A 72,089-nucleotide genomic window follows, 5' to 3' on the forward strand; every position below is an offset into this window, starting at 1 on the left:
CTAAAATTATTTATAGTCCCTTCCAACCCTTCAATAGGAAAATAAAGTGTTTCATTGTATTCAAACTCACGTCTTCCTATGCTAACAACAAAATTGATGCCAATCGAGTTAAAATTCAATCGACAAAATGAATGTTGTTTTACTTATTAATTAATGTTTTAAATACATTTTATAGGTGATAATAATTAAAGAAACAAGTAACATGATTGAGGAGGAAGATTGGATTTATTTATTTATTTATTTTTGGAGCTGTTGATCTTGTATGAAACTGAAAGGAAAATATAAGAACTAAGAAAAAAACAATAATTAAATTGGATTGAGATTGATCGACTAATTGAGTATCCTTTGCCAACATGATTTCATTCACATGTTGAGCTTAATAATTGATCAAGGCTGGCACGGTGGGTGGGTCACTTGAATTGAATAGCACTTACTTACAAAAACAAAATAATAGAACACATGGTCTGTTGGGACTGGGATGCGAGGAAGGAACCCAATCGAATCGGTATTTGCTGCTGCTAGTGCTCGTACTAGCAGGATTCATACATGTAATCATATTTATATCTTCACTTGACTTTAGGTTTGGCTGATAATTATGAACCTACTCGATCTCCTACCATCCCTCCTAACCTTATTGCTTTAAACACACGGATAGCTTGCCATTAATTACACTGGTAATGGACACAAATTTTAGAATTTGAAGCTAGACTCCATGGATTCGCATAGCTATAATTTTTTGTCCAATTCTAATCATTTTCAGCTTTTCTTTATGGCTAAGCATGAAAAAATCGAAAATTAATTTACACCATTAATTATAGAACTAACATCATGATCTTTGATATAACACCATACATGAATTATGGTGTAGACACCCAAATCTGCCCGTACAGTCAATGTCAAGTTCATTGGGCCTCGATTCATAATTCAATCTTAAACAAGCATTCCAAATTCCGAGATACCTTCGTTCTGAATCATTAAAGCATTACAAATTTGAAGACAATCCACCTCTAAAAGTACCTCGTCTATATTCAATGACTGTAGCCAAATTAACGCCTCCCTGACTGCATATACTTCAACAATGTTTGGAGCCATCATTGGATTAACATGATTTGATATGCACTTAGCCAATGCGTCCTCTGCATCACGGACTACAACAGACTAGCCTGTAGCATTCTCCTCACTAAATAACGTGGCATCGATATTGCATTTCATCCATCCCACAGGCAACTTAGACCAGCATGAACCAGCAATACTAGAAACTGATCTAGGCTCCTGAATTTTATCAAAATTTAGTCGAGCATCATTCGAATCCTGCATAAAAGAGTCAGCAAACCAAGCCCACCAAATTCATAAGCTAGAGTAAACACTGTCTTATTTAAAGCAAAATTATGGCGTATTGGAGATCCGGGTCGACAAATGCATTTTGTCACTTTATTCGTGGAAAATTTGCCAGAGAAGATACGTTGGAAGGGTTTAAGGACAATGACCGCTATCAAACTTGCTAACATTTGATTGAAAAATACTACACCAAAAATATCTAAAATAAAACAACAGTATCCGCAAGTATACGGGTTAAATTGTAATACAATATTGTGTTACAACAGAACACAGAGAAGTATTCTGAGGATCGTTCTCAATGGAGGATGAATTAAATCTATTGAAAACCTCTTTATAATAATAAGTCTAAATAGTAATGCTTAAATTCTATATAATGATAAATCATAAAAGAGATTAATATAAAAAACTAAATAATTACAATAAATAAACAATAAAATGAACAAACGGCTAAACCAATTAAACCAATCAAGAAGATTAACTCGTTTCAGGGGTTATAATTAACTTCAGATTCAAGTTTTAGGGTGGATTAGCTATTAACTAACCAATTATTTACCTCCCGGCCTCTAACTGATTAATTAATTGATTGATACTCGCTTATCTCCTGATCTCACTTTCTCAACCAAGATAAATTACGATTTCCTCCGCAAACTTATCTGCCGACCTTGTTTAACCTTTGATTACTTCCTAGGGTTGTCAAGTCTAGGATTTAAGAACACGTAATTTATACCAACTAATTCGATTGGCAAAACCTTAATCCTCCGTTAATCACTTTCCCGTCCACTCGTTAATCTCCCCTAAGGGAAATAGCTACTCATGGTATTTATAATCTCTAACTCAATTGATATAAACATGTAAATAACACAAATAAATCGAAAGAGAAAAAAAGATTTAGAATAATCCTGATTTGTATCGATTAAGAGTAGAATAACGAATCTCTCGATTGGGAGAAAGAATCTTGTCGTTTGCAAAGGATTGTAAATTGAATAACTTCAATATTATAAAAGAGATCTTGGATCGAGATCGATTCCAGGAGAAAACAACAAAGTGTTTTTAAGAAAATGAGAGAAAAGTTAATCTAAATCCTACTCCTAAATTACGAGGGCTTTTGGATGAGTTTAAGACGACTTAGTTACATTAAACCCCTAAGGTCTTATTTATAGAAGTGTTAGCAACCCTAATTAGGTCTTTAACATGTCCCAGGTCTTCGTATAAGTTAGATTGTGTGGACGGAAATAGCCTTGAAATGCTTGGGCTCCACGTTGATCCTATGTCACGCCATACACAAGCTATGGCGCGACATAACAACAAAAATGTGGGTTCTTGAGTCCGTGTCATACTTTACCTGCTCGGGAAACTTGTGCATTACTTATCCCAAGTTCCTGCGTCTATTGGGCCTTAAATTTAGCATCCTGCACACTCCAATTAACATATTAGAACTACCCAAGGCCCGTGTCAGCCTAATAGGTCACTAAGACTCACAAATGTGTAAAAAACACTTATTTATTAAATTTTACTACCTATTCAATGGTTGATTAGCTACTGATTTTTTAGCATTTTATCATGTTAGGTGCTGACTAAAACGTCCTGGACCAACAATGAAGCTATTAGTTGTTCATGCATATGTTTTGCATCAAATCAATATAAGTAGCCTAGTTGATTTGGATTTGAAAATTATTATGGTAACGCTGATTTGATTGAACCCTTACGAGGGTGTTTTAGGGCTGATTTGGTAGCTTTTTAACTTAATAAATATTATATTTTAATTTAGGTTCAGTCTACATCTAAAGGAGGAATCGCAGGTTTCGCAAGTAGTGTTACAATTGTGTGAAAATAAAGTGTGGGTTCTAACCTATAAAATTTAAATGTTAGATAATATTTTTAATACTTAAAATGATGATTAAGCTTGGTGGTCAAACTTAGTTAAATGGCTAAGAAAGTGATTTTAAAGTGGCCGGATCAGGTACGTTTCGAGCCCTAGTTAAATGGCATGTTTGCAAGGTTGCATGAGTGATTGAATTTTTGAATGTCTAGAATTGGTATGAATTAATATGAATTGTTTGGTGATATAATGTATGCTGGTTGTATGAGTAGCATGTATTGGACTGAAAATGAAATGTATGTTTGGGTAAAATGCTGTGAGGTATACTAAGTGAAAGACTGCTACACATGCACTAAAAAATTGCTTATGAATGATAATGAAACTATGTCATGTGGGAATGTCATTGTATTGATGGTGAAATTGAATGATTGATAAATGTTATTATCGAACAGAAGTGAATGCTATTATGAGAGCATGTAAAACATGCTATTGAAATGGGAATGTAATGGAAACATGATTTTGATTGAAATTAGTGTGACATATCGCATGTGCATGGGGTGGGATTATGTGGATGACGGAGGAGTTTCGTAGAGTAATGGCGGCATATTAAGTCAGCATATATGTTGTAAGTGCACTGCACCGAGAGTAATGAGGAGAACGATGTTTATATCACATTTATTTTTAATGGAACTATAATCGCATTACGTATAATAGTGGTTTAACCATATTAAGCATAGCTAGCAATGTTTGGAGTTTGGTAGATGGGTTTTGGGGAACTCGTGGTGTGTAACGGATGGTTGGGTAGGATTTTTTATGTATTGCATCATGTTCATGACTTACTCGAAAGGTAATGTTTTATGCTATGTGATATGTTGCATTAATTTATTGATTGATGTTTGTATGGATAATTGAATGTTCTTATTGTTTAGACTCACACTGAGCTAGTTAGCTCACCCATAGTTTCAACCATCTCAGTAATGCTCGAGACTAGGATTGGACATGGCATATGGATGTAAGATGGACTTCAAACTTATAATTTATTTTGCTTAAATTTTACCTAAGTTTATTTGGGTTTTGGATTGTAAAGTTATTCAGACTTTGGTTTGGGTTTTATTTTGCTTTGGGGTTTTTATGCATGCATACTTGACATATTAAATTGGTTTTATAAGCATGTTTTGAAATTGGACAATGCATGATATTTGACTTAATGTTAAAATTTGTTATAAAATCGAGTTTTCCGTTGCAATAAAAGATAACAAGGTTTTATTAGGTTAAACGACAAGCAATGTGTTTTCTAAATCACGCAAATGCTAATAACATGAACTAAGGATGGTTGGTTAATTAATGAAATGTTTTCCAAAATAACAAAGGTAAACTGTGGTTTTTCTTAAAAGAGAGAGTAACTAAGGTTTTCAAAGAACAGTAGGGAAGTTAGTCACATAGGTGGCTAATGTGATCTTCACAATTTGGCCATAACTACAAGGCCCCAAAAATAGGTGTAGTAGTTTTGGGTAAGTTTACCGTGTTCTGAGTGAAAATTAGGAATTAATTGGGATAATTAGCGATTTATATTCTTAATTAGTTAGCTTAATTTCATCTAACAATTGGTAAATAAGATTCTGAAAAATAAAAATATTTTTAGAAAAATTAATTTTATGGTTTTAAATAATTTTTGGGTAAAAATAAATATTTTGGGTTAAATTGAAATTTAAAAATAATTTAAAAAAGGGGTTTATTTGGGTGATTTAAAATAATAATTAAATGGGAATAATTTGAAAAACTAGGGAAATGTGTAAGAGGTTTTATAGCAAATAAACCATATTTTCGAAATTTTGGAGGGAAATGAGCAAATTGTAAAACAAGGGAAAAGGTGGAGTGGCCTGATGGCAAATTCCCCAAATTTTGAAAATCAGGTGGGGGTTTTCAGTTTTAAAAACTCTCTAACTACCTCACTTTTCACTCATTTTTCACCCAAATTGAGAGTTTTTCTCTCTCTTTTTTTTTTTTTGCTTGTTTTCATAAACCAAATATCAGAGAATAAATCTAAAATTTTCCTCTCCCAAAATTCTCTCTAAAATCTCTGGAAATAATTTTCAAAGTTGAGCAAAAAGTCATCTGAATTTCTTCAAGCAATTTGATTCAAACTTCCAAATCAATGATTTCAGTTCAATTGAAGGTAATCCTCATATCTAAACTTGTTTTTAAGTTGATTTCAATCATTATTTGTTAATGAAAGTGATTATAATGAATTTTCAACTTTAATTTCTTCTTTCTTGAACTTGAGGATCAACAATGGTGGATCTTTAATTTTGAGTTGAAATCCAAATATTAATGGATTTCTAAGCTCAAAATAGGTCTAATAAGAGTTTTTTAATCTTAAACCAGAAGATCAAACACATTTTCTGGATCAATTTTGAGAAATTCGAATTTGATCAAGAACATGGATGATTTTTTCAGAAAATTATGAAACGGATTAAATGATGAAATTAACACTTAGAATACATGCTATTGGACTAGGAATGAAGATTAGCAGTGGTTTGAGGTGCCAAAAAAGGAGTTTAGTTGAGGAATTCCTGTTTCGGCTTAGTTGTGCAATATCGGTAAGATAGTTTAGAGCAATGATTTAGATTCATATACTTTATCAAATTTCATGTTTCTTGTTGCTATTGTTAGTTTGTAATGCATAATTTGTCTCTATTAAAGCTCCACACCAAGAGGAGGAACGTGCAAATCAGAATTGAAGCTCAAACTTGCTTGTTTGAACACATTTTTGCTTAAAGAGCCAAGTGTGGGGGTGATTGATATTAAGGGCAATTTGGTAATTTAGTCTGATTATATGTTAAATTAAAGGTTTAATCGGTGTTATTAATGACTTAATTGCATGTTGGATGGTTGGATTTGCAAAAATAGGTTTTATTTTATAAAAGAGCAAAATGTCAATTGGTTTGGTAAGTTGTATATTATGCTTTTAGCATGATTAAATTGTATGGAATAAACTGATTTTTGGAGCATGAATTGCTGATTTATTGAACAGTTGATAAAGGTGTTCTAATTGGTATATGAATATTGGGAAAATGATATTTCCTATGCTTAATTTTATTGATGTTAAAATTGCTTAGCAACATGCTTTTCCTTGCACTTTAACAACCTAAATTAAGTGATTAAATAACAGGTTTTATGCCTTGTATGTATGATTATATGGGTAACATTGCATGGTGGATCCATTGGATATAGTTAGCATGCTATAGGATTTGTGAGTACTCACCATTATTTGTGATATTGTGAGCATATGACTTTTGGTGGACTGATTTGTTTGGAGTAGATAAGGGAGTGTTGAGCTTGAGTCTCCACTCATTGGGTTCTTTGAGGTCCTATAAGGGAGCGTGTGGCTTCAGCCTGCTCAATTCGGAGGACTATATTTGATTTGTGGGAGTTCGAAGATTCATTTATCCAATGTATGATCACACGTTTACTTATTGCCATGGATGTATTATGCCAATATAATTGATTGATTGTGCCAATATAATTGAATGTTTATGTGTTAAAAGATGATTTTACATGCCATGAAAAAAATGATTCTTAATTCTTAAAATAACATGTGATGTTATGGTGAAATGTTAACATGTTGTGACTAAAAATTTAATGCTTAATTGCTTTGATTTATGCATGATTGGGTGCAAATTACTTGATGTTTTTACTATCATTCATCGAGCTTTTTAAGCTCACACTCTCACATTTTGTGTAGAGAATTTCCGGGCATAAGGAGTCGAGAAGCGAGTGCAAGGGCGATCCAAGAATAAGGCTCGGTAGTGGCTTAAAAATTTTACTTTAGAGACTATATAGGGGCATTGTGACGCTTTTGGGACTAGCGTTATTTTACTTGTAATGGACATTGGACATTAAATTTTGGACTTTAATTTTGGTGATTTGATAATTGCTTTAATACATGATTTTATGTCTAATTGATGTTTCATTTATGGTATGTTGATGAGTGTTCGTACGGTGGTTGATAACACAGTGTATGAATCATGTATTTTATATTAACAATGTTTGATTGAAGCTTACCATGGAGTGGATTGCTTGCGACTAAGGTATGTAGTTTGTGTGAATTAATTGGATTTTGTTAAGCGTGTAAATGGGTGTTAAATTTTGATTAGTTGTTGCATATTTGTTGTAAATAAATTAAACTAGAGATATGTGAATGTTTATGGTAATTAATTGTAGATATTTCAAGTTTAATGTGTAAGTAAAATATGTAAAATCGGGCAATCAAAACGAATTTTTGACAAATTAGGTGCAGTGGTTTGCACACTTCCATGTGTCTTTTCACACAGGTGTGTGGGTTTTTGGGGGGTTTGATTTTTATTTTTGTAATATAGTATTCTAATTTGCTTAATTTATAATTTAATCCTAAAATTTGATTAGATTAATTGAAGCCTTTAGTGATAGGAAAACTTGGTAATATTTTACGATTAGACTTGTAACTATTAAGATTTGGTAGAAACACTCTTAATTTTTAATTTGTAAAATGTACTAAAAGTTTGTAAAGTTAGATTTAGTCCCTAAAAATAAAACTTGAATTAGACATAGTAAATGAACTCGAATTAAGTTGAAATTTTTAGGGCTTGCATAATTTTACTAAAAGAAGGTCGGTAACTATTTAGAAATTAATAGGATAGTTTAACCTTAGGTGGTAAAATGACCAAAATACCCTTATATTTAAATACTTAGAAAAAGTTAAAAAATGGTTCACAAATTGCTCCCACATTAATAATTGGTAGTTAATTAGTCATAAATGAGGAGTTATAAGGTTGTGGTGTGTGTCGGGTGGTTGTTAGCGAGAGTGTCGCTTTGGTGGCTAATGTAACGCTTCAAATTCGGGTCGGTCCGTCCTAGTTGGGTTTGGGGTGTCACATTAATGTCTAGGTTGATTTGGGTAGGTTACAATGAGATTAGAATATAATCTTGTCATGCATCTGTTCATTAGTAGCGAATTAACCGGTGTGATGGGAAGATAAATCAAACCTAATTCGTCTAAGTCGGTAAAATTGAGATTAAAAGATAAAAAGGAGCCACTAGTAATTTACACAATGTAGGTCCCTTGTCCGAGGTTCGGTGAACCACATTGAAGTTAACCAACTCCCTTTAGTTATTTTCTGGATAGTCCCTTAGTTTTACATTTCTTTCAATTTAGTCCTTAGAATAGAATATTTAATTTTCTTGCAAATTCTTCTTCTTATATATTGTCATACTATTAAACGTGTTACTAGTCGTTTAGACTCTAGTGTGTATGCTAACTATTTCTCAATCACCTCTTTCTTTGGGTTTGACCTTTTGGAATACTTCGTGTTCCATCGAAACTATAAATATTACAATTGACACTGTACGTTTCTAGTAAAATCATCATTTAAAAATAGTTTTATAAATTAAGTGTTTTAGTACGCACGCGCGCAGCTGGTCATTGGTCTACTGACTTTCTCAAACAAAAGAAATGCTATCTGGACGATAGTGGATCGATTAACAAAGTTTGCTTATTTTTTAGCAATAAGAACTAATTAGTTACTTTCGAAACTTGCTGAAGTATATATTCATGAGATAATTAGACTTCACGATGTACCTGTGTTTATTATCTTCGATCAAGACTCTCGTTTCACCTCGCGATTTTGGAAGCAATTGTACGACTCTAGAAGTAATTGTACGAGTCATTAAATTTGAATTTGGATAGGAATGTTTTTTTACCTTTAGCTGAATTTATGTATAATAAAAGTTTCCAATCAAGTATTCAAATGGCTCCGTATGTAGCATTATATGGTCGACGGTGTAGAACACCTTTATGTTGGTCACACTTGAGTGAGAAAAAGATGATTGGGCTAGAATTGATTTGGGAAGTAGAAGATATGGTGAAACTAATCAGAAGCATATTGAAAGTAACTTCAGATAGGCAAAAATATTATGCTGATCTAAAATTGAAGGAAATTGAATATGCTTTGGATGATAAGTGATTCTTGAAATTCTTTTCGTGGAAAAAGATCTTGTTGTTTGATCGCAAAGGAAAGCTAAGTCCCGAGTATATTGGGCCATATAAGAATGTTGAGAAAGTTGGATTGGTTACCTACCATCTAGCTCTACCGTTAGAGTTGCAAAAGATTCACAATATAGTCATAGCACGAAAGAATCTACCTAGGAACTTGAAGAGATAATGTGATCTTAGTATCCCTACCTCTTTTTAGGTAAATTTCGAGGATTAAATTTCTTAAGGGGGAGAAAAATGACCCAAATTCCAATGGTGTCAAAAAATGCAGTTTCGGAACTCCCATTTCATAAATCAAGTCCATAAATATAAAATAGAAACATTTACAGAGTTAGTTAATATAAAAATATATTGAAGTTTGGTTAACTAATTTAGCCAGAAAAAAGTAGTTAATTAAAGCTTAGGGACTAAATTGTAAAAGTCAATCACTATTGAGTTTTAACTAAGAAAAGGCTTGGGAACTTAGATAGCAATTACCCAAAGGATCAAAATGATAAATAAACCAAATGTTAGCATAATTTAGTGGATGATAATGATGATGGGCACTTAGTTTAAATTAATAATAAATTAATAAAATAAAACATAATTAATCTAATTAACTAAGATTAACTAAAGGCTAATTGAAGTACAAATTGTTGGATCTAGTGCCTTAAGTGTAGTATATTTCATTTGTAAACTTGTAGTTTCTTGAATAGATTGGTTAATAAAACAAGTAAAGGGTTACATTAATATAATTTTTATAATTGTCCTAATGTAGTTTTTGCATGCAAAAAAAATATAAGCTAATATTGGCTCACTGGTTATCTAATATTTAAACTAATACTAAGCGATATTTAGTGGTCGGATCATAATACGGAAAGATAACTTATATTAGTAGATGAACCTAAACATATCCTTAGTTTAATAGACAATGAGCAAACTGATTGAAAGATTAATATGCAGTTTATCAAGTCCAATTGAGGAGATGTTTTGTCTTGGGAATCGGACTGGATAACTTCCAAAAGATAGAGACATAGATGTGACTGACTAGACTGACAGTACATCGGACTGGACCAAGAAGAATAGATCCTAAATCCATTTATTGATTCATTCACTTGTGACGTTCAAAGTGTGACATACCTTAATCCTGAGTGGATGATGGACTATGTATGCATGACTCGTATACTTTGATGTAAGTAAAAGCCTAAGTTTAAATAGATAAGGAACCAGAAGCTGGTGCATTGGATATACAACTTTTGCAATATGTAGCATAATTCACAATAGTGGTATTATGGCCCAAGACATGGGTAAATGGTATCATATCATTGGCATTACATGGTTGATGAAAAATAAATATGACCACGGGTCATTCGTCTTTATGATGAATAACTTTATTACTATTTGATAGTTATTGACTTTTAATGAAGGAAGATGTAATGGTTTCCTTGAGATAAAATGTGATCATTTTTGGAGAACGTATTTATCCCAAAGAGATTAAGAATATCCTATGAGGGTAACACACTTATGACAAGGTCATTCGATGAGCACTGATGAGTAACTTTTGTAATGGTATGTCATTTGGGAGAGATCAATCACAATACTATAGTGGAATGACTTTGTAACTAAATGAGTTTATAATTGATAGGAAAAAAGCTAAAACTTAATTATAAATCATTTGAGCCCTAATCGCATATGTCCAATTGGTCCCTCTGCTAACTCGTTGAAACTAGAAATGAATTGCATGTTGAATCAAATAAGCAAAAATGGATAGAAATAATATAAATTGAGAAATGGAAAACAAATGAATGTGGTTTTCTCCAAAATGAAAATGGAGAGCGGAAAGCGACGCCGAACGGTCGAGAGAAAAAGGAAAACGAGGGTCGTCGACGAATGACGCGTTGATTCAAGTTGTACTTTTATGATTTGAGATAAATATATTTGTTTGTAAATTCATGTTAATTTACATGATTGAGTATCGAGGTGAGTATATATTTATCATGTGAATTGATTTGTTGTGATTGATAATGAATATTGATATATTGGATTGAATTGAATAAATAGAAAGTTATGATTTAATTGATACATGATATGTGATATGAAAATGGATGAAACATGTTATCTGATATGAGAAAATTGTGAATTGATGATGAATTGAAATGAGATTACGAAATTGAATGGTAAATTATATATTTATTGAATTGTATAATGAAAATTGGATTATTGGTACCCTATTAACTATTCGGGTAGAGTTGGATATAGTTGGCATGCCATAAGATAGATTGAGTATAGGTTGCTTCGACTATATGTTGATGAGCCCTGGACAGACCTTTTACTTCGATTATACCAATAAGCGTTGGGTGAAATTTCTATACTTTGGATGTTCCAATAAGGCACTGGGTGCCAGATTGATATGTTGGTTAGAATTCGTGTATCCATTCAAGTTTGAGTCAGGTTAATAGGGAATATAAAATGTGAATCAGTAAAATGAAACTCAAATTAATTTGATGATAAGCATTGATATTATAAATTCATATATGCGATATACGAATACCGATAGCATGTGAAAGACCATGTGAACTGGTTATATGAGCCTAGAGGGCATATATGGAAATATGATGAATCAATAGATTTAATTCGAAATTGAATAATGAAATGAAATAATGCTTCGTATTGAATTAAAATTGCATGTATTGTTGATAAATAGATAGAAAGGTATGGTATGTTTCATTGAAATGCTATAAGTGATTGATCATGGAATTATATTTAAATGTGAATGAGCATAATTCGATTTTGATACATGATTAGTAATTATTTGGGTTGAAACTAGTTTTTGTAATGAGATGTGTCATATATGATTTTTTATTGTATAATTGACTTAAATCATGAAAGTATCATTGAGCTTTATCATGTTGAAAAAAATCTGATTTGAAAATGGTTTTCTTGCACAGTGAAAAATATATTTTTTTAAAAACCGGCCCAGTTTCTGATATTTATAGCAATAAACCCTAGACTGAAATCATACTTATGTTTTCAGTTAAACAAATCCTTGCCGTTCCTAGGTTTCAAGAAAACGATCTTCTCCGTTATTCTCGACTAGAATAATGATATATGAAAGTTGTATAAATATCCCTACTGGTGTCATCTATTTGTAGGGAGAGAAGGTTGAAGCCTTGTTAAATTTTAGAACTTTATTTCAACTAGAAAAATGAAATCCTAGTTATACTATGATATAAGGGGTGACAACCCTAGTTAATTATACTAGGGTTTGTCGTCCCCTTTTTATTACATAAGGGGCTTTTGGGCCTCTTCCATATCGAGTCCAATTACAAGTACTTACCGTGCTTTTAACCCAATACTTTATAATATGATCCAACCAAATATTTGTTTTTTTTATTTTCCAAAAGTAAACTTCAATATATTTCCAATTAAATAATTTTTACAACCCAATTCTAACTCCATTAAAATCATGAGAACTTTACGGTAAAAGAATTTATGAGAAAATATATTTAGTATTTCCACATTCACGGTTCACAATGAACAAATGGTTTATTTCCATTTTTGAACTTCATTTATTCGAAAAACATAAATTCATTTTTCAAGTCATTTTCATTTTTCATTTTCATTTTGGAGAAAACAACATTCATTTCAAATGATTCCATTTTTTCATTTTCATTTTGGAGAAAACCATAATCATTTCCAAATGTTTCCCATTTCTCTATTTCTATTCATTTCTGTTCATTTGATTCAACATGCAATTTATTTATAGTTTCAACGAGCTAGTGGAGGGACTAATTTGACATATGCAACTGAGGCTCAAATAATTTATAATTAAGTTATAGCTTTTCGCCTATTAATTATAAAATCATTTAGTCATGAAGTCATTCCACTATAATATCATGGTTGAGCTCTCCCCAAGGACATATCATTACGATAGCAAATCAATCTTTGATTTTTCAATCACCTTGTCATAAGTGTGTTACCCTCATAGGATATCCTTAATCTTTTTGAGATAATATTCATTCTCGTAATATGATCATATTTTATCTCATGGTAACTATTGCATCTTCCTTCATGAAAAGTCAATCGCTATCAAATAGTGATCAAGTCATCCATCACAAAGACGAACGACCCATGGCCACGTTTACTTTTCATCAACCAAGTAATACCAATGAGATGATATCATTGACTCATGTCTCGGGTTATGAATTCACTATTGTGAATGATGCTAAATATTGCAGAAGTCATACGAGTTCTATAACACCCTTAACCCGTATCTATTTCCAGATTAAGGTTACGAGGTATTACTGGTCAGATCAAAGTTCATACAAGTCATATTCATATATATAAAGCATATATCTAATTAAATGTTAAACATACATTATTACTCATATTACAAATACAAATCATACCTCAGAAAATTTACCCGAATCCATACCATGTATATAATCATATTTTGAAAAAAATATACATGCCTCAAAGCTATACAATATATACATGCTTTACAAAACACATAACTCGAATCATATGCACATCACCTTAATAGTATTCAAATACCTAACTTAAATTAAACACTTTACTTCATAGTTCTGTACATGCTTATACACCGCTTAATGTCCATAAGTAAATACGGCATTTAGCACTCCATAATATGATCACGCATATTTCATTAAATATTAAAATCTTATGCACATTTAACCACATCGAAATAAATCATTCAAGCATGATCATGGGCACACATTGCCATTCATTCTACCCTCTATTCGGCTACCAAGTTACCATATAAAACTATACTCCATTCATGCACTACTCATTTGACTAATATTAGCCATTTCCTAAATACATTTTTTTGAATCAAACATACCAAATTCTCAAGAGCTATGGATCATGCCAAAATTACACATGCTTTCTAAATTCATTCCTTGTCTAATCGGCCAACAAGGTTAACCACATAAATGGTACAAGTTTTTCCATTCATTCTTAAACTGAATTCAGCCATTTCCTATCATTAATAGAATGATCAATTCACAACCAATGATACCATAGGCATATATTTATTGGTCTTACCTATTACTAGCCGAATATAAACATGCTCGTAACATAATCATGTGATCAAACCAAATTATCCTATTTTAAAACCAAATGCATACATAGACATAGCAAATTATCACTAATAAATAATTGAATTAATAAGGTCATACTACTATTAATTTGACTATCGCATTGTACACCTAAATAAAATCTAACCTTAAACTAACCAAATTGACCATCAAATACCAAGACATATACAACATGTCATATACCTGTTTATATATATATATAATCAAATTATTCATTTCTAACCAAACATGAACGTGCGCTCTTTTCTATTTCTAAGCCAATTCACAAGATAAAACATTTACATCTTTAACAATTCAACAATAAACTACACCTCAAACACATACATCAACCAATTCATTACATCAAACCGATTCATATATTAAGCACACCACACATAAGTACTATGAAACATAAATCCCAACATGAACTTATATCATTATCAAAACTACATAAACATAATCATCATTTCTAGCCATTTTCGCATGGCTTATGTATATACAAATTTCAAGACCAACCAAAAAAATGCTAGCCTATACATGTCATATGTTCAAAGTTTCAAGCTTTCAAAATACCAAAATAGAGATCGATAGTATGACAGGCTTCCTTGATGATCCCCGAGCTCGTAACTAGCTTCCAAAATCTATAAAACAATGAACGTACAAACACACAATAAGATTAAATAACTTAGTAATTCATAAGCAAATAGTTTTTCAAAGAACACATATAATTTATACAAGTAGGCCGTATTCTCCCCAATCTTAAATACCTAAATATATAATCATATTTAAGTGATTAGTTCATGTTTTCATGTTATACACAATACTTACCTTTATTTCCAAACTTCATATAACTTAAACATACCTGAATCGTTTAATTCGAACTCACATTCGATTTTGCCATATCATTTCCCGTTGTACCATTCGAAATCAAAAAGGATACTTGGATGGCTCAAAAAGCTCGTACATTGCTAACGTCCTAGACGTGGTCTTACATGTATTCAAATAATGATGCCACTGTCCCAAACAGGGTCATACATGAAATCATATATGATACCGATGTCCTAGACATGATCTTACACATAAATCTCAAATTTATGTCAACGTCCCAGACGTGGTCTTACACGATATCACATATCATAATTCTTGAGGTTCGTACGCCTTTCGGATGTCATAAATCAATCGAATTAAGCTCGTAATTAATCATCTTATGCTAAATTCAATTCGGCATTATAGTATACATACATACAATTCAATTCGGCTATGTATAAAATAAATACATTTAATTTAACACCATTTATTCACTTACGAACTTACCTCGGATGAAGACGAACGAAATGGGACGACTATTCGACAACTTTTGATTTCCCCTGTTCCAAATCTTATTTCTTCTTTTCTTGATCTAACTCAATACAAATTTGACTTGTTTAATCATATATTTATTGAAATTCATCCAAAAATACATAAATGGGAAAATTAAATTTTAGCCCCTAACTTTTCACATTTTTTACAATTTAGTCCCTATTTCACAAAACCCAAAATATTCAAAATCTTACCACACCTAAGCTTGGACGAATATTCCATTGGTTCATATAAGCCCATATATTTCATTTATTTTACATTTTGACCCTTCAATTTACAAAATTCACAATTTAATCCTTAATACACATTTTTATTAGAAATCACTTAATTAAACATAATAATCTAGCAACAAAGATTTATTTTTCATCATCAAACCAAAAAAATCTCAAACTATCAACAATGGCAAATCACAAAATCCACAACCAATTCAAAAATTCAAGCATGGGCTAGCTAGTATTCGAAGCAATGATCTCAAAAACATAAAAATTATCAAAAACCAAGCAAAAACGAGCCTTGAATCAAGCTTGGACTATGGCCGAATGTTGCTAGATCTTTTTATTTCTTTTTATTTGATAATTTTGGCCAAAAATATGAACAACATGCATGGTTTTTTTGTTTATGTTTTATTATATTAACATAATTAGCTAATTTACTAAACTAACCTTAATAATTTTAATGATAAAACTTATAATACAAGCCCATTACCGTCCATGCACACTTACAATGGTCAAATATCAACATAAGGACCCCATATTATAAAAGCCATAGCAAAATAGCACTTTAACAAATAGCTAGCCACTTTTGCATTTTACGCGATTAAGTCATTTTTTTAAAATTAAGCACACAAACGGATAAATTAAATCACGGAAATTTCACACATGTTAATTCACATACTATAAGCAAGGGAAATAATATTAAAATATTTTTTTGACTCGAATTTGTGGTCCCGAAACCACTGTCCGACTAGGGTCTAAACCGGGCTGTTACAAGTTCTTTATCTTAGAACTCAGGATTTTACTTACGTCAAAGTGTATGAGTTACACATAAATATTCTATCATCCACTCAGTATTTAGGTATGTCACAATATAAATGTCACAAGTGAATAAATCCACAAACAGATTGTAACATCCCGATTTTGGGCCTAGTCAGAACAATGGTTTCGGGACCACAAATTCGATGAGGAAAAATTTATTTTTACTATATTTTTATGGCCTGCAATTTCACAGAATGATTTCGTGAAAATTTCATTCAAAAATTTTGACGTTTGGGCACTCAATTTAGTCAAAAGGACTAAATTGTAAAAAGTGAAAAAGTTGAGTTCTACATGTTAGAGGTGTCCAATTGTTATGAAATTTTAAATTGGAGGTCTTTATATGGTAATTAGACCATTGGTAAAGTTATGGACAAAAAAGGACATGAGATAAGTGAAATAGAAAATTTTTAAGTTAGGGGCATTTTGGTAACTTGGTAATTAAAATGAATTAAAAGGGAAGAAGATGGAAAATTGTGCTCATCTTCTTCATTTGGCCGAAATTAGCAAGGGGGGAAGCCATAGTTAGGGTTCTCAAGCTTCCAAGCTCCATAGTAAGTGATCGCAAGCCCTGTTTTTAATGTTCTTTACGTTTTTAGAGTCCCGGTAACTTGATTTAGCTTATTCTAGCAATAATTTAACCTAGGGTTCATATTTGGAAAAATACCTATAGGTGAAATGTGTTTATTTTGATGTTTTATGGTAGAATATGAAGCTTGGAATTATGTTAAATAACTTTTTCCAAGCGATTTTAAGAGAAAACGAGTGAAACGACATGATCGGTAAAAATACCTAATGTTCATAAGTAAGTGTTAGAGTGGGAATTTGATGTTGCCATAGAAGGGAAAAATGTTCAGCATGTCATAAAACATAAGAACAAGGGATGATGGCTTAACCATTCATGAAAAGATTCTGTGAACAACTTATTGATATCTCGATGTTGTGTTTTTCGGGAGCGCGAACGAGATCTCAATATTTGTTTGTACTCACTATGTTAAAAAAATGTTCACTTTGTTAGAAGATAAACAATTTTTAATATGATAAATATTTATCAAATTTGGATAACTTACTTCCGTAAAGGTTCCATTGATTCGTGGTGAAACAGAACATATCGATGTGCTTGTACCCACGATAAATGATATAATTCTGCAATTTCAACTTTGCCGATTGGTTCTCCAAAACTTTGGAACAAATAAGTATCGGCGAAGTTATGGTCCGTGAGTCCAGCAATCCTATTTGGTCTGTTCAACCTTGTTTCAACATCTTCCAAATATCTTGAACAGAAGGTCATACATTCCTCTGCCAAGTAGCCTTCAGCAATCGATCCTTCTGGATAACGTTTGTTGCGGCAGTAAGACTTTAATTTGGATAGGAACCTAAACACGATCTACAACATTATCAAAAGTTGTAACTAAAGGCATAGAGGTGAATGAAGGAAAATTTTAAAAATTTTAATTAACACCTTTCTATGGGATACATCCATTGATAGAAAACGGGTCCGCCAATAATTGCTTCATGCGGGAGATGGATTATCAAGTGCACCATAATGGTGAAGAAGAAAGGTGGGAAGATTTTCTCCATGTTGTATAAAGTCAAAGCGGCTCGATCCTGTACCTTCTGAAGTTCTTGAACATCCAAAACTTTGCCACAAATGGCTTTCATTATATTGGATAGTTCAATTATACAAGACGTCATCTTCTTGGACATACAACATCGTAGAGCAACTGGCAGTAAATCTTGCATCAAGATGTGATAGTCATGTGATTTTAGCGAATATAATCTTCGATCTTTAACACTAACACATCGAGATATATTTGATGCATACGCATCTGAAACCTTTATATCCTTCAACACCGTACAGAACACTTCTTTTTTCGTCTTCGACATTGAAAAAATAGAAGGCGACAACCGATATTTCCCATTTGGAAGTGGATTGGGATGAAGATCAGGCTGAATTCCCATTTGGACTAAATCAAGTCAACTCTAAAGATTGTCTTTTGATTTTCCATCGACATTCAAAATTGTACCCATAATGTTCTCGAAGATATTTTTCTCAATGTGCATAACATCAAGATTGTGTCGTAAAAAGTGATGCTCCCAATAAGGCAACTTAAAAAAAATACTTCTTTTTTTCCACAAGTCCGCCTCATTAGGATCGTCCTCTTCATTAGAGTCATCATCAGCTTCATCATTTGATCTTCTATTTCTTTGCGTGTTTGGCGGTTGGTTCATCTTACCATAATTGAAATTCATATCTTCCAACATGAACAAGATTTCAGAGCCACTGGTCTGCAAATGAGCTTCTCTGAACTCTTTAGTACCGTCAAATACAGAACTCTAAAATCTAAATATATGATTTTTCGGTAACCACCGACGATGCCCCATGTAAGAGAACTTCTTCCCACTGTACAACCATTGCGAACATGTTTGTGCAACACAACATGGACATGTATAACGACCCTTGGTACTCCAACCGGATAAATTGCCACAAGCGGGGAAGTCATTAATGGTCCACATCAAAGCTGTATATAAATTAAAGTTCTCCTTTCTCAGCACATCATATGTCTCGACACCAGCTCATAATTGTTTTAACTCTTCAATAAGTGGCTGTAAATAAATGTCGATATCATTCCCGGGCCCTTTCTCTCCAGGGATAATCATAGATAAGATAAGAGAAGATTGCTTCATGCAAATCCATGGAGGCAGATTGTAAGGAACAAGCACTACTGGCCAAGTACTGTACGCAGTGCTCATGATCTTGAAAGGATTAAATTCATCAGATGCTAGCCCAAGCCTCACACTCCTAGGATCGCTTGCAAAGCTTGGAAATTTATTGTCAAATGATTTCCAAGCTAAAGAATCTACCGGATGCGTTAATAATCCATCATCGGTTCGTCCATCATGGTGCCACATCATAGACTCCGCTGTCTTCGACGACATGAAAAGCCTTTGAAGCCTTGGTATCAGGGGAAAATACCGCAAAATCTTGACTGGATTCTTCCTCAACTGTGCATCATTTTCATCGTCGTTCCCATCTTCTGTGTTTCTATTTATCCAACGGGATTGGCCGTATACATGACAGCACTGTTGGTTTTTCCAATCGCCCCAATACAACATGCAGTCATTTGGGCAACTATGGATTTTGTTGTACCCAAGGCCTAAATCTTTTATCATTTTCTTCATATCTTTGCATGACTGAGGGATTTTTGCAAACGAAAACATTTCTCTCAAAAATTCTAACAGCATTGTCAACGAGTTTCCGGTTCACCCTCCCAAACATTTTAACTGAAAAAGACGAACACAGAAGGACATTTTTGAAAATTTTAATCCCTCATACAGTTCTTCGTTCATCTCATTAAGTAGCGCGTAAAACTTTGCTGCTTCTCCATTCGGCTCTTAATGAGGTACACTACTTCCCGGTTCGGTAAAAGCAGTTCCACCAATATTACAATCATCAGATGCCACAAAATCCACTGGGAACGACTGCACACCATGATTATGCATATTAAATGCATCCCGCAACATACCTTCCTTGTCATCCCCTCTATCAGATTGATGGTAAGCAGTACCAGGATAAGATACATCCATCGTTGAAGAGGAAGTACTAGGCGGGCATTCTCCATGAAATAACCATTGTTTATAACCCAAACAAACCCATCAACAATTAGATGATCGTATACAACCTCACGATAATGCCAGTTTATGTTGACACACTTCTTACACGAGCAAATAATCATGTTCTCTTGACTTGCATATTGAAATGAAAAATTTAGAAAAGTCTGTACTCCATTTCGATAACCGTTGCTAACCCTTGACAAATTCATCCAAGACCGGTCCATTTCTTAATTCTTGAAGTCTGTCGTTGACAATAATTTGCACGGGTAAGTTAAAACGCCATTATAACTATAAATGAGTTATGTAAGTTATGATATGATATATTTTATGTATTATGTAAGTTATGTACTAAGTTATGTATTATGTAAGTTATGTAAGTTGTGTATTATGTGAGTTATGTAGGTTGTGTATTATGTAAGTTAGGAAGGTTATGCATTATGTAAGTTATTTAAGTTATGTAAGTTATGTAAGTTATTTAATTTATGTAAGTTATGTAAGTTATGTAAGTTGTTTAATTTATGTAAGTTATGTAAGTTATTTAATTTATGTAAGTTATTTAAGTTATGTAGGCTATGTATTATGTAAATAATGTAAGTTAGGAAGGTTATGTATTATGTAAGTTATTTAAGTTATGTAAGTTATTTAATTTATATAAGTTATGTAAGTTATGTAAGTTATTTAATTTATGTAAGTTATTTAGAAAAAATTATGTAAGTTATGTACTAAGTTATGTATTATTTAAATAATGTAAGTTAGGAAGGTTATGTATTATGTAAGTTATTTAAGTTATGTAAGTTATTTAATTTATGTAAGTTATGTAAGTTATGTAAGTTATGCAAGTTTCTATATATGTAAGTTATATATTGTATGTTATGTATTATGTAAGTTTATATATAAGTTATGATATATATTATTGATAAATTTCAGTTATGTAAGTTATGATATGATTGATAAATTTTGAAAAAATATAGATTTTAAAATATATATATTAAAATGTATATAAATATTTATAAGTTATGTAAGTCATATATTAAAAATTTGGTTATGCAATTTATGTATTATGTAAGTATATCACTTTTATACTTCTTATTTATAATTATTTTAAAATTTAAAATTGTTTACTAATAAATTTGAAATATAGGTTATATATCCAATTTACATTTATTCGATAAATTATAAAATTTATTATTAATAAAATTGGAATATAGGTTATATGTCCATATTAATATATGTTATATATTAAAAAGATTTTGTCTTATAATATATGAGTAATATTTGTGTCCCAAATTGATTGCGTTTTTTGCACGAAAGGTTGCGTACATGGTTAAAATTGAAGTAAAGGAAAATATTTTCAGCAAAGAAAACATAACACATGAAGTACAATTTGAGATTTAAGCAAAGTCTAAATTCGGTATCCATACATGGTTGATTTAGCAGCAAAAAACAATAAAATGTACCATCTTAGCAGCAAAAGCTGATAGAAGGTACAATCTAATTAGCTGCAAAAACCAATTAAAATCCTTTATATCCTAAATCCAAAACCAATTAAATTACAAAACCTAAATTATGTTTTGTAAACTTATGCATTATTTAATCATTTGAAATATATAATTACAACGAACCCAAATCAAATCGAACACGAAACAAATTTACATGAACTAAAACTTTAAATCAATTACATTCACAATTGCAATTATATTTGATTTCAATTTGGATCTTTACAAACCAGAAATACTGTATAATATTTGCAATTATATTCCATAACCGAAATTAATTCAAACACTTGTTAGAAGGATGGAGCAAAAAACATCTTGAAGACCCGAACAATAACCAGAAATAAATACAATAAGCAGCAACATTAACCACAACGTGCAGCAAAAAAAGAACTTGCAACAACATTAACCCCTGACATTAACCAGCAACATTAAGCAGAACTTCCAACAAAAAAGAACTTGCAGCAGCATTAACCAAATACCAAATTAAAACAGTCCCAACTACAAATATACCAAATATAAAAATAGTCCAAAATCACATGTAAATTTATAAAACGAAAAAACAAATAAAATAAAGGATAAACTAACCTTTTGGTTATCTACCCTTTCTATGTATTGCTTCAAACCATTGAGAGGTAGCAAATTTGCAGACTAGATTGTTAAAACTAAATTGCTGCAACCAGAGGAAAGAAAAAATTAACTAAGATAAAACTAAACTTGCTCAACTTGATCACTAAAACAAATTTGCATGAACTTAAGTGAATAATCAATTGTCAAATTATATAAATCAAAATATTATAATAGCGTATTTTATATATAAAATTTTCTTAAATTTTATACTTATTAAACCCTAAATAGAAAGACAAAACAAACGTCCTGACTCCTTTAAACAAAAACAATTAGAAATACAAAACAAGGTTTAGAATATACTGCAAAATCGTTTTTAATTTTCGAAATTAACTTTAACCACAAACAAATTAAAAAAATATATCAATACAAAAATTACTTAGGCATTCGAAAGCATACAATATATTGTCAAAATGTAAGACAGTTACTGCTTAAAACCCTAAACAAAATAAATTGGTAAAGCTACAATTAAGAGAAAAGAATTTCATACCTTTACGAAGACGGAGAGAAAGTAAATCGGGCCGGATCAGATTCCACGATACTCAAAAAAGAGATTGTTTTATGTGTTCGGAAACCCTAAAACCATGGACGAACATCAATGTTAACGATATTGAACCCTAAACACGAAAAAAAAGGGGGAAATGAAACCGATTCATGCTTACCCAAAAAACATAATCCCCACTGTTCGTCTTCCTCTAAATGCTGTGAAGAATTGAATAACTACACCGACGAAATGAAGAATCGAATAAACTAAAAGACTCATTGAATGTCTGGAATTAGGGAAGTGGAGGAGATTTCGAAAGGGAATTAGGGATTTGGAAGGGGAAGGAAGCTGAGTTTAGGCGCTCGGTGCGGGAAAGGGAAAAAATATGTGACGCCAAGCAGAATGACGACGTTCTGAATAAGTGAACTATTCCTCAAACGAAAAGGCGATGTTCTGAACATTTTGTAATACACAGTTGCGGCGTTTTCAGATAAAACGCCGCTAAAGCTTAAACTTTGCGGCGTTTTAAATAAAAACGCCACTAAAGAGTTAAAATCATTTAAGAAAACGACTCCATTTTCGTACACATAATAATTTATGGATTTGCGGCGTTTCTATAAAAAATGCCACTATTGCATACCTTCTGTGGCATTTTTAAACGTAACTAAAAATCAAATTTCTGTAGCCAAACGACACCGTTTTACATAATTTTAAACACATTTTTGCGGCGTTTCTGGCCCAAACGCCACTACTGTAAAAATTTTCCAAATATTTAATAATTTTAAAAAATTAAAATATCATACAACAATATGAAAATATTATTTTTAATTCTATTAAATGGGAAATTTGATTTTTAGTGATGGTATTTTTCTTAAAATTTAAGGTAGGAACTTAATCTGTATATAGTGTTTGTATTTTTCTAAAACTTCAAATTTAAAAATTTAATTCGGTGAAGTCAGGTTGTATTTTTCAAAAATACTAAATAACCTAAACCTTAAACCATAACCCCTATCCTAAAAACCATCAACCGTAAACTCTATTCCTTAGACCTTAAACCCACAAACCCCAAACAATAACGTATAAACTTTAAACCCTAAATTGACCTGGACCCTCTTATCCCTTCAACCCTAAATCTTAAACCTGTAAATCATAAACCATGACCCTTAACCCCTAACACCTACACCCTAAGCCCCAACCTCAAATGATAAACCACAAACCATAATACATAAACCCTTAACCATATCCCCTAAACCTTCAATCATAAAACATTAACTATAAACCCCTAAACCCCTAACTCGGCCATATTCATTAAACCCTGAATCATAGAACATATATAAACCCTAAATCCTAAACCTTAAATCATAAAACATATATAAAATATAAACCTTAAACCTCAACCCTTAAACAATAAACAATAAACCGTAAGGCCTAAATCCATAATCCCTAAACCGCCAATGCGTTTAAAGCTCAACAAAAAAAATTGTTTTGCTTAACAATTTGCGGCGCTTTTAAAAAAGCGCCACTAATGCTTGAATTTTGCGGCGTTTCTACAAAGCACCACTAATTTCTCTAAACCTCCACAAATAAACAACGCCGTTTGCTTAAATATTTTTGCGGTGCTTAACAGGAAGCGCCGCTAATGCTTGAATTCTGCGGCGTTTTTAAAGTTGCGCCGCTAATGTACCTAAACCTTAACAAAAAAAACATTGCCGTTTGCTTAAAAATTTTTGCGGCGCTACCATAGAAGCGCCACTAATTATTGAATTTTATGGCGTTTTTAGCAGAGCGCCACTAATATCTCTAAATCTGAAAAAGAAAACGTTGTCATTTGCCTAAAACTATTACAGACATTTGCGACGTTTTTAGAAAAGTGCCACTAATGTCCCTAAGCACAACAGAAAACGACGACGTATGCTTAAAACTTTTTACGGCGCTTCAGATTGACTTTAGTGGCGATTTCGTTAAAGCGCCCCTATTGTGTCTAAAACTCAACAAGAAAACGACGTCGTTCGGTAAAATCTTTTGTGGCTCTTCAGGAAAGTGCCGCCACTATTGTCCCTAAGACGACGTATGCTTAAAACATTTTCCGGTGCTTCTTCTGAAGCGCCGCTAATGATTAACTTCAGCGGCGCTTTCTTTAAAGCGCCACTATTGTGTCTAAAACTCAACAAGAAAACAACGTCGTTTGGTAAAAACTTTTGTGGCGCTTTGGGAAAGCGCCGCTAATACATGATCTTTTGCGGCGTTTTCTTATAAACAGCACTAATGTCATCAAACCTAAATCAAAACGGTGTCGTCTGTTAATCAATTTTGCGGCGCTTCTGTACAGGCACCGCTAATGCTTCACTTTTGTGGCGTTTTGTTTAAAGCGCCACTAATGTCTTTGAAGCTGACCGAGAAAACGGTACCGTTTACCTAACTATTTTGTGGTGCTTTTGGGAAATCACCGCTATTTCTTATAATTTGCGGTGTTTTTTAACACTTGCCGCTATTGCTCGATTTTTTGTGGCGTTTTGTGTTAAAACGCCGCTATAGATGCCACTAAAGGCCTCTTTTGGTGTAGTGATTGGTGTTCAGTAACTTGCTATGGAGGACATGGATGGGTGGCATTGTTAATGTGATTGATTGTTCAATTGAGGTATTTTTGGAAGCTAAGCAAGATGTGTTCTTTTGTCTCGATATACATTGAAGGGGTGATTTGCTGTGGATGGATATGAGGAGCTTGTTCACATTCTCGATGATGGTATTGACATTTGCTTTGTAAATGTTGAAAAATAAAGGTGGTCTAGTTATTAGGGAAGGTTCTTTATCAAAGCAACGAGGTTCTATTTAGAGGGATCGCGTCATCAGTTTGCTGTTGCTTTGTTCATTTTGGTTGGATTGTGCTGAGTCCTCAAGTTACACTATAGCTGTATGGGGTCTGGTTTTTTTCTTGCAAAAGCCACGATCCTTTTTTTTTCATGGAAAGCTGGTTTTCCTGAGTATTTAATGGTGTTCCTTATGTTCTTTTCACAGTTAAGTATGATGTGTTTTTGAGTGCTTTCTTGTTGATTTCTATCTTAAGGGTGTTTCACCTGGACTGTTTATGGTGGTTCATTGCTTTTCCTTTAAGAGGTAATTTTATCTTTTAACCAAGAAAAAAACATTTTCTTTTTAAGTTAATTAAGTTTTAATTTGATTTTAAAATTAAGGTTAAAGGTACAACTTTAAGATATTTCTAAATTGAGTGGATACATTAGACTTTTGATAATTAAAATTGGACCATTCATGGTGGGTTTTAAGTTGGGTATTATTTTTGAATAATATTGGAGATAGATGGTTTTTTCCTTCAAATCTGAACTTTGAATGTGATGTCTGACTTCATTTCAAATTTGGCGTCTTCAGGGTGGCTTAATTTTCATCGCATGAGGCCCATCGGGAGCTCATTTCTATTTGAGTCCGATTTTTAAAGCCGATTCAGTTTTGGGCTTAGCCTGTTGGGAGCCCGTCATTTCAAGATTATTTTTGAGCTCACTCTTTAAGTCCAGTGTTATTCAAGCCCGGTTTTGAATTCAAAGCTTAGATGGGCTGTTTTACAAAATCAGGTTATTTTTAAAGCTCATTTCTTTTTAGTGGCCATAGCCTCTTTGCCATCGCTGGTGAAAATGTAAAGAAAAAAAGTCCCTTTTTTTACCAAGTAGTACAACAAAGATGCGGTACAAGGGCAAAATAGTACAACCAATAAAAAATCGAATATATTTTCATTTAAAAAAAGAAATAGAACATTTTTTTTACTAGACGCCATACAAGATGGCTCGCCGTCGGGAATCGAACTCTTAAGGTCTCCGTCGACGGAGCTTGGCTGGATAATCAAACATAAATGGCAGAGAGAGAGAAAGAAAATGGCTTCAATTTTAAGAGAGAAAAGAATGAATGTTTTCTTTTTTTAACATGTTTTTGGTCCTTTTACAGCCTTGGAAGAGAAAATATTTGCTACATAAGTCCCCCCGTGCCTCTTATTTTTGTTAAAAGGGGTCATCCTAGGGGTATTTATTTTATTTCGAACCGAAATCCCTTTTTACTTTATTTCCTTTTATTATTTTTCTTTATATTTAAACTTAATGATTTTTTTTTTATTTTGCGTGTTATTATTATTTCATGATTTATTTCCTTTATATATTTATATTTGACTTGTGTTTGAGATTTGAGTTTTCTGGATTGCTAGTAAATTTAAGTTTAAGTTTGAGGGCTTTTATTTGGAATTTATTTTAGCTAGACGAGTTCGTAGGGTTATTAGATATTTTAGGATTTTACATTAGGTTAGATTTTAGGGTTTTATTAGTGGTTTTAGATGCTATATCTTTTTATTAAATTAGATGTTAATATTAGATTTCTAATTAAGCCTTAAGATTTTAAACATTCACACGTACTAATAATCATTTAATGTTTGACCATCATTTTAACTTAAGTAGAGTTTTATTGGAAGTTATTTAACTAGAAGATCTTTAGTGTACAATCATCAACTCAACATCTATCGCTTCATGTACCAAAAATAAGTTATCGTGGGATAATCTTATAGAGTAACATGTTGTGACTAGTTTTTCTCTTTCAAGATAAAACTTATTATATCGCCTGGTAATACCTACAACAGGGTCGGTCCAACTATCATACGATTACAAGACAGTTCTACTTTTTGGAAATCACTTCAATGAAGTCCACATGACAATCCTACTATGGGGTAGTTAAATTTTCATGCCATAATAAGAGAGTATTGATAGAGGCTGTAGGTCTTATTTAGGGACCTTCTCCTATTCAATCTTTAAAAACATGCATGGTAATTAATTTTCAGTTTCATCATAAATGGTCAATATATGCATAACAAATGTATGTGGCATTCTGTCCTAAACTATATGGCATGCTTATCATACATATGCATGATCATATAATTGCAATCATATAAATATCATCATGCTATCATAATTAAAAGCATAAAATTTAAATGACCCTTACCAGCCAAAGTTTCCATGATTCCATCCTAGAAAAAAGTTAAAAATTATAAAATTCATCTCAAAGCATACTTTCATAATTCTATTTTTCCACCATGGACTTTTGGTGTAGTATCGGTTCACGTTCTTGCTGTCGCTGTCTTTCCATTGCCGTTTCCACGTCTTCATTACCGTTTCCATATCAGTTGAGTTGCTACTGGACGATCATCATCAACCATCGTTAGATTGTCTCGAGTCATCGTTGAACCTTTGTTGGCCACCGCTGTACCACCATCTACCACTGTCAGCTTCCACTGCCGGCCCTTGCCATCGAACATCATCGTCAAACCACTGTTGATCTATTGTTGGTTGGGTTTGTGTTGTGTCAATTGACCCAGATGTGTCTCGATTTTTTGGGTTCTATCGAAAAATTTAGGTTACATAATTCTTATGTTCGTTTTCAACATAATTTATTCTAGAACAATAAAATTAAACTCTGTGGGAAAATGATAGTCCACAATCTAATTTATACATGCCGAAGAAATTACTAAAATTACATTTAATGTTCTAGGAATCACAACTTTGACAAAATGACTCTTTCAAACATAACAATAAATAATATCATACATTCATTCGCATACATTCCCCCAAACATCCATACAATTACAAGAATGTCACATCTTATCAAAATTAATCACACATGAAGAATAAAGAGAATTTTGGTTTCAGTTTATACTATAAACATAGCACAACCTGTAGGTCTGATACCAATTGTTGAAAATTTTTTATTCGAAAATGGTTTTCTTGCACAGCGTAAAATAAAGATTTTGAAAATCGTGCCAGTTTGTGATATTTATAGCAATAAACCCTTAATCAAAATCGCACCTATGTTTTCAGCTAGATGGATCCTTGTCGTTTTTGGCTTTCAGCCGAATAACTTTTTTCGCTATTCCTGTACCACAAACTACTTCGAGTGTGGGCTCGAACGAATTTGAATCAAATATAGAACTAGAAATTGTTTATTTTACTTTCAGTGGAAAAGTAAAATTCTCTCTTAATAGAATCCGATAAATTTGTTATTCCGAAAAATAGAATTAGTACTTAAAGAATAAATTCTCACTATTTTCGGGCTGAATAACAATATCTCAAAATTGTATATTTTAGCCCTACATGTGCCATCTATTTATAGGGCAAAATAATAATGTTTCAAAATGAACTCCTAGTTTAACTAGGATTAGGTAGGCCTCAACTCTAGTTAAAAAAACTAGGGTTTATCGTCCCTTACTTTAAACATGAGGGGCTTTTGAGCCTATCTCATATCAGGTCCAATTACAGGTACTTCCTGAACTTCTAACCTAATATTTTATAATTCAATCTAACCTGATATTTATTTTCTATTTCCCAAAATAAACATCTTAAATTAATTTAAATAATTTAATTTTCCCAATAAATAATATTCTCAACCCAGTTCTAATTCTATTAAAATCATGACGACTTTACTAGTAAAAGAATTTATGTGAAATTATATTTATATTTCTACATTCAATGGATTCATCATGACCAATAAATTTATTGTCATTTTGAATAATAATTGAAAATCATAAATTTATTTTCGAGTCATTTTCATTTTCATTTAGAAAAACCATATTCATTTCCAAATGTTTCTCATTTCTTTAACTTTACCATTTGCATCCATTTTATTCATTTAATTCAATTAATTGCTCATAGAGTTTTTTCATCAACACAATTGGTCTTACTCAAAAGGTAACTATTTCAGCACATATGCCAAATGACAAATTGAGCTTAAAATCTAACCCAAACTTAGGTACATGCCACTTACTATTAAGTTAACAAAAACTGTACAAACATTTTGAGTCGAGAGTCGATTCTGGATACTGCTGATCATTTTGAGGCTTAAATATACATTGATCTTGTACATAGAATAAACAAACCATATGTTGAGTTGTAACACTTCATACCCAACTCTATCGCTAGGTCCGAGCTAAGGGATGTCACATTCGTTGCCAGAGCAACTATGATCAAATACAATTCAAGCGCATAGCAAGCACATATTATTTAGTTAAAACATCACTAAAATATAAAATATATAATTATATTTGAGTTGTATACGAGCTTAAAGAAGCTCTTTTAATAACCCGAGATCAAATTAGGACTAAAATGTAAAGATTTCAAACTATCAAGTTGACATTGTGACTTTGGGGATTCTAGGTTGTGACGCCACTCACTGTTCATTTCTAATCACAATGCTGAAGGTTTGATGTCATGACGTCATTGACTGTTTCGGAAATGTCCATTTACACCAGTTCACTACAACCTGCCCAAAAAGTCATTTTCATACCAAAATTCATTCAGACTTTAACTACTACAAAAAACACCATATACATTACCATTTGGTCATATTCAATTCAACATTTGTTATCCCAATTATCAAAATGGTCACACACTTTACAAACCAACTCAACACTTAGGTACATTCCATTTATTGAAAACATAAGGAAACTTTACAAACATTGCTGAGTCGAAAGTTGCAATTTGGATGTCGGATCACTCCTCGAATCTTTAAGATCTACAATTACTTGTGCATGGAATAAACATATTGTACGCTAAGCGATAAATCTCAATGATACCGTCATGATTCAAGTCAATAATTCAATAGCATTATCAACATGAACATATTCAATACATATTCTAGAGGCAACCAATTCATGCACCATTCAAGATAAAATACCAGGATGATGTATAAATTCATTTAGCCAAGCTTATACACATCTATTAAATAATATTTGGCAACATCATAACTCATTTCATTCTATATCATACTATCTATTCATTTTGTAACACCTTATACCTGACCTGATTGTCGAGTTTGAGCTACGGTGTGTCACATTTGTTGTCGTTGTAACTACGAAAAGTTTAGATACATATACACATCATCAATCATGCAAATATAAGAGTTATAGACAAAAAAATATAATAAGTATACATTCTCGAGGTCTTATATGAGCTTATGAAAGCTTTAAAGTTAACCCGAGATCGAATTAGGACTAAATTGTAAAAAAATTAGAACTCAAGATTGTCATCGTGACATTAATATTACCATGTTGTGACATCACTAAATAGTTTTTCATGTCATGACATTAGTTCATTCGATGTCATGACGTCACTTACTGTTTGGCCTCGTTGAGATGATAAGGTTCCTTATCTCAACGTGACATTACAAACATTTTCTCGTCGCAATGATGTTCAAATGACATCACGATGTCACATACTGTTTTTGCAAATTTCATTTACAAACATGCAATTTCAAACAATTCAAAGCACAAACACATTTTCACTTTATAATTGACCAAACGAACAATACTTATAAACTTTCAACACTTTCTAATCATACAATATAATGTTCTAACCATCAATTCATCCAAACATCGCTAATAAACATTCAACCCTTATATGCATACATTATACATTATTTATAATTTTTTATACACAACTTCTTATTCATGCCATATAATCAATTAGCCCTCTGGATGCACCATCTAATTTGAATATCAAATTAGCATCAAAACCATTTTAAATTTTTTCTAACTGAAGCCATTCTTACATCCTATGATGGGGGCAATTCCTTAGCAATGATTTAAAACATTCCCACGCCTCATATAGGTTCTCTCCCTCTATCTGCTTAAAGTTTGCGATGTCGCGCCTTGGTTGGATTGTTCTACTTATGGGGAAATTTTCTGTAAAAATTTTTCGCTAGCTCTTCCCAGGTAGTAATAGAACCTGGATCCTGCGAATTAAGCCAATCATGCACATTATCACACAATAAAAAGGGGAACAGCCAAAGACAAATGTGTAATTGGTGATCCCATTATATTTAAATGTATCAAAAAGTTGAAGAAACCTCTTTAAGTGCTGATTAGGATCCTCCATCATATTGCCTCAGAATTGTAGAGTGTTCTGAATCATCCGTATGGTAGTTGTCTTGATTTCAAAATTATTGGCATTAATAGTCGGCCTCTCAATACTGCCTCATACAATATTTAAAGTGAGTAGCACATATTCACGCAATGTCCTTTCTTGTCTAGCCATTAGTGGTTCTCTTGAGATTTGTGCTAGTGGTTCAAGTGGATTGTCAAACAATGAATTCTCTCGAGGTAAAACAACTATCATGGGTGGGTTGTTTTGCATTTGTTGACAAGTTCGTCTAAAAAATCTCTTTGGCTCAGGATTCGACTCGATTGGAATGATTTCACTTCGAGTCATACATTGAAATAAGAATGAATAAAACTAGAATTAATAATCTAAAATCAAATTAAAACAACACAAAATAAAAATTGCATCTATAATTTGAATTTTCCTATTTATCCTATTAATTACAGAAAATAAAAATTTAGTTTAATGTCGAAACCTCTCCGGCAACGACGCCAATAACTTTACCGTTGCTAGACGTGTGAATGTTGGGACTAGAAATGTAACACCCCTAACCCGTCTCTGTCGTTAGATTAGGGTTACGAAGTATTATTATACAATTGGAAAACATTTAACCTTAATACATCTCAATACAATAATTAAACAATACTTAAGTAAATCACATTAAATAGAATTAAACATATACATTTGGTCCCTAAATCGAGCGTTTGAGGCTCTAAAAGTAGCTTAGAAGCAGTTCGGGACTAATTTGAAACAAAATAGAAGTTTTAAGAAAAGTTACAAAAATTGGAAAATAGGGGTCACACGGCTGTGTGACATTCGAGCAAAGGGACACACGACCGTGTCCTAGCCCGTGTCATTACCTGTGTAACTCACTAAGTAGGGTCACACGGCTGTGAAACTCTCTGAGTTGCCACACACGACTGTGTGTCAAGCCGTGTGCTAGGTCATGTAACTCATTGACTTAAAGTAGTAAGAAGTTTCAAATGACACATGACCGTCTAGATAGGCTGTGTGTGCCGCATGGCCAATATGATCCCAAAAATTTACCTAAAATCAAGCCATTTACATGCAAAATCATACTCAAATAACCATTCCATTTGAGCACACATTCAAGGGATTAAAACATCATTCAAACACACCTAAACATGCCATTTCAAACATCATAATTCATCTAACCAATATGCCATTCAAAGGTACCACCATTGTATCAAAATATTATGAATAAATTTAAAACAACATAGCTACTTTTCAAGCGTATAACCTAGTTCAATTATCTACCAAATCATATCACAAATGACCATTTACAAGCCATCACCAACATACCAAAAAGGCCTTATATATAAGAACTTAAAAGTGCCCAAAGTGACATAACTTGGTAAGGTATTAAAGTTCATCAAACCAAACATAAAATTCAAGACATATGCATACCAAAACATCCATTACACATCCATAAACTACCATTAAAAAAGACCTATACATATCAACCTTGGCCAAAATACACAAAAACTACTGAAAAGGTTGCTAGATAGTGAGATAAGTCTCTGACGAGCTTCAACTTATCGAGCTTCCGAATATCTATAAAACAAAGGAAAGTAACTAGGTAAACAACGAGTGCCTAGTAAGCTCGCATAAAATTTTGTAAAAAACTTACCATTTCATTAGTACAATTTATAGAATAAGCACAATATCAACCCAAAATCCTAAGTTAGCATAAGCCTATACAAGCATCATCAACTTAAAAGTTAGTATACTTGTTCATGATACAAATGAATTCAACCATAAGATAAGTTGATTTCCATTTGAATACTTACCATTTCATTTCCTTTTCTTACCCGTTGAACTTAGAATTACATCGGATACTCGGGAATGCTTACACATAGTGTGTCTTTCCATATAGTTGTAATATTTCCTTTACATCAATGCTCACACAAGCTGTGAAATTGGTCTGCTCAAACGAGCTGTGGGTCAGAATGCAAGCTACACGATGCCGCTCATACGAGCTATGAAGAATCCACAATAAATGCAGGACCTAAGCTATCGATAAGGCATTCAAGACCAGCATCCGAAACATGAAATCCCTAATGACATGTCTTTCGTATCCAAAGAATTCTTAATGTTCAAACGGGATTTGTTATCTGTAAATTATTCACAACATTAGTACATTTATACTCAAATTCATATATATTAAAACAACATAGAAATTATTCAATTTAGCTAACATTAAAACGATCATAGTTCATACGAACTTACCTTAATAACTAGGGTCGTAGAAATGGAATCCGAACTAATCCGAAGCTTTAGCTTTTCCTCAATTTAAGTCTGATTGTGATTTATCTTTATCTAAATAGATAATTTCATTCAATTAAATACTTCTAACATTCAATTTAATCCATAATTCATATTTATGTCAAATTACAAAATTACCTCTAATACTTTAACTTTTCACAATTTAGTCCTTAAACTCATAACTTGAATACAACTCATTTTAACCTAAATCCATGTAAACCAATGTTACAAGGGACTTTGAAACAACCCATTATTACCAAAAATTCACAACAAAACCCGTAAATTTACACTTTTAACAATTTAATCCTTATTTCAAAATTCATCAAAAATCACTTAATAGAACATGTTTATTTAACAACCAAGATTACTAATCTATCAACTAACATCAAAACCTATTAAAAACAACCACGGTCACTCCTTCAACTTTTAACAATTTTGCAAATTAACCCCCAGGCTAGGTAGACTAAGCTAAAACGAACTCAAAAACAAAAAAAAAATCATTAAAAATGGAACACAGAATCATACCATGCAAGGTAGAAGAAGAAACCAAATGCTCCCCATTCAAAAATGGTGATTTCAGCCAAAAAATGAAAATGGGGAAGATGATAGCATTTTTCTTAGTTTATTTTAGGTTTATTTACCAATTTACCCTTAAGAATAAAAAATTTCAAATTAACCTTGTCCATGCAAATCCACTAGCATACATTATGGTATAATTACTATATAAGTCCATTAGATTTCCTTTCCATAGCCATTTTGCCCTTTTAACTAGTAGAATTCAACTTTTACACCTTTTTTGATTTAGTCCTTTTACCTAATTAACCATTTAAACTTCAAAATTTCTTAAAAAACTTTAATAAGACCTTAATAAAATTCCATAGACATTAAATAATATTAAAATAATAACTCACTCGTTAGAATTATGGTTTCAAAACCACTATTTTTGACACCATTAAAAACGGGCTGTTACAGGAAATATTGCAACCAAAAGATATAAAATTAAGAAGCGGTGCCTACAAGTATATGGATCAAATTGTAATATAGTAAAGTGTACAACGAAAACATTCTGGGAAGTATTCCAAGGATCGTACCCAAGGGAGGTTGAATTAAACTAAAAATTATTTCCTACAGTAATAGGGATAAGCAATAATCATCTAGAATTATAGTACGAAAAACCAAATCAAAATTGAATAAAAAATAGCATGAATTAGATAAAACTAAAGAAGACAAATAAACAATCAAAATTAACTCAAATAAATAAGCAGAGATTAACTCTCATTAGTGTTCATAATTAACTTCAAAACTCGTGTTTTATTGAATTAGCTAATAACTAACCAGTTATTACCTCTCGACCTTTAACTAATTAATTAATGGGAAAAAACAACTTATCTCTCGACCTCACCGTTTAAACTATGATAAATTAAGAGGTACTTGGTAAAATATTCTCTCGACCTCATTTACCTAGATTACTTCCTATGGTTGTTAATTCTAGAGCTTAAGCACACCTAATTTAAGCCAACTAACTCTAAAACAAGTCCTAATTCTTTCGTTAATTATTCCCACATCTGATCATTAATCTTCTTAAGGAGGTTAGCCACTTATGGATCTAGATACAATTTTCCCTAAATTCAAATTAAACAAGCAAATAAAATATTTAACTAAAACAAGGGAATAGAGAAATTTATTATTTTTGATATCGAGTTGTGCACGAAAACTGAAATTCCTTTGACAGTTGCAGAGATAACGTCGATTGCAATTGAAAACCAAAAGAAATTGATAAAGAACTAAATAAAAGGAGGCTTAGATCCAAATCGAATCCAAGTCAGAACAAGAAGAAAAATTATGTTTTTAGAACAAAAGACTAAATTGAAATAAAATTGTAATACCCCGAAAATTACTACAATAAGAAAGTAGGTATCCTTGATAGTAAAATAAGGAAATAAAGTGACAAAAAGGAAAATTTTGAGTTATGGCAACATTGGGAATTATATTATGACATATTAGTTCAAGAAAGGATTAAATCGCAAAAGTGAGAAAAGTTTTGTTGCCCAAGAGTAAATACTCAAAATTTGAGGGATTAAAGTGTAAATACAAAAAAGTTAAAGGACCAAATAGTGTAAATATTTTAAGGGTGAAATAATCTAGAAACTAAGGAAAATGGATGAATTAGGACCAAATTGAAAAGGTGAAGAATTTTGAGGGACTAAATCACAATTGTACCAAGTTAAGTGGTGACTCAATGATGGAATTTTTAAAGATTATAAAGGGCAAAATGGTCAATTATAAGACAGAGAAATTTAGAAGATGATGATGATGTTGGAGATATTTTATATTAATTATATAAATATTAGTTTATTAATATTTTAATTTGATTTTTAAATGATATTTTATTATTTTATTATTATTTTATTTATTATATATAAGAAAAGGAACATGAAGAATCATCCATTCCACCATATTTCCATGCAACTAACGTGAGAAAAGAAGAGATGAGAAGAAAGAAAGTTTTGCTTACTTTACAATTTGGTCCTTCCACCAAAAATTTACCATTTCACCTAGAAATCAAAAGAATTTCCATAGCTTCCAAGGGAGAAGAATAACAAGGAGACAATGGGGAGCTAGAATATCAAGTTAGATTCAAGAAATAGAAGCTGGAGGAGAGAGAAAATCAAGTTAAAGATTGAAATCAATAGCACAAGGTAAGAACATCAAGATTTCAATATATTTTTAAGTTTGATATTATTGAAAAGCATGGAAATAATGTTATAGTAGAGTTTTCTTACATAAGGTCTTATGTTCTTGATATATTAGTGAAGGGAAATAAGTGAAAGTGATGGGAAATATTATAGAGAAAGGGAATAAGTGAGTTATACACCTAGTAATCAACATTTTGCACTAAAACAGTTTTGGACAGCAGCAGTAGGTTAACTTTGAAAAATCACCATAAATTCTGGAAATATAATGAGAGTATGAATAAAATATTAAAATAAATATTATTGAGTCTAGTTTCTCATAGAAGAAACGGTGTAAGTAATGGAATTTTAAATCATGAGATATAATAAATTTTGTGAGATAAGGTTAGAATGAATTCGGGTTCCCTTTTCGACTTGGAAAAATCATTAAAAATTTTAAAAATTAATTATGGGTTATAATTTATATGTTTAAAATCATTAATGAGTATATTTTCAATAGAAACAAACGGGTACATCATCCGAATTACGTACAAAGATATAATTAATTTTTAGTGAAGAGGGTTTGGAATTGTCAAATAGTGAAATAGGGAAACTTTAAAGAATAAAATGTACTTATTGGATAAACTAAAATTCTAAAAATTTTATGGTAAGAATATATGTGAGTCTAGTTTTAGATAAAAATTTTGCATCACAATTACGAGTTCGTAGCTTAAGATATAATTAATTTAGTGACTATGACTCAAGTGAAAAACTTGTTATGAGTAAACAAGTTAATAGTGGTATTATGTATATATCAAGGATGTGGAACAGGGTGGAGGAGGAGGAAAATATATGTGAATATTCAGCTAATATGAGTTTATTTTAAAATAGCTAATTTACATGTTTTAGGGTCAAGGACTAAATTGAATAAAAGTAAAATTTTAAGGGTAATTTTGTAAAATGTCAAAAAGTGACCAAATTGCATGAAATGAATTGTTTTATTATTTAAATTGATAAATTGAATGAATATTAATTTATATCAAGATTGGGTGGAAATTCAAGGAATAGAAAATTACCAAAATGTCCCTAAATTTTGGTATTTACGTAATTTAGCTCAGTAAGTTCGTGTAACTTGAATTATATTCTTAGATGATAAAAATATATATATTGGATTGAGAAATTGATTTGAATTGTGAACATGAGAAATTGTGAATTGAATGAAATGGAAATGAAGCTTTGAATTACATGAGTAAATATCGGGTCTCGTAGGCCCTATTTGTTATGAATATAATATTTCGAGGATATGTTGTAAAGAATTATAAAAGCACGTTAAAAATTTGAAAGTTTTAATTCGGATGAAATTTTGTAACTCGGTTTAATACGTATGCAAATGTATGTCTTCTAGATTCGGTCATAACGTTTAGATTCGGTTTGGGGTCGAATACGGGTAAGGGGTGTTACAATGTGACATCGCCAGATTCGGTCATAACGTTTAGATCGGGTTTGGGGTGTTATAAAAATGAAAACTAAAATTAAATCCTACAAATCTACTCTAAAATGGCTCTCTAAACGAACTCCTTAACTTAACCTAAGTATTAGTATATATAGCAATGTTTTTTTCCTTAACTAGGTCAAATACCAACCATTAGACTAAATAAGCTGTGTTATGTAGACGAAAACACCCTTAGCTTAATTTTACCTTTTATCGCTATGGTGTCGTGACCGATGTTGTGACCGGTGTCGTGACACTGAACTTCGTAGGGAACTTATTTGGTTTTGAAGTGTTGTGTTGCGACATCGCATGTGCTGGTGTCATGACGCTAAAGTTGTCTCTAGTGTTCCTTGGCCTGAAAATGGTGTCCTATACACTAAATGGACTTGTCAGTCTTTCCCTAGGCCTATATTGGCCCAATAGGTTATTACATTGCCAAAATATGTGTAAAAAACTTAGTTTACTAAAATTAAAGATAAGCTATTAGAATTAGAAAGCGTAACAAAATAATGTAAAACAACTTGAAAACAAGCTAATTAAGTGCTGAAAAGACTCTAATTTGCCATAATGAATTATGGCAGATCACTAATCCAAGCCTTAGTATACATGCCATCACACTAAAACTAAGTTAATTTAAATACTAAATTATCAATTTTAAAACTTCAATGGTGATGCAATGCTACACGATTTGAACTCTAAGCTCTCGAAAAATCTTTAACCTATGCATTTTGAACCACTAACGCGTTAAGATCAAAGAGTTTAGTAAGTACTCAAAGATAATCCAACTTATCCTACTATTTTATTAATAATGAGACCTTAAATTATTACTATCACATTTATTTATAACATATTTTAAAATTTTCACAATTTCTTACCTAATTATTTGAACTTTAAGATTCAACTTTTATATTAATGGTTTACTAGTTCTTTACAAAGTAATGTTCATCTAAGTAACCCCTAAGGAGAAATTTAGTGAACTTTAATGTAGTAGATAATTTTCTCCTCATTGCATGTATTTTCCTTATAGCCTTATTATTTTTTCAATTTGATATGTTTCATGTATACACATTTAGACATATCTCTTAAACCACATATGACTCTTTAATATGTATAACTTATTATATATTAAGTTCATTGATTATTTCTCTCACACCACTATTGTAACACCCCTAACCTGTATCCGTCGTCGAATTAGGGTTACGAGGCATTATCGAACAAACACAACCATCTCAAAATCAATACTTATATATTACATATATATATATATATATATAATAAGCTTGGTCTATATAAAACAAATTGCAAAATTTTAAACTTCTCTCTTCTAACCATTTTAATAAACAAAGACATTAAAATCTAACTAATATAGACATTGCAAACTAGCAAATTCATAAAAAATAAACCATTTTAGTATGGCTATTATAATCATATACAATACAACAAAATACGACCTTCAAAACATTTATATAGTCTATACATGCCATAGTTAGAATTTAAATATTTAAAATACCGAGATAATAAATAGGGTGATGAACTTGTTGACGATCCCGAGCTTGAAGCTTGATCTAAAGTCTATAAAAGCAGAGACATAAGCGAATAAAGTAAGCTTATATAGCTTAGTAAGTCTATAGCGTAACAAAAAATATATATAAAAGTCATATAATTTCCAAATCAAATTCATTTGAAATCGTAAATAACACAAATAATTATTATATTAGCATTTCTTGTCCTTAAACCATTTTATTTATAATTAAATATATATATATACTGTCGAATGCATACATCGAATATATGTATACAGATACATCATATGCATATAACCGATCATATAATAAACATTATAACCGAATGCATTTAACCAAACATGTATATATATATATACTAAATAAACATTATAACCGAATCCAAACATATTCATCAAATACTTATAAACAAATGTATATACACCTCAAATATATATATATATACTTATTGAATGCATTTGCTGAATATATATTTATCAATTGCTTAGCAAATGCATATACCTAATGCATATATATTTAATATATGCATATATCGAATGCATATATATATATATTTAACAATTGCTTAGACCGAATATATATATGCTCATCAATTTAATATAACCAAAATCATATGACTGAACATTTGTATACTCATCAAATACATGTAACTGAAAAATAGATCGAATGTTTATGTATTCATCAATTCCATATAATCAAAATCATAGATATATCAGTTGCATATTCTCACATAATTTAAACAGATTCACCGGCACTTAGCCTGCTAGGTTTTAAAACCTGATTCGGTACACCGGCTTTTAGCCTGCTAGACTTATAGTCCGAAATGTATCACCGGCATTAAGCCTGCTAGATGTATAGTCTGAATAATTTCACCGGCATCAAGCCTGCTAGAAATAAAGTCTGAATTATTTCACTGACAATAAACCTGATAGGCACTGAGCCTGAAAATCTCAATTCACCGAAGTTGTTACTCATGTTTGAACTATATTTGTATATACTGTCCATACATAAAAATTTAGCTCAATAATTTATAAACTATATTTTTAAACCACATAGATATATAAAGATCAAATGCCAAATTCAGCTAAATAATTTAATTATAAATCCGTACACTCACATATATATACATATAACTTAATAAATTAAATTTTACTATTAAAGTCTTATCATTTAACTTATATCATACTTTAAGTAATATACATTTACTAATTGAATCACTTAAATACACATATATATATTTCATAACATTAAAAAATCAATTCAAAGAAAATATATATCATACATTCTAATACCTTATAGATAATCTAAGCTAACAATTTCATGCCTTTAATTCAATACAAAATTTGTACATGTATATACACACTTATTCAAATTACATATACATACATAAGATTCATACCTTTAAATATATTCAAGACTTATTCATGAGTATACATATATATTACAACTCACGTGTACATATATATACACACTCATACCTTTAACCAAGTCCAAGGGTTTATACATGTATATGCTTATATATATATTCGGACCTTATGTATACATATATATTATATATATAATTACCTTTGATTAAAAACAAGTATTTATACATATATATATTTTGAACATGATACATATATATACATATATACATATCATTCATACTTAAACCAAATTCAATCCATATACTTTCAATTTCAGCTCATCAAAATACAATAGATATACATGCATATATACTAATTTAATAACCTAAAATTGCTAATGGACTTACCTCGGACGTTGAAAAGTCGAAACCAGACGATTAATCGACAACTTTAGTTTTTCCTCGATCCAACTCTGATTTCTTCGGTTCTTGATCTAATTATATTCAAAATAAGCTAGTTTAAATATAATTACATTCAATTTAATCCAAAAACACATAAATGGGTAAATTACCATTTTTTCCCCTAACATTTACACTTTTTACAATTTAGTCCCTATTGGATAAAACACAAAATTTGTTCACAACATACAAGGGCCGAATGTACCTATTGTTCATACAAATCCTCACATTTCATTTATTTCACATTTTAATCCCTCAAAAATTTAATTTCACAATTTAACTCTAATTACTCAATTTCACCAAAACTTCCAATACAAAACATATTAATCTAAAATGTATCTTTCATTATTCATCATCAAACATCACATAACACAAATGTTCATCAATGGCACAACTCAAAATATTCATCAAAATTAAAAATTCAAACATGGGTCGGATAGTATTCGAAACAACGATCTCAAAAACGTAAAAATTATCAAAAACCGAAACCAAACCATATCTTAATTTATCTTTAGAAGTGCCGAACATTCAAAAAGAAACCATGCATGAGTTCTCTTACACATTAGGCTTTCAAATATGATAAAAATCATCTTTTCTTAGTTTATTTTAACATATATACATTATAATTACTAAATTACTTAATTATCCTTATTATAATAAATATATAAAACATATATATAAAGGACAATGTTGTCATATGTCATCCACTAACTATATTTTGGTCTAATTACATCTTTAGACCTCCCACTTAAAAGACAACAACAAATAAGTGCTTTTAAAATTTAACCTCTAAATTTTTATTTTACGCGATTAAATCATTTTTTATCAAATTGAACCTTCAAAAGATAAAATTTCCACACGAATTTTCACAGCTATAACTTAACATATAATAAACACTAAAAGTAATATAAAAATATTTTTCTGACTCGATTCGTGGTTCCGAAACCACTATATCCGATTAGGGTCAAAATTAGGTTGTTACAACTACAATTTGTTATCATATTTGATTTCATAACTCTTGTAATTCTAGTAAAATATATAGTTAGGATTCTTAGGATTCCAACAACCAACACACTGAACATATGAAAGACATGGGTTGAATCGAAGTGCGATGTCGTAAGGCAACATATCATGTCTTTGGTCCATGTCATGTCTCTGTACAATGCGCATATGCCAATCCCTATGGTATGCCATATGTATCCTAGCCATTTCACTAAGATACAAGGGTAATATTTGTCACAAAGTGTCATCTCATGTACACATACATATTTTCACATTTCAACTGACATCATATATATGTACATTTTGTATAGTAGGTTCTAAATAGTAGAAAATCATATTTCCATTACTCTTTATCTTTTGTCTATCAATTCTCATGTATTTAACATATATTGACTAAAAGCAAAAATTTGCAATCTATTTCATGGATGGACTTAGTAACTTTATAAACACTTCCATGTAAATAATATAAATAAATTATTGTTTATACACATTCAAATAGGCTCATTAACACTTTTATGGTAATCAAAGTTTTCATAACACATTTTATTTACTATTGGGAAATGTGTCCATATTGTAGTAAACATGCAACTGTTTTCTATTTATTTGAACGGTGAATAAATAAATAAAGTTAATTTCACATTTCACTATTATGTCTTTTGTATTTATGTCTTTTATATTTTGCATGCATAGCAAAATTGTGACAAGCATATATTAGCTCATTGATTGTCTAAAGTTCAAACTGAGGATAACTGGCATTGTAAAGAACGTTTACATTGTGAGAAAGACAACTTACTTCCGTAGATAATCTAAATGAGTCTGTAATCCCGTAAAAGAATCAAAGTGAGCATTTGATTCAAATATTGAGAAGGATTATTATGTCGTCTATAATTCCAATTGGGGAGATGGCTAGTCTTGGCTATCAGAGTAGTTGACTCAATGAGTAGAGACACAAATGTATTCATTTGTAGAATGATACATTAGACTGGACCCAAGATGAATTAATTCTGAATCCGTTAGTGAATTAATTCAATTGTGATGTTCATGGTGTGATTTACTTAAATCCTGAGTTAGTCACTGACCATGTGTATGCAACTCATGTGCTTTGATATAAGTGGAGGCTTATGCTCTAAAGATGATCGAGCCCATAACTGATATGTTGAGTACATGTTGCGTGTATGGCATGCCTTTACTAGCAACAATGAAATTCATAGCTCAATTAAAGAGTTAATGATATCCTTTCATTGACATTGTGTAGATTGATAAATGTGGAACGTGGCCACGAGTTGCTAGTTCTTGAACAAGCAATTGATCACAATCATTTGTTGAAAGTGGTCATATTAATCATTAAGAAGACACAATGGTGACAATGAGATAAAATAAAATTGTATTGAGTGAACGAATTTAACTCAAAGGAATCAAGGATATCATACGAGGGTAACACATACATGACGAGGTCATTAGACAAGGCAGTTGGATGAATTGTTTTCGTAAAGAGTATACAATAATGAGTTTTCAATCATGGTAATTCTTGTGGATTGACTCCCTGATTAAGTAATTGCGAATTATCAGAATGATGCTTCTGAATATAATTGCAATCACTAGAGCCTAATTGTATATGTTTGATTGGTCCCTCTGCTAGCTCAACAAAAACTCGATCGGTCTGCATTTGAATCAGAAGAAAATTCTACGACTTTGAGAATAATTTAATTGAGTCGATTTATTTGATGTGGAATTAAATTAGGTGGTCGTAATAATTGTTCAACTAGAGAATTTGATTAAATAATTTTTTTGAAAAATTAATTTGGAAAATCTTAGTGATTTTTGGAAAAATTAATTTTGATCAAGTAAAATTAAACTAATCAAATCAATTAAAATTAATATGATGTTTTTGGAAATTAATTTTCAAGTCAGACAATTGGCTCAATGGGTAATTGAACTTGAAAATTGGATCTGATATTGTAAATTGGCTCAGGAGCCCAAAATTGAGACCAAGATCCAAAAATTGGTCAAACTGGGCCTAGTATGTGAAATTGGGCCGATAGTCCAACCGGTCATTAGACCGGACCGGTCTGGTCGTCATTGACCTGGACTGAACCAGCAGGAGTCGAATTGGCTCGGGGTGTCATAAGAGTGTCGCACCTGAATCACCGAACACGGCGGTGCCAGTGGCTGTGACGGTTGAGTCCTGGTGGCCGACGACGGTTGGTCATCAATGGTTGAGCAGTGGAAGAGTTACACGTCTACTGGGACTCAACCATAAAATTTGATTTCAGATTAATTATTCCAAAAATAATATTATTTTAATACTTTAATATTAAATTTAATTTAATACTTATATTACTAGTATTTTATTAATTTAATATTAAAATGATTATCTTAATATTAAATTTAATTTAATGTTTATCTTGTAGATAAACATTCTATTTGTAACACCCCTTACCCGAGATCGTTGCCAGAGTCGAGCACGAGGTGTTACCTGACTTAACTTACTAATTCGGAGCATAAAAAAATTGATTTTAAAATTAATTTGCTCAAGTTCAATCAATATGTCCCTAAAAAGGACCCTCGAAACCCTAAAACATGCAACGAAAATGGTTTGGGTCCAAACCGGGAACATTAAATATTTTTCGAATACTTAAACAAATCAAAATAAATTATTTCACTACTCACAATAAAACTGTCCACTTGCATAATAGTCACTAATTTAATTATAACTCGAGTTACAAAACTCAAAATTTAGATCCGTAAATTTTTCCTGAAACTAGACTCATATATCTTCTTATCATAAAATTTTCAGAAGTTTTGGGTTAGCCAAATAGTACAGTTTATTCGTTAAAGTCTCCCCTGTTTCACTGTCCGATGGTTCTAACCTCTATTCACTAAAAATCAATTATCTCATTGTACGAGCTTTATATGGTGCTTTCGCTTGTTTCTATTGAAAATATACTCACTAAGGAATCTAGAAATAAAAATTATGACTCATAATTATTTCTATACAATTTTTAATGATTTTCTAAAGTCAGAACAGGGGATTTCAAAAACCATTCTGACCCTGTCTCACTAAAATTCAAATATTACAAAATATAAAATTTCGTTGCCTACACCGTTTCTTTCATGTGAAAATAGACTCGTAAGATTTAATTATATATCTCATTCACTCTCTAATTTCATTTCTACTATCCTTGGTGATTTTTCAAAATCACATCATTGCTGCTGTCCAAAAACTGTTCTATTGCAATTTTTTACTCTTTTATAATTTCTTTGTATTAACTATCATTTAGGTATACATAACACCAAAACATGTTCTTAAATAGTCATTTCAATAGCTAATTATTATTGAATATTTACATGCTATTCATTAGCGATATCATAAGCACACACACAAAAAATGATTAAGTCCCTATACATGCCATAACTTAAAACGTTTCGAACCACAAAATACCGAGATAGTCTGTTGATAGTGTGAAACGATCTCCGACGCCCTTACGATCCCTAAATTGGCTTGGTGATACTATAAAAAGAAGAAAAATAAAGGGAGTAAGCATAAAGCTTAGTAAGTTTACAAGCAAATAAATAACAACATTTATCATAAATAATTATTCTCATAAATTATCATCAAATATCATGATCTTTACTTTTTTCTTTATTTACTCTCTTGTTTACTTACTTGCTTACTTAAATAATTCATTATTATAACTTACTCATCTCTTGCTAAAATTTATTTCTCAACTGATAACTGAGATATTCTTAACCCTTATAGCTCACCTGAATCTATTTATTATGCTTTTACCTGAACTTTCATGTAACATAGTCTATTTACTAGCCCGTTGAGCCACTTAGAATACTAAGGACACTCGGGTCTCTTATCTGACAATAACATGCCAAAGCCATGTCCCAGACATGGTCTTACATGGGATGTTTCCTGTACTGCAAATGTCGTATCCCAGATATGGTCTTACATGAGAGTTCTCATATCAGTGCCTATGCCATGTCGCAGACATGGTCTTACGGGGGACCTCTCATCTCGGTGCCAACGCCATGTCCCAGACATGGTCTTACATGGGACCTCTCATAACCTCAATAATGCCAATGTCATGTCCCAAACATGGTCTTACATGGGATCTCATTCCCTTCATGTCATGACATTTGTATCTGATACATTCCTAATGTTTCAACGGAACTTTTTAACACTGATTCTCTATCATCTCATACTTGAGTCAACATTAAATAATTTCATGAAATAAGTACATAATTTCTGGAAAATAACAACATTAATAATAATTATTGAAATATGGCATTTATTTACCGTAAACTTACCTCGATACAAAATACGATCAAATCCAGCAACTTAGTCATCAACATTTTTCTTTCTCCGATCTAACTCCAGATTTCGTTCCTCTTGATCTATAATAGCAATTTTAGCTTGTTTAATACTCACATTCATCAAAACAATTCTTGACTCGAACTTTGAAAAATTTACAATTTTCCCCCTAAACTTTTGCATATTTACACTTTTGCCCCAAAGCTCAGAAATTAAACTTCATCCCCTATTCTTATGTTTTATGACATGCTGAACATCTTTCCCTTCTATGGCAATATCAAATTCCCACTCTAACATTTACTTATGAACATTAGGTATTTTTACCGATTTTATCGTTTCACTCGTTTTCACTTAAAATCGCCTAGCAAAAGTTGTTTAACATAATTTCAAGCTTTATATTCTACCATAAAACATGGGTATTTTTCCAAATATGAACCCTAACATGAATTAATGGTAAAATAAGCTAAATCGAGCTACGATGACTCCAAAAACATAAAAAACATTAAAAACGGGGCTTGAATGCACTTACTATAAGCTTGAGAAAGTGAAGAAACCCTAGCAACTGACTAAAATGCCCTTCATTAAAACTTTAGTTATTTTATCTATGCATGCCCATTTTTGTCCATGAAAATCTAATGGTCTAATTACCATATAAGGACCTCTACTTCAATTATGCACTTCTATTAAATCCTTTATCATCTAAAGCTCATATTTACCCACTTTTTCAATTAAACCCTAATATGCAATTCAGACATACAATCGTTGCAATTTCTTATCGGCATTCTAACACATCCATCCAATCAATCGGTAAATCATAAAAATTAATCACAATAAACTTTTTTATCTCAGATTCGTGGTTTCGCAACCACTATTCCGTTTAGGCCCTATTTTGAGATGTTACACTATTATTTTAATAATATTTAATATTAAATTTAATCTAATATTTATCTTGATAAATATTATATTAATATTAAAATGATTAAGTTTAATCATAGTTGAACTCTCTCAACTTTCCCTACATAAAAAGAGCCTTAGGTCATTATTTACACACATTTGAATTTAAGAGAAAGTTGTAAAGAGAAAATTCTCTGAAAAGATTATTCCATAAAATTTCTAGAGATATTTTTCTGATTTACAACTTGACCAAAATTTTAGAGAAATTGTAAAATTACCCTACTAGTAATTTTTGTGAGAAATTTTCTAATTCGAAGTGAGCCCACACTCGGCACACGTGAGCTTAAGGATAGCAGAAAAGACTAATCAGTCGAAGCGCTCATCCTAGATGAATAAAAAACGTACAGTTTTGATTAAGTGTTAATTACTTTAGATATCACAACCGAGATCTTGTTTTGAATTTTTTTAAAACTCTGGTTTTTCCCTAAATTTATTTCCCGCTACGTTTTCCAAACCCATTTTTTCCAACAATTGGTATCATGAGCCAAGTTGTGTTCTATCTATAAGTATAAATAGATAATCGAAATAAATTTCTCTTCTTCTTGAATGATTTAATTACATAAAAAGTAACATTCTTTAGATCTTATGCATGTTTTAAGTTATATAGGGGAATGGATGTCATATTATATATTTGTTATATAATTATTTTTTGCCGAGGTTGTGGTTCTTAGGAAATAGACCGTGAACTATCATGTCCACGTAGGGCTATGTTTTTTTAAAACTCATAGAATTCTTGTGAGCTGGAAACAGATATAGGACTTAAATGTAATTTTTCCAAAAGGAGTTCATGACGAGAAAAAGATGCGATGGCGGTTGAAGACCCAAGGAATGCCTTATTTTTCCAAAAAGAGTTCATGGTTCTATTTCTAGCCATCGGTTGGACCGTCGGCCCGGTTTCACATACCAAAAATCACTTAGATTTCTAAATTACTTTTTCAAGAAAATTCTTTAATCAAATTCTCTAGATGAACAATTCTTACGACCACCTAAATTAATTCCACGTCAAATAAATCGACTTAATTAAATTATTCCCGAAGTCATAGAATTTTCTTCTAATTCAAATGGAGTCCAATCGAGTTTTTGTTGAGCTAGCGGAGGGACCAATCAGATATATACGATTAGACCCTAGTGATTGCAATTATGTCCAAAAACATCATTCTGATAATTCGCAACTACTTAATCATGGAGTTAGACCACAAGAAGTACCATGACTGAAAACTCCTTATTGTATACTTTTAATGAAAACAATTCATCCAACTACTTTGTCCAATGACCTTGTCATGTGTATGTTACCCTTATATGATATCCTTGATTCCTTTGAATTAAATCTGTTCACTCAATACAATTCTATTTTATCTCATTGTCACCATTGTGTCTTCTTAATGATTAATATGATCATTGTCAACAAATGACTGTGATAAATTGCTCGTTTGAGAACAAGCAACCCGCCACGTTCCATATTTATCAATCCACACAATACCAATAAGAGGATATCATTAAGTCTTTAATTGAGCTATGAATTCCATTGTGACTAGTAAAGCCATGCCATACACAAGTTATGTACCCAACATACTGACTATGGGCTCGATCATCTTTAGAGTATAAACCTCCACTTATATCAAAGCACATGAGTTGCATATGCATGGTCAGTGACTAACTCAGATTTAGGTAAATCACACCATGAATGTCACAAGTGAATTAATTCACAAACGAGTTTAGAATTAATTCAAAAAATAGGTTTAGAATTAATTCATCTTGGGTCCAGTTCAATGTATTAATGTATCATTCTACCCATGAATACATTTATGTCTCTACTCGTAGAGTCGACTACTCCGATAACCAAGACTAGCCATCTACCCAATTGGAATTGTAGACGACATAATAATCTTTCTCAATATTAGAATCAAATGTTCACTTTGATTCTTTTATGAGATTACAGACTCATTTAGATTATCTACTGAAGTAAGTCTTCTTTCTCATAATGTAAACGTTCTTTACAATACCACTTATCTTCAGTTTGAAGTTTAAACAATCAATGATTGCTTGTCACAATTTCGCTATGCATGCAAAATATAAAAGACTTAAATAGAAAAGACATAATAGTGAAATGTAAAATTAATTTTATTTATTTATTCATCATTCAAATAAATAGAAAATAATTACACGTTTACTACAATATAGGCATATCTCCGAATAGTCTTCCACTTTCCGTAGTGAACTAAATGTGTCATGTGTCGCATTCCCATATCCTCGACATGTTTGTTAAAACTCCTAGTTACAAGAGTTTTAGTAAAAGCATTCACAAGGTTATCTTCAGAAGCTACTTTCACAAGGTTATCTTCGGCTGCTGCCTCTCGTATTAAGTGATACTTCTGATCAATGTGTTTTGACTGTTTGTGATTTCTAATTTCCTTGGTATTAGTTATTGCAGCACTGTTATCACAATACAGTGTTATAGCTTTTTCCATACCAAGAATAAATTCAAGTTCGGTCAAGAACTTTCAAAGCCATATTACTTCTTTCGTTGCCTCAAAAGCAGCCACATACTCAGCCTCCATAGTAGAGTTAGCAGTGCAACTTTGTTTTACACTTCTCCATTCTATGGCTCCACAGCCTAGAATGAATGCATTTCCCAACATCAGTTTCATCGAATCTTTATAGGTTTGGAAGTCTGAGTTTGTGTATTTAACAGGAGTAAGGTCCTCCCTAGAATACACAAGCATATAATCCCTGGATCTTTTAAGATACCTTAATATATGCTTTACAACTTGCCAATGCCTGAGATCTGGATTCGCCTAATATTGACTAACCATTCCTACTGCGAAACAGATATCTGGACATTTGCAAAGCATAGCATACATAAAGCTTCCAACTGCCGAAGCATATGGAAACTTACTCATATGCTCTCTTTCTTCCGTTGTCTTACGTCAATCATTTAAAGAAAGCTGAAAACCTGATGCAGTCAGCTAAATGCCTGGCTTTGCATCGGTTATTGAAAAATGTTCAAGTACCTTATCGATGTATGAAGCTTGAGATAAAGCTATCGTTTTATTCTTTTGATCCCTAAGGATTCGAATTCCAAGAATATAACTAGCTTCACTCAAATCCTTCATGCTAAACTATTGAGCTAACCATAGTTTAACCGATTACAATTCTCTTACATCATTTCTGATAAGTAGAATATCATCGACATACAAAACGAGTAATACCACCTTTTTTTTCCTTTATACGCTTATAAACACAAGGTTCATCAACGTTTTGCTCAATCCAAAAGTCTTGATCATTTGATCAAATCTTTTATTCCATGAGTGGAACACCTGATTAAGTCCATAAATGGTTCTTAGTAGTTTGCAAACTTTTTTCTCCTTTCCAATCCAAACTTTTTGCTCATTTCCTTTGGCAACATACTCAAACTCAGACTTCCAAACCTGTAAAGATTCGAGGAAATCAACGTCGAGAAATGTATTCATTCCAAACCCACTAGCTAAATTATTTTGATATTATTTTGGCATAATGTCAAATTTAGTACTTAATGTTTATCCTTTTTTATCAATTTGACTCTTATTCTTTTTTTATAGCTAAATTTGGCCATCAATCTTTTAAAAAGAGTCAAATTTGACCATTGACCTTTCGAAAAAGAGTCAAAATGAATTTTTTTAACGAGAATACTAACTAAAATGATAAATTTTTAAATACGACAACCTGCATAACAATCCACGTATAGTCCAAGCTAATTTTTTTAAAATTTATAAAACTTTTATATTTTACATATTTATTATTGATTTATTTTATATTTTGTATTTTTATAATTTTTGAATTATTTGTTGATGTGACATTTAAGACAAATGGTGTTACGTTACTATAATGTGTACATGGACTACCATGCAAGTAGTGTTAAAAAAGTGTTTTACTCAACATTTTACTAAAAACATTTTGACTATTTTCTAAAAGGTTAATGACTAAATTTAGCCAAAAAAAAGATAATGGTCAAAATGATAAAGAAATGTAAATGATGAAGGCTAAATTTACCATTATACCTATTATTTTTCTATGTATAAACCTCAAACTCAAAACTTAATTTAATTAAAATACTTCCAACACTAAGGCTATAAATGATTTGAGTGTTTGATGAACAATTCAATTTTTATTCATTTATTAAGCTAAATAAATGAACATGAACAATTTTTTGGAGCTCGTTTATTAAATGAATCGAACACAAACAAAGCTTGTTATGTTCATTTATGTTCATGAACAAACTTCGTTTATATTTGTTTAAAGCTCGCTTAATAAATTATTTGAAGCTTGTCTATTGTTCCCTTAGTATATATTAATAAAGTTATGTTGGCTTGTGTGCTTTTGTATTTATAATATAATTATTAATATTTATATTTTTCTATTTTATGTCTAAAAAGAATATATATTTATGTATTGTTTGTTTATTTATTACTCATGAACATTATTTGTGAATATGTTTAAACATATTTGTTTAATATTCGTAAATATATTTATTTAATTTCATGAACATTAAATAAATCAACAAAAACCCATATAATTTTAATTAAACTAATTCACTATCCAACATCTTACCTTAACCAGTTCATGGGTAAAGTTACTCATCCATACTCGAAGGTCCGCTTGAAGTTTAGGGGAGTTTAGGAAAAAATATTAAGCTCTAAAAATGGGCTTGGGAAAAAAAATAGGCTCGATTAAAATATAGGTCAGGTTTGGGTTTGAACATTTAAGTCTTCGAGCTTGGCCCGACCCATTTTAAGTTTATAGCACTTTATATTATGTTATTTTTATATATTATGTAATTTATAACACATAAAACAAATAAACCTATACTAAATATATAATACTACTTTAATGAAAACATTAAAATAATATTAAAATGATGATAAAAAGAATTCAATAAATAATATAAAATTATTAAATATTAAAATAATATCATATAAATATATTTTTTAAAAACATTAAAAATAATATGGACGAGACTAAAATAAATTTAGATTAGTCTTTTATAAATATGGATAAATTTAAACAAAATTATAAACTCGTATTTTAGACCGGATCAAACTTGAATAAACATAAAATATATTAATATAATAGATAAGTTGATTTCACCCAATGCCAACCCGATCGCAGATTAGCACCTCTATTCTTACCCTCCGCCTACCATTATAAATTAACCAAATATTTTTGTCAACATAAAATCCCCTTCCACACCGCGTAGACCAAAACCTTCTTAGCTGTATCATCTTCCCAGTGAAGTAGAACTCATTGATAATTCTCCCTTTATTTATCAACAACAAAGCAACCACCGGTCCAACCCAACCCAAAATACTATTACTGCTACTCCTCTCTCTTCCTCAGAACTTCACCCAGACACAGAGAGAGAGAGATGAACAGTTTTGAACCTGAAAGACATGACTCCTTGAAAAGGAGATGGCAAGACAAAAGATTAACCAACATCAACACCTCCTCCAGATTTGTTGCTTCTCCAGCCCCACCTCACTCTTCTTCTGCTCCCTTAACCTTGACGCCTAACCCTAGTTATAACAGGCGTTTCCCTTGTCTCGACGATGATTATCTTGTCTCCACCGTCGTGCCCCCAGTGACTGTGGTGCTTGAAGGCCGTTCCATCTGTCAGCGCATCAGTCTCCATAAGCATGCAAGCTACCATAGCCTTGCAAAGGCTCTCAGGCAAATGTTCGTGGACGGAAACGACAATGAAATCACCTCCGAGAATGACCTTGATCTTTCCAATGCTGTTCCTGGTCACCTCATTGCCTATGAAGATATGGAAAACGATCTTCTTCTCGCTGGAGATCTTAACTGGAAGTACGTTTTACAGACTACTTTATTTATTCCAAAAACTTTGAAATTGAAGTTCAACCCAGAATTATTAATTGTTTTTTTTTTTTCTATTTCTCTCCCATTTTTTTTATTATGGTTAAGGCTTTAAAAATTATTGTATTGTATATATGTGTGGAAATGAACAGGGATTTTGTACGCGTAGCTAAGAGAATTCGGATACTGCCAGCGAAGGGGAATTCAAGGAAAGAATGAACAGGGGCAGTGTTGGGTTTTGGCATCCTGCTTTATTTCTCTTTGTGATGATCGTGGATGAACTTATATATATATATCTGAAAATATAAAGAAAATCAAGAAGCAAATTAAAGCTCATTTTGCAGTGGGATTTTGAAATGTTCTCTCATGGTCCTTTATCCTGAAGGATTCCTTTTACCTTAAAAAAGAGTTCTAGTTGTAGCCTCCCTTCTTTTGTTTTTTTAATAAAACTTCCTTTTTATCATACAATTTCAGATGAAGCGACTTCTTGCATAGGGATGTACATATATCTTAAATTAAGTGCCCAATTTGCGTAAGTTCGAAGATTGTCCGAATAGAGACAAAATTTCAATGTCCTAAGTTTATTACTTATTATTCTTATTTTTTCACACAATCGTCATTAATTTTATAAGCTTTCTAGAGTGCTAGACTGCTGTATTTTTTGTTTAAAGCGCACGACCATAAGAAAGAGAACAAACAGCTCCTGTTAATCTGCTTACATTACATTTGTCTTGGTTGCGTCTTTTCTTCTTTATTACAACTACCCCTTTAATCTAGTATGGGACTAGGGTTTGTCCTAATAAAAGAGGGGGTAATGAGGATACAGGAAGTCTAGAGGTCGAGAATAACTATAGAAGAAGGTTGGATATCTGCTATTTATATAATGGAAAGAGGGTTTTTTTTTTCTTTTTTGAAATCTGAATAGTTGCTTTAAAATTTAAATATGATGTCTTTAAAAACAATACAAATATGCTTATTGTTTATTGACTATTATTATTTGAATCTGAAGGAATATCTAAGTCGCTAAATATTTGAATATAGCATATAAAAAATTAAATAAAGTTTTAAGAATAAAACAGAGAATAATTTTTATATTCAAATTTGAATCTATTTTCATAATAATTAAATGAATTCAAATAAGATATATGCAAAGAATAGATACAAGTAATTAATATCTAAAGTTAATATTTAAATATGTTATTAATAATAATTAAATTATCTACATTCATATTATTTTAATTTGCAAAAGGATAGATTAAAGATACACAAATATTAAACCTTGTGTGTTAACTTGATGATCAATGTATTTATTGTCTCAGGTGTGGTTTAGGTTTGAGTTGCGTTAGATGCATTCTTGTTAGAACTTTACTCTCCTTTTATAATTTTTTATTCCTATCCTTAGTCGAGATTTGAGTATCAAACCAACTAAATATTATTTTTCTTCAAAAGTAATTATATGAATGGTTATATCTCGGATTCTACGAGAGTTTCGTTTGCTTAGAATTGGGTAGGCTTTAATATGTTGGTTATTTGGTAATTCAATTTATAATATGTTTTCTCCTAGCTAATCAGTTATGACGCTTTAGTTTAAGGCAAAGAAGAAAGAGTTTAAAAATTTTGAAAATTTAATTCTAATTAAGTGTAAGTATGATACTTATTGTCGAGGTTTTTCAAATATTTTATTTTATTATTATTTTTTTGGTAATAAAGAAAAAGCAAAAACACACCCAGATTACATGAAACAATTCCTAACATATGATTGCCCTAGTCGACCTCCTGAAATCAAATTGCCAATGCCTACTGGTGGTAGGTTATATAGAGCAAGTCTCATATCTGCTTGTAGTCCCAGCTTAGCCAAGAAATCTTCGATTACACTGGAGTCCCTTGAAAAATGTTTGAAACGGATATTCCATCGTCTACTGTTTAGTGATGCTTTCCTCACCAAAGCCACATCGTTGTCTTCTGCTTGGACACCGATAACCAACTAACCTCTTTATTATCACTATCAACAATCAAATTTCGAACTCCCAGCTCTTATGCTGGCATCAAGCCATCAAGAATAGTCCACAACTAAGTTTGGAGAATAGAGTTGATGTTGAGATTTTTGCACTACCCCATCTTCAGGTGGCCTAGTTCATCTATGAAAGTACCCCTTAATCCAGCCTTGAATTCACTTGAAGTGCAAGAACAACACAGTGTAACACTCTTCACTCAATCCAGACTACTATTAGATATATAATGTTACATTGGTCACTGAATTGATACAAACAAATCAAATCAAATAGATTCATGTACATTGTTAAAAGAGTCAAGTTCCACATGATAACCTGTACATTTAATAACCATAAATAATTATAGTGTCATGGATGAAAATCAACTTTAAGCAGGATTTAAAATGACATTTGGGGTCCCAAATACATAAAATGGGAGCCAGGTATTGATACCTGGAATCCATGTTCCAAAACAAGTAACAAAATTTCAAATAGTTAATTAGTTCAAAGTGTAGATGAACTGGTAAATCAGGAGATGTACTGGTACTAGGATGGCATTTATTGACACATGCCTCCTCCGTTCCAAAATTTTAGTTACCAATTTCAATGTATCACAACATTGAAGGCAATGTAGTGATACTTTATATGAGGTACTGATACATGGATATGAGGCTCGAATACCTCGTACCAAAAGCCTAGAAATATAGATTAATTTGTCATCCAACCATCCTAAACGTGCATATAAGTGAACTAACACCCAACCTAAGTTATTCCAACAAAATTTGAATACAAAAACAATATCAAAACACCATAGTTCATTCTCGCAAACATAATAAATCAAAATTTGGTCACCTAAGTAAAATGACATACATCATATCAACTTGCATAATATTCGATCCAAAAGATAAAATATGTACCACCTTATACTCAACCTGATTGCCAAGTCGGGGTATCCAATGTTACAATCAACTTGAATATTTAACAAAGATTCTAATCTGGTTTAATTACGTACTTAGACAGTTCTCAAATTTCAAAATTTGATACCTTAATAAACCTAATAGTTATTTACAAATTTAGAACTTGAACTCTAATGCAAACATATCCAACTTAATCCCAGAGGCGTGGCCTCTAAAGGTGCCCCTCTATATACATGAAACAGCTATCGCGCCCAACACTAGTAATTTGGTGGTGCCTCGCTTGGTCCCACCACTCGATCGCCGAGTCTTCATCTACCCTACATACCAATAGCAAATTTCATAAGTTCGTAAGAACTTAGTGAGATCTTGTTCATTGTATTCATAGGAGACTTCTTAAAATTTAAGGAGGATGAGAATTTTATGCACAGACATAAACTCTCTGATTTACGTAGGAGAATTCGTAAACTTCACTGGCGTAACCAATGCCTTATCTTCTCAAAGCCAATTTTCGATGGACATACCCACCAACCACAACCATGTTCTATCAAATCCTACTTCTTACGAATCTTGACCATGTTTATCATTATTCTAGTCTCTCATTATACCCTTCATTTATGTCTCATCATTGAATACCTGCAATTGTCGTCACGGATTGATAACTCTATTGGTGTCATAACTAAGACTTCACAATAGCACTACATCCTCTTATTGGTCCCTCTAATCCACTGTGACCCCGTAACGACTCATCGTATTATTTCGGCGATAATATAATTTTCAACTTAACCTATTCTTGATCCTTTTCTTGTTTAAGGTCTCTTTCAAATATCCTCATTCGCGGGTTTGAATATGATACTTGGCCAACTTAATTAACACTCCCTTTTTTTTCTCCTGGGCAGATTCGACCCCGCAATGTAACCCTGAAGTACTCGATCACCTTAGTCCAATCTTTTAAGAAACCTTAGTTAGTGGGTAGTTCCCAATGGACTATCTCTTGCTAGGTATCCCTAGGCGGCCTTTGCCATTGGTAATCCCACACGGACTTTCCCGTGTTATATAGTCCTGATGGACTTATGTTTCTTGTTCTATTTTCCAACGGACTTCCCATATAAATTAGGCCCAACAAGCATCCACTTCTTTAGAAAAATCCCAGCGGATACTTTTACTAAGATAGTCATTGGAAGAATTACTTGACTTTGGCTGCCTCTTACCCGCAGACCCGTAGGATTAGAACACATTTGTTCGTCTCACTATTAAACCCAATATTGGTTTATTAGCCAAACCCTAGAGGACTCATACTGGCTGATACTTAAGTACCTAGAAGAAAAACATTCCTTTCATTTCATTTGTCGCATTAAAAATCGTTTATACTATTTTCCTATTTCCTTCATAAATTTGGCGGATTCTCTTACGATCCTGCTTACCAACGATCTCATACATGCAAGGATTATTCTGTATAATTACTCACCATACGAGTCTTATCATGACATCTTCTTTCAGTCCCTAGCGGGCTCCTTGTTTATTGTCCTAATGGAATCTGTATGTTGCCATAGCCAGGCTATGGTCTTACACAATTAACCCTATGTTTATTGTCCTAACGAACTCCATATTTTGCCATAGTCGAGCTATGGCCGTACACATTAAACCCCTTTTGAGGTGTCACCCTGTAGGACTTATAAACCACTGTCCTGGTGTTGCTCCATAGAGTCGATAGACCATCGTCACGGTGTTGCTCTAGCGAGCCAGTCAATTATCGCCATCGCGGTGCCGCTCTATAAAGGCAATAGACTATTATCACAGTGTCGCTCTAGCGAACTAGTTGATTCCATTTTCATGATGTCACCCAAACTTCCTTATATACCCGTTTCAATTCGCCCATTCCTCCAATATACCAAATTTCCCTATCTTCATCTACTCCCTCAAAGTACTTTCCTACATACTCCGTAAAAATATAAACATACACTTCAAACACTAATATTATGGGTAGTATGCCATTTTTAACATGCTAATGCACCAATACCGTATACAATCATAGAGCATACAACAGCCATTCAATCATTTCCGCAACCTTATGCATGCATAGCTAGTTCAACCATCGATATCAACTAAACAAAGCCTATCTACAACACAACAACCAACATCCAAAGGGGAGTGAGAAAAGTATAAGACTCACCTTGAATTCTTTCTCCTTGTTAGCTTAACTTGTCCCAATGCCAAAGCATGACAACCAAATATTGGTTAAATTGAAGGAATTTTAAAGCTCAAAACTTAGAACCCACTTTATAGGAACTTAATAGGGAATCATTACTCTTTCTCTCGTTTCCTTGAATCCTTGAGTACAAAAGGATTAGAAGGCTTACCATTTTCTCAATTCCTCGACTTCCAGTCTTCAATTCTCACAACTTCTGCCCCATGTAGAGCTCTTTTAAGTTCTCATTTTCTTCAGAACAATCGAAGAAGATAATGCAAGTAAGAAGAAAATTGTAGATAGAATTAAAGGAAATTTTCCTTTTCTAGCATGTCTTCTTTCTCCTAAATATATAACTCCTATACATGGTTTCCCAATCTCTCTTAGCCAATCACCGGTAATTATTATGTCTCCCACCATGGAACCAGTCGACTCCATCCTAACCATTCCATAATTGAAAGCTAACTATCTTTCCGACAATCACAAAATTTTACCAAAGTTCTCAGTAGAGTCCGCCAACTGGAACGATGGAAATGTGCAAGTGTACAGAATCACAACAAGTAAGAAAGTGACAAGTAAATGTCGAGTTATCGTATCCACAGAAACTGTGAAAAGAATTTATTTATGAATGCAATTAAAAACACTTTGGTGAAGAAAAATATTTTGATTTTGAGGAAGTGATTAAAAACTAAAATTTAACTAAGTAAAATAAAATAAAATAAAAATAAAAGTTCCAATGCATGATTTCAAAAGATAATTTTAATCAGGATGACATTAATTACATTTCTTAACTAAGAATTATTAAACTCATGTTCATGTTGTTACGAATAAATTTACTGCAACTCGATAAATTGCTAACTACTGCTCATACATACTTATTAAATTAACTAATCTCTTGAACATTTTCCAATGCCAATTCAAACAATTAATCAATCTTCATAAGCACATAAAAGATTAAATGAGGTAACAATGTATTCCACCATGAAATAGTTTAGTCACAATAATCTTGCAAGTTATGCAAGGCTAATGTGTTGTCTAATACCGTTGCTAATTTAACCCTCGTCTACCTTAGAAGATTAAACATGCACTGATTAAGTATTGTGTCAATTAATTACAATTTCAACATGTTTAAATAATTAATTCATTAGTCACCTTACAATTATAATGCAATAATAACTTAGTCATGGTTTTACTTAATCAAACATTTAAATAATACCTATAGCAACACAAACATAATTTTAATAACTCAAGTGGACGAAATGCAATCAACCTAATACGAATTAAATTTAAGCCATATTAATTAAATTAAACATATCAACATCACAAGTATTCATAGACATGTTCATAACAACAATACTAAAATTAAAAGGATAAGGAACAAGAATCAAATCTGGTGTTTCTCCGAGGCTTGACTAGCTCCGCTCCTCCCTCTCTGCTTTTTCTTGTTGAACAAAGGCTTCCATGAACACTTGAATGCTGCTTCAAATGGTGTTGCTTCAAACAGTGGTTGAACGACTCTTTTCCAAGAGGTGAAATTGGCAAAGAAATGGGAAGGAAAATGAAGAACAAAGGAAGGGTTTTGAAGAGAGAAAGTGAGAGAAATGAAAGGATGAGAGGTTGTTAACGTGTGCTTGAAATGAGCAGCCAAGGGGGTATTTATAGGTTGAAATTGTAACAGCCCGTTTTCAGTGAAATCGAAACAATGGTTTCGGGACCACAAATCTGAAGGCAGAAAATTTATTTTATTATTATTTTATGGTCAAAAAAATTATTTTATTTTTATTTTATGGTTTACGGCATGATAGTATTACCGTATAAAAATTTTGTTAAGAAATTTTACCGTTTACATGCTCAATTTGATAAAAAGGACTAAATCGCGTAAAGTGCAAAAGTTGGGTTCTAATAGCTAAAGGTATAAAATAGCTATATAATTTTAAAGTGGAGGTCCTTATATGGTAATTAGACCATTAATATGTTAGTGGATGATAATGGCTTGGCATTTAGTGAAATAAATAATGTTTATAAAGGTTGATTTTGTAATTTAATTATAATGATATAATAAGTTAAAATAAATTAAAAAGCTTTCATCTTTCTTTGTTTCTTCAACCCAATAGCCAAGAAAAAGAAGACACTTTTTCTCTTTAGGGTTCAGCAAACTTGTTTTCTTCAATTAGATCCGGTTAGACTTTATAAAGAGTTAGATTGGGGGAAAGGAAAAATATCGGATTAGTCGCATTAGTATCTACGTACACTCGTTGAGGTAATTTCCTGTAATTAAATTGTGTAATTATATGCTTTGATTGAATTAGATGTATTTTATTTGCATTTTCATCATATATGAATACCGATTGCATATCCGATGACGTAAGACGATTATCGAGCCCTGTTTGAACCTTAGGAATCCGTAGAATACAAATGACATGTCATTAGAGTTACCAATTTCAGCTCGTATGAAATTATCGATACTCAGTTCACATGAGCTTACCGTTATTCAGCTCGGAGGAGCTTACCGTTATTCTACTTAGATGAGCTTACCGTTTACAGCTCGTAAGAGCATATCAATTTAGAGATTGTATGAGCATACATGTACAGGAATTGACAGATTACAGTTCAGTACACCTCGTGTGTACTACCCGCGTATCCAACGATATTCTAAATGGTTCAATGGGCACTATTCTGTTACGATATTACATGAGTTCAATACGAACTGCTATAGGTATTTACATGAGATATATGAAAATGATTTGTACATGATATATAGATACATGAAGTGGAAATTATATGTACATGGAAGTTTGATTATTGTTGAGCTCATACATGTTTCTTGATATTTATATGAATTATATGACTAACACGGTTGATGTGGATATGTGTTTAGGCTTTTGGCCAAATTGAGTTTGGATATGCTTTGTATGCTTACCTTAAATGTGACTAAATGGTAAGTTAATTTCTTTGTTATACAAACTTACTAAGCTTAAATGCTTACTCTGTGTTATTTTCTGTGTTTTATAGTTATTCGAAAGCTCGTTCGGGTTGGAAGCTTGTCAAAACTATATCACACTATCCATCGGCTCTTTTGGTAAATACGGTTGTTTAATTTCGGTTATAATAGCATGCATAGGTTAATTTGACCAATGTTGTTTGGTTTGTGTTATGGATTTTTGTATATGTGCATATTTTGCTTATTATGGTTGATGTGTGGTTTGGTTTATGATTGAATGAAAAGTGGTAAAAAGGTAGCCTAATGTGCATTTCATATATGTGTTTTAAAATGTGAAGAATTGATCATGAATTGGCATCAAATGATATGTTTTGGAAGGTAAGTAATTTGGTAAGAAATGATGTAAATTTGCTTGATAAACTTTGGATGCAAATATGCATATAAGTGAGTTAAACATTTGGATATATTGAACACATGAATATTCATATTATAAGTTGTCATTTGAGGTGCCTAAGGGAATATTGGTTGTATGTGATGATATTACATGTTTTAAGCTTGATTTTGGCTAGTTTTGGATGCCTAGTTATGACTTGGTTATATGAAAATTGTTGTGTTTAGGTTGGTACCAAATTGGGTGAGAAATGTGGCTTGGAAAATGACTTATTTTAGTCCACATGGGCAGAGACACGGGTGTGTGTCTCAGCCATGTCTGACACACGGCTGTGTGTCCCCTGTATCTTTTAAAAAATGCAAGTTACTTTGCTCACGCGCCCTGGCATAAGGGCGTATGGCTTGGCTGTGTGACCCAAGTTAGTGAGTTACATGGGCACGGACACAGGCTGACACAGCCTTGTGTCCCTATTCTGAATGCCCACACAGCCTAAGACACGGGCGTGTCTCTTGGCCCTGTGAGTCACACGGCTGTGTGGCCCCTACAGTTTTGAAAATTTTGTAAGTTTCTAAAAATTTCTCTGAGTTTTCGATTTAGTCTCAATTTTTTTCTAAGGTGTATTTTTGGGCCTCGAAGGCTCGTATTAGGGACAATATGCATGATTATGATTGGTTTCTGACATGAATGCTATATGTTATGAAATGTTTGAATTTTCTGTTCATTTAAATTGTAAACTTCGATAATACTCTGTAACCCTATTCTGGTGATGAATTCGTGTTAGGGGTGTTATCAAAAGCCCTATCCCTCGATGTCTGGCCACATATGTGGCAAGTTTGAAGGTTTCAAACTTGTTATTTTAAGGTAGGGGCTAATCTAGGAAGGCATGATAAGTGGAGGGGTTTGAATGCAAATTCAAGGAGTCTTCAAAGGCTGTTTTGCAAGCCAAATAATTAGCCAAATAAGCTGATTGGTTAGCATGTGGGACAGTTTTGGGTAGCTTAGTGCTTGGTTGGATCGATTTTCTCGGTTTAGCTAAACTAGACCTCTTTTCATAATTAATTAATAATAATTATTTAACCCAAAATAATTTGGATTAAAATTAAAATTAATTACATTATGAATTAATATTCATAATTTGGACTGTCTTAGGCTGAAAAATTAATTCGCCTTGATGCTTCAAAATTCCTTCTCAATTTTGGACTTCTAGCAGTGTCCGTCGAGCTATTTTTCGCCCTTTGTGTGAATATGTCAAAAATAAATCAAAATTAATTAAAATGTAATATAAAATTAATTAAAATTCAACATGTTAAAAACTTAAGTGCAATTTAATTATTTTTTAATTATTATATATATTTGGACAATAATTTTACCGAAACTGCATGATTTTGAGTTAAAAAGGGCATGAAAAAATGTATATATTTTTTTGTTTCCACGAACTCTATACTATTTTCAATTAAATCCCAAGTTCCTATAAATTTGAGTCCCTAAGGAAACTCAGGTGTGACAAAAAAAAACAAAAATTGATGCATAAACTTATCATAAGTGTCAAGTAACCAAAGTCGACACAATATCATAACTTATAACAATCAAACATCAAATTCACAACAAAGGTCCTAGTTGCACATGCCTAAACTAAGTAAAATGTTCAAGAAATTATTACAAAACTTAAAAGCTACATGCCTTTAATTGAAATTGCTCAACCCTAAATGCACAATCATGTATCGACAAAACCTACGCACATAAAACAAATTTGCACCTTAAGCATTCCTTTAAGATCAATGGTATAAAAAGGCATTTCCAATATACCATATGTTAACTAAATTGAAGTGCATAGTAATAGAATAATTAGAAATAAACATGTAAATCAAGATTAGCTCTATTGAGGCATTTTTCATCTAGTGATTGGACTAGTCCCAACTGCCTGTAGTATTAGTTACTATGAAAATTTCCATGTTTGAATTGTGAAATTTTGGCAACAGTTTTGTTTAGGATATGGTCTACTTGGTTGATTGAGATACTCGCCAGCCCATCTTTGATATCCAATTTACTCATGCATGGTATCTTGAAGATTTATTAGGATTGAATCAATTCAATTACTATCCCCAAAACTAAGAAGAAGATTGAATCAAGTCTATTGAAGAGAAGATATCCTTAGCTAATGGAAGAATTATCTTTGAGATTTATGTTATGTTTACCTTACTTATTTCAAAGGATAATTTATTGTATAGGAAATGTTATGTTAACAAGTCCATGCTTGTATAAAGTATGAAAACTTGTATAGATTTTGCACATGAGTTGAAAGCACCTATTTTGTTAACTAAGGAACTTGAATTTAGAGTGCATTATTTTGTAATAATCAAGTGTGCGACTTTGTTAAGAGTCTTAAGTTTTTAAGGGGAAAACTTAGAGAGAGATGTTTAGTTCTTAGGTACAAAAGTGAGAAGTCTAAACTGATGAGTGTTAGGGCTTGAGTTTACTTGTTATGCAAGGTGCTAAGATAGTGAATATTCTCTTTGGGCAAGGACCCAAAAATCTAGGGAAACTGAATTGCATAGCATCTCTTGTCTTATTTTTTTCTCTCTCTTTACATTTTTTATGCTTGAATTAGTTGGAACTAGTCTTAGCACAGCCTAGTTTATTGACAAATATCAATTTGCACCCAACAATTGGTATTAAAAACTCCCACCAAACACACTTGGTGGTTTTCCTAATGTTAATATTTGATAAAAATGGAAGGTACATCGATGTCTCATCCTCTCATGTTTGATGGATTGAATTATGAATATTGGAAAGTAAGAATGACAACCTTTATTAAGGCTACTAATGAACATGCTTGGAGGTTATGTCACACCCCAAATTCGAGGGTAATTTAGGGATTTTAGCTCAAATGTTTTCAGAAATTTGAAGCATGGTAAACCGAAAATGTCTTCGTCTACGGATTTTAGAAAATCAAATCAATTTCTAAAAATGATGTTCTAAAGACCTTAAATTTTGAATAGAGGACTGTTTTGAAAAGAGGGTTAAAGTTAGGAGTACCAAAAGGGTAAATTTACCAAAGTTGAAAATTAACCTATTTCTTCCCCCCACCTATAGCAAAACTCACGAAACCACTTCCCCTTATTTTTGTTTTTTTGTTCCTTGTATCCCCAAGCTCTATTAGTTCAATTTTATTCCCCAAACTTCAAATCATTTGATTTCTATCATCATCCAGGTGTTAAACCTCCCAAGAATTTCAAGAGAAACATGAAAAACACCATTAATTTTACCATATTTCAAACTTGTGTATTTTTTAGATTTTCTACCAAACATTCGTTTTTCTTCCATCAAAGGTAATGATTCATTTTTCTATTAGTTTTTTATGATATCTAGTATTTTAAATAGAGTTTTTACCTATTGAATCAATAGTTTTGAATAAATACCAAAAATTGGGTCGTTAATGGTGGATTTTGTAATTTTGAATGATAACCATGTTTCAAAGTGTTTTTTTTAAATTTTCTTATGTGATTAGAAGGTTTTTAAACTTGCCTTAAATTTTTGTTAAATAATTCCAAGGTTTTAATTAATTTTTGTGGAAATTGACATAGTATGTCGAAATTATGGAACCATGAATCTACGTAGTTTTGTATAGTTTGAAGGTTGAGAATTATTATTGGGTGTATAACTAGTCTATTGGAATCAATTTTATGTGATAGAAATGAGTAGGTGCTGAGATTTTTACATTTCGGCTAAGTTAGTCGAAATTTCAGTTTCATGAGAAACTAGCTTAGGCTTGTATTTTTGTTTGATTTGGGTGAGTCTTTGGTTGAATGTTAATTGTGTTTATTGTATGATTTACTTTGGTGAAGCTTCAGAATCGTTAGGACCTTTTACGTGTAAGCAAGGAAAAGTTAATTTAGGCTTTTGACGGCTAGGCGAAGCGCGAATAGTGAGTGTTTGGAATCGCTACTTGTAGACACAATTCATAATGTTAAATGGGAATTTAGGAGTAGCCTAAACCCCTACTCTAAGTTCCAAGTGTAAGCTTTCTCATACCTTTGTTTAATTTGTGAAATATATGATTGTGTGCTGTGGAATTGAGAATTAAGATGTGATGTTGTGACTTGTGAAATATGCTTGTGATGGCTATTGTGAAAGTGTTAGTGGTGGGCATGTTGTACATGCCGATTGAAAGTGGAAATGTTGTGCTTATAATGTGAATGTGAAGTGAAGAGTGCAAAAAATGGTAAGTAAAATATGTGTTTAATTGCGGATATTTTGACATTGTGATCTTTGAGACCATTGGATATAGTTGACATGCCATAGGATTATGTGAGCACTCACCCTTGTGTTTTGTTTTTGGGGTATTAAGGCTCGGGATAGATTTGGAGAATAAGGGAATGTGAGCTTGACTCCATTCACTGGGATATGTTGGTGTGTTGGAGAGTGTTAGCTAATGCCACGCTTTTGGGATATGTTCGACTCATTGATTCATCGGTGTATTGGAGATCTGTGTATTCGACGTGTGGTGATAGAGCCCACTGTTATGTTTCATAGCCTGAAGTGCGAAATTATCGTTTAAATGTGATTTTATAAAATGTGATATAATAGTATGAGATGTATGCATAAACATGTGAATAGTAAACTAAATGAGTTGATTAATATTACATGAATATGTTAGTATGTTCTCATAGTAAATTGCATATGTAATTGTGCTTTGGTTGTTTCATTTAATGTGTGAATATATGTTTATTGGGTGGTTATTTCGATCATTCATTGAGCTTTTTTAAGCTCACCCACTTTTTTTAAACATTTTCAAACAGTTAGCATTGAGGTGTGAGCGATGTGGAAATTCCAAGGGAGTGATCAAAATAGATTTAGCATTTGAGTAGGTGATTCCTAGCTATTATTTTGAACTGTGGGAATAAGGAAATGTGGTAGATTCATTGCATGAATATTGCCATGATGTTTTGGATGATTACTTGGATTTGTTACTCATAGAATTTATAGATGTTTGATATTAGGTTATTGGTGTTGCTTAGCTTAAACTATTGATTATGCTTTGAGTTGTAATTTCAGATATTTTTTATGTCAAACTTTTAAGTTAATATCCATTTTGGATTGGCATATGTATGGTTGTGTTAAATGCCCTATTTTAGTGTTATTTTTGCAGTTTTGAGCACATGTATCGATAATCGGGTATTTAGTATCAACACTTCCATGATATTTCGAATGTGTAGAAAGTCAGTAACTTAATTTTGTATCGATACCATTTTTCGAGTATCGATACTCGGGGTAATAATATCGATACTTTTTTATTGGTATCGATAATTTGCTGGGTTTTAATTTTTTCCAAGAAAAAGAATGCTAGAATGATAACGATTTTCTAAGCGATATTGATACCATCTATGAGAAATATCGATACCATCGAATGAGTATCGATACCTACGTGATCATTTAGAAATTTATGTTAAATGGAATTTAAGCATGCTTTTAACTTGCTTCAAGGTCGATTATTGTATGTTTAAGCGAATTCTAACTTTGTCTAGGGGAGACTAAACTTAAAACCTTATATAGTTATTCGATTATGATGTTAATTGCATGTCAATGAGATGTTTTATACTTTGTTGAAGAGGAGATGGTGGTGTAGCATTCTGTTACTCGGGTTCAGCGACCAGGCCGGGTATAGGGTGTTACAGGTTAGTTGTGAATGGTTGCGTGCATCCCTTTATTAAGGAATCTGGTGTCAAACTTGAGGCTTAATGGTGTTGGGAAAAAATCCAGTCTAAAAACGACTTTTTGTCACAATGGAAAATTAAAAATTTGAAAACTGAGTTAGTTAGTGACATTTATAACAATAAAATTTTCCCGAAACGTACCTGTGGTTTGTGCGAGATGGGTCCTAGACATTCCTGGCTTTAACCAAATGACCTTCTCTGCTATTCTCGTACCACGAACCACTTTGAGTGTGGCCTTAAACAATCACAAAAAAAATAGAATCAGAAATAATTTTCTTACTTTCAGTACGAAAGTAAATCTCTCTCTATAGAACCTGGTAGAGTTGTTATTCTCATAATATTGAATATGTACTAAGAAAATAAATTCTTAATATTTTTGGGTAGAATAACAATATCTCAAAGTTGTGCATAATTTTTGTGGTTTTAGCCCTATCAGTGTCATCTATTTATAGGGAGAGATAAAAAATCCTGGTTGAATTTGTAGAATAAAAATAATAATTATACTAAGGGGCTGCCCCTCATACACATTATGAGGGGTTTTGGGTTTCTCTTGTATTGGGTTCAATTATACATGTTTCCTGAATTTTTAACCCTATACTTTTTAATTTAATCAAAACCAATACATATTTTTCTTTTCCTAAATAAATATTACTTATTAATTTAATTTAAATTAATTAATTTTCCAATTAATTAATTTTCTCAACCCAATTCTAATTCGTTAAAGTCACGACAACTTTATTGTAAAAGAATCTATAAGAAAATATATTTAATTTCTATATTCAATAGATTCATAATGACCAATTAATTTAATTTCATTTTTAAACTTCAATTATCTACTTAAATAATAATTCAAAAACTTAAATTAATCCTCGTGTCATTTCCTAGTGAGAAACCTCCTTCATTTCCGAATGTAATCCATTTCTCTAACTTTATCATTTCTATCCATTTCTATTCATTTGATTCTATATACAATTCATTTATGATTTCAACAAGCTAACAAAGGGAGTGATTGAACATATGTAATTAGCGTTCAAATGATTTATAATTAAGTTCCAACTTTTTGCATATTAGTTATAAACTCATTTAATCATTAAGTCATTCCAATATAGTATCGTGACTAAGCTCTTCCCAATTTCATACTGTTACGAAAGCTACTCGATCAGTGCTTGTCCAATGACCTTGTCATAAGTGTGTTCCCCTCATAGGATATCCTTAATCTCTTTGGGATAAATTTTTTCTCCAAATATGATCATGTTTTATCTCATGGTAACCATTACTGCCAAATAGTAATTAAGTCATTCATCACAAATACAAATGAGCCGTGACCATGTTTAATTTTCATCCATCATTTTCCCATTTATTAGACTATGAATTTCACTATTTTAAATAGTGCTACATATTGCAGAAGTCGTATACCTAAAGCACCAGCTTTTGGTTACTTGTTTATTTGAACTCAAGCTTTTACTTACATCAAAGTATACAAGTCACGAATACATAGTCCACCATCCACTCAAGATTAAGGTATGTCACACTATGAACATCACAAGTGAATAAATTCATAAATAGATTCATGATTTATTCTACTTATAAATTCATAAATAGATTCATGATTTATTCTACTTGGGTCCTATCCGATGTACTGTCAATCCAATTAGTCCTATCTATATCTCTCTCTTCTGGGAGTCATTTGCTCCGATGCTCAAGACAAAGCATCTTCCCAATTAGACATGATAGACGGCATATTAGCCTTTCAATCGGTTTGCTCATTATTGATAGACTAAGAACTTGTTTAGGTTCATATACTAATATAACTTGTCTTTTCGTATTACGATCTAACCACGTAAATAGTATTAGTTAAACATTAGATAACCAATAAACTAATATTTGCTTCCATTTTGCTTTGTGTGCAAAAATCATTGAGGACAATATAAAAAGGGTATTAGTGTAATTAATGGATTTTTATTAAACCTATATGTTCGAAAAATATAAGAATACAAACGAATATACTACACTCAGGGCACCACATCCAACAAATGGACCACTGAGGATTAAAGACTCAAGAGTGCGAATTCAGAGGCACTCAATGTTTTCTGTTATCGTGTTGATGGATAGGGGCTGAAGTAAATCTATAAGTGCATAAGTGCGAAAGAAGCATGGAATATTCTCCAAATGGCACATAAAAGTACAAGTATTGTCATAAGATCCAAAATTAAAATGCTTACTACTAAGTTTGAAAACCTGATTATGGAGGAGAATGAGACCATAGGAATATTATATGTCAAGTCTGTGATTTGTCTAACCAAGGATTTTCATTTGAAGATGAGTATACCAATGCTAAGTTGGCTAGAAACGTTCTTTTTTCTTTACTTGACAAGTTCAACATTAAGGCCACTGCCATTGAAGAAGACAAAGACATCAATACTATGCATATTGATGAATTGATTGGATCACTCCAGACCGTTGAGTGCAATCTTGATTAAGTTAAGATGAGCAGATCCAAAGAAAAGAATATTGCACCACAGGTGGCAAAGATAGTGCCCTTTGAGATAGGCATGTCTATAGAAGATTTGTACGAACAGATTGGCTTACTTACGAAGAACTTCACCAAAGCTTTAAAGTACAAACGAAGCCAAAGGTTTTCCAAGTTTAGAAACAGTCAACAGGGAAAGTATAAAGGAGTCATTATCAATGAAGAGGTTGCTGGAAAAAAATCCAGTTTGAAAAAGGTTTTCTTGCACATCAGAAAATAAAAATTTTTGGAAACCAACTCGATTTGTGATATTTATAACAATAAACCCTAGACTAAAATCGTACTTGTGTTTTTAGATAGATGAATCCGTATCGTTCTCGAATTTCAACCAAATTATCTTCTTCACTATTCTCGTACCACTAATTGCCTCAAGTGTGGGATTGATCAAATCAAATCAAACATAGAAACTAGAAATAATGTTCTTTTCTTTTGGGGTGAAAACAAAAATTCTCTTCTCAAATTGAATCTGGAAGAATTGTTATTCCAGAAAAAATATATTTAATTCTTAGAGAATAAATGTCTCTCTATTTTCGGGCAGAGTAATGATATCTAAAAGTTGTGTAAATAGCCCTACCGGTGCCATCTATTTATATGGAGAGAATGTAGAACCCTTATTGAGTTAAGGAAGTTTATTTCAACTAGAAAAATGAAATCCTAGTTCTACTAGGATGTAGGGGGCGACAACCCTAGTTAAATATAATAGGGCTCGTCATCCTCCCTTATTACATAAGGGGCTTTTGGGCCTCTTCCATATTGAGTCCAATTACAAGTATTTTATGGGATTTTAACCCAACACTTTATATTTTGATCCAATCCAATATTTGATTTTCTATTTCCTAAAAATAAAATTCAATATATAATTAAATAAATTTTTCATCCCAACTTTACCTTGATAAAATTATGATGATTTTACCCCTAATAAAAATTCTAAGAAAATTTATTCAATATTTCACCATTCAACTTGGTCACTATGATCGTATTTATTTATTTTCATTTTAGGTTTTAATATAGCTCAAAATGTAAACCCAATTTTTCAATCATTTTTAGAAATCCTTATTCATTTGTAAATGAATTCATTTCCATTTCCATTTTTTGAAGAAAACCATATTCATTTCCAAATGATTCCATTTTCTCCAATTCCATCTTCATTTTGTAGTAAACCACAATCAATTCTTGAATGTTTCCTATTTCTTCATTTCACCAATTCTATTCATTTTTGTTCATTGGATTCATCATGCAATTCATTTCTGATTTCAATTAGCTAGTAGAAGGACTGATTGGACATATGTAATTGATGTTCAAATAATTTATAATTAAATTCCAGCTTTTTTCCTATTAATTATAAACTCATTTAGTCATGAAGTCATTCCACTATGTATCGTGACTAAGCTCTCCCTGTCGACATACCATTACGAAAGCAATTCGATTAGTGATCATCTAATGACCTTGTCATGAGTGTGTTACCCTCATAGGATATCCTTAATCTCTTTGGGATAATATCCGCTCTCCTAATATTGTAACACCCTTCACACATCCCCATCGCCAGAATCGAGTTATGGGATGTTATAGTACAAAACAGAACAATTATAATCAATTAACAGTACAAAATTCAATTACTATAATCAATTCAATCATGAAATACTATATTAAAATTTTCCTGAGTCGTATATGAGCTTATGTGAGCTTTAGAGTTGACCTAAGAACAAAAAAGGATCAAATTGCAACATTT

The 72,089-nt window shown here is 31.8% G+C and overlaps 1 protein-coding gene and 1 non-coding gene across 2 annotated transcripts; both read left to right on the top strand.

Moving 5' to 3' along the window:
* The first annotated feature begins 31,458 nt into the window (after positions 1-31,458).
* On the top strand, positions 31,459-31,564 carry LOC128032202 (small nucleolar RNA R71). The gene has a single exon (XR_008188330.1). It is a non-coding gene; the product is annotated as a small nucleolar RNA R71 (small nucleolar RNA).
* Positions 31,565-53,047: 21,483 nt separating this feature from the next.
* LOC105790943 (auxin-responsive protein IAA33) lies at positions 53,048-54,046 on the top strand. The gene is made up of 2 exons (XM_012618758.2): positions 53,048-53,682; positions 53,844-54,046. Exons 1-2 carry the CDS (start codon positions 53,243-53,245, stop codon positions 53,908-53,910), a joined length of 507 nt encoding a protein of 168 aa, XP_012474212.1. The 5' UTR covers positions 53,048-53,242; the 3' UTR covers positions 53,911-54,046.
* The last annotated feature ends 18,043 nt before the right edge of the window (positions 54,047-72,089 follow it).

Source organism: Gossypium raimondii, chromosome 8 (genome assembly GCF_025698545.1).
Source record: "Gossypium raimondii isolate GPD5lz chromosome 8, ASM2569854v1, whole genome shotgun sequence".
Classification (NCBI taxonomy): Eukaryota; Viridiplantae; Streptophyta; class Magnoliopsida; order Malvales; family Malvaceae; genus Gossypium; species Gossypium raimondii.

What these genes read in the sequence shown, in the direction of transcription:
- LOC105790943 (XM_012618758.2), top strand. Translation starts at nt 53,243, where the DNA reads ATGAACAGTTTTGAACCTGAAAGACATGACTCCTTGAAAAGGAGATGG. An exon ending in GCTGGAGATCTTAACTGGAA is followed by an intron (nt 53,683 to 53,843) that starts GTACGTTTTACA and finishes GGAAATGAACAG; the next exon opens with GGATTTTGTACGCGTAGCTA.